Source organism: Tenrec ecaudatus, chromosome 9, assembly GCF_050624435.1.
Source record: "Tenrec ecaudatus isolate mTenEca1 chromosome 9, mTenEca1.hap1, whole genome shotgun sequence".
Lineage (NCBI taxonomy): Eukaryota > Metazoa > Chordata > Mammalia > Afrosoricida > Tenrecidae > Tenrec > Tenrec ecaudatus.
The window spans coordinates 160,164,591-160,231,603 of NC_134538.1; the positions used below are offsets into that span (position 1 = coordinate 160,164,591).

Sequence of the window (67,013 nt, forward strand, 5' to 3'; positions counted from 1 at the left end):
CTGTTGAATCATTAAATTGTACACCCAGACACTGATGAAACATCACCTTGTACACTGAGACTGTTGAATCATTAATTGTACACCAAGAGACTGCTGAATCATCAACTTGTACACACAGACACTGCGGAATCATTAACTTGTACACTGGGACTGCTGAATCATTAACTTGTACACACATACACTGATGAATCATCACCTCGTACACTGAGACGGTTGAATCATTAACTTGTATACAGAAAGATTGCTGAATCATTAACGTGTACACCAAGACACTGCTGAATCATCAACTTGTACAGCCAGACACTGCCAAATCATAAATTCTACAATGAGACTGCTGAATTATTAATTTGTATACCTAGACTCTGCTGAATCATCAATTTGTACACTGAGACTATTGAGTCATTATCATGTACACCCAAAGACTGATGAATCATTAAAAGTACAACAAGACAATGCTGAATCATTAACTTGCACACCCAGAGACAGATGAATCATCAGCTTGTATGTACTGAGAGGGTTGAATCAGAATATGGCTGTCTCAACAACAGCCAAATAAGTAAAACGTAGGGCAGAGGCATGTAGATAACAATGATTTGATTCAGTGACTCATTTCATAGGACCCTTCTAGACAGAGTCTTCACAACTTTCACCAAGTTCTCTTCTCTGGAGAAGAGAAGGTGGAGAGAGCTATTGATAGGTTATATGATTCAATTGTGAGTGATTATTAATGGTGACTGAAATAAACTTGGAACTCTAACAAAAGCGTGTTGGTCATTCTGTTGTCCCACTGAGTTGTCAGTGGAGTCATCTCAGCAGCAGCAGAGGAGACTTCATCTTCAAGAGAGAAGAGCCGGAGTGGAGTCCCTCTCTTGGATCCTGGCACATTGAGCTTCTTCAGTGGCAACACGACCACAGAGAAACAGCAGTGGGTGGCTAAGGAAAAGCCATAGGACCTTCAGCAGACAGAGCCAGGGGGTTGTGGGCAGGTGGAAGAGTAAAACTAAGCACCTAAAAGTAGCAGGCTTGCTTACAGAGTAGGGTGTCTCCTGGCGCATAACTGGGCGCAAGATGTACCGACCCACAAAGCTAGAGCTGAACGTCTCTGGGTTGAGGCCTAGGGCAGAGTGGTGTGCCCTTTGGACACTTATCAGCAGCTCTAGCATATCTTAGCAACATTGCCCGAGCAAGGCAGGGGCCAAGATCCGCATAGATGAGAGGCAAAGGACCAGAGAGTAGAGTGTCTGTGGGCACAGTGTCCTGACTGGGAGAGCCGTGTCCTGAGCATTTCTCATCTTGAGCAGCAGCTGTTCAGTGATCTAATCGAGCCCATGGTGATGTGTATCCTGTGAGTTCTGTGTGGCCATTGCAATGATTGCTGACCCAGCAGAGATGTAGAGAACGCTGAGGGAGGGATGGCTGGTGTCAGAATTGGTAAGGAAGGTACAAGTCTAAAGGCTTGTCTGTCTGTCCTCTCCCTCATGGGAATCAGCCTTGGGATGATGCTGAGCCTGATTTTTCTCAGTCCTATTTGTGAAGTCAGGAAATGCTAGATGTTGCCCCCATGATTTTTTCACAAAGGGCCCCCGAAGAAACTCAGTAAAGTTCTCTATCAACACAGAGGTAGATTCATAGTGATATATAGAACTGAACATGTACTATTTATTATTCAGTAGTGACCCAAGTGGGAACTATGTTTTCTATTGAAAGTGGTATCACTAGAGGCCCAAAGCATGTATAATTTCAAGTAGGACTAAACGTAAGCAAAACTCTTTCTGCTTTGGTTGCATTTCTAGATTATTAAAATGACAAAGAATACTAACCTCTTGGGAATAAACAAAAAATTGCACAGTGACCCTTGAAAGGATTTGTCCCTAGCAATAGCCTGCTTACAATTAGCTCAGTGGGAGCAGAGTTTCTACCTTAACATATTCAAAAATAAACGTTCCCTTCTCAACGTTTCTTCGTGTGTTTTTAAGGTCATATGAAATAGCATTACACATAAGATAATGATACAAATTTCACTTATCTATTCATTTGTTTCACTGAGTACCTCTGTTCTGCGAAATGCATGCACATCAGTCAAATGGAAAATCAAATATGTTTCAATTCTTAGGCAAGGACTTTTACCAAATTTTTCCTAACACATTTTTATAAAAGATGTCTCCATTGCACTGTGTGGAGATTTCACAAAATTTAAAAACAAATAAATATCAGATCATAGTTCAAATATAACAAAGCACATATTTTATATCATTTATTCATAATTAATAGAAAATCTCTGTGTCAGAAAGAGTACGGTTATCTCAGCCCAAATTTTCTGAAATTATTCTACCTTTAATTTCTGGCATAACCAGTATCTTAGTCTCAAGGATAAATAAATTTATTTGTTACATGTTTCATTGAGGTTAGTACATATTTTCATAAACAATACAGAGACAGGAATAGGTATGAATGCCCTTTACATTCATAATTGAGCCACAGGTGGTGTAGTTAGAACAATGGTTGGCTTCATCAGACAAGCAGTGGTCTGCATGGAGCCAACACTAGCGAGAACCATTGTGAGGAGGGCAGTGGGCAGGGCAGGGCTTCACTACGTTGTGCATAGGGTCTCCATGAGTCGGAGCCAAGTCCACAGTCCCTGAGAGCAACATATGGCAAGCACTTTACACAAAGTATCTGTATTATTTATACCACACTGCAAGGTCTCCACTATTTCATTATTGTACCCAAAGTAAAATCTAAAGTGTTAAACGTTTAAATAATGTACCAGCCAACATAGCTCACAGGAGGGAATACAACTTGGTCTTGAGCCTTCTTGATGTAGTTGGAGGAACAGAGACAAAATCAAAAGGGGCCAGGTGAAGTCCAAAGAGCCCTGAGTACCTGAGAAATAATCCTTGAAGAAGAGTCTCTCCTAAGAATCACTGACGCATAAATTCTTGAGTTTGACCGACAAAAGGAAAACCATTCATCATCTTCTTGTTGTTAGGCGCTGTCAAGTTGGTTCCAACTCACAGTGACCCGATGTCCAACAGTAGGGAACACTGCCCAGTCTTGCCCCAGCCCCACAATTGTTGTGCTTGAGCCCATCAGTTCAGCCATGTGTCCACCCACCTTGTGGAGAGTATGCCTCTTTGTCACGGCCTCTCTACTTTGCCAAGCACGATGCCCTTCTCCAAGGTCTGTTCTCCCTGACAACATGTCCAAAGCATGTAAGATGAATTCTCACCATTCTTGCCCATAAGGGACATCCTGTCTGTACTTCTGAGATAGATTTGTTTGTACTTTTGGCAATCCATCATTCTTCCAATATTCTTTGGTGGCGCCACAATTCAAATGCATAGATTCTTCTTAATCACACACAAGAATAGACCCTCACAGTCTTGTCCAGTGTCAATGTGGGAGTCCTGTCCACACTCGTCTGGTCTCCTTTCAGGTTTTGAGGATTGATAAGAAGAAGTTCTTAGAGTGTTTGTCCTTGGCCTCTAAGTTTCTCCACAGCTTTCCTCAGTGCAGCCATGACATCCTTGTTCCTCAAGCTGTAGATCAAGGGGTTCAGCATCGGGGCCACCACAGCATAGAAAAGGGCCACCATCTTCTCCTGTTCTATGGAGGAGGCAGACCGCGGCCCCAGGTAAGTGAAAATGGTAGCCCCAAAGCACAGGGAGACCACGGTGAGGTGAGATGCACAGGTTCCAAAGGCTTTGCTTCGTCCCTGAGCTGAGCGTATGCGCAAGATGGCAGCCACTATCCGAGTGTAGGAGAACAGAACCAGGAAGCAGGGAAGCATGATGACCAGGAAGCCCGAGATGGTCACCATGACCTTGTTGAAGGAGATGTCCACACAGGATAGGCGCAGCACGGCTAGTGTCTCACAGGCAAAGTGATGAATGGTATTGTGACACAGTGGGAGCTGGAAGGTGATGATAGTTTCCATCAGTGAGTTCATGAAGCCAGCTGTCAGGCAGCTGGTGGCCAGTCTCACACACAGCCCTCCATGCATGATGACTGTGTAGTGCAGAGGGGAGCACACGGCCACATACCGGTCATAGGCCATGGCTCCCAACAGGAAGAACTCAGACCCGCCCAAAGCCAAGGACACATAGAGCTGGACCACACAACAGTGGAAAGAGATGGACTTTCGGGCTGAGAGAAAGTGGACCAGCATCTGTGGCACAATGCTGCTTGCATAACAAAGATCCACAAAGGACAAGACACTGAGAAAGAAGTACATGGGAGTCTGGAGCCGCCTGTCCAGTCTGATGAGGAGGATAATGAGGGCATTCCCCACAATTGTCACCACATACATGGCCAGAAACAGGACAAAGAGGGACACCTGAGTTCCCCAGTCACTGGACAGCCCCAACAAGAAGAACTCACTCACCCATGTACTGTTTTTATTTTCCCTGTCCATGAGCTTCTGAGGACCAAACAAACGAAAGATAAAGGAATGAAAAATCAGGGGAATCCAACATCGGGTCAGGGCATTTAAGCCTCCTACCTCTCAGATACTTTTAAAGTTCTGCTAGAACTTCTCCATGCAATGAAGACCCAAATCTGCGCGAACACGTCCATGGACCAGGAATGTGTTAGCCACAGCACTGCAGCTAGAAATCAACAAGAAAAGAAAGAATTCCATCCTTGGAATTCCGTTTTCTGGAATCTAATATCTTCTCCTTAACATCTGGTCTTAAATGCAGAAGAACATTCTATGCAGCGTTGAAGCTTCAACTCTGACTTGAGTTAGTTGTTCTTATAGTAGGTAACGAAATCCTGTTGATGGAGTGGGTGAAGTGTTGGGCTGCTAACTGATAGGTTGTTGGTTCAAATCTATCAACTACTTCCTGGGAGAAAGATGAGGCAGACTTTCTAGAAAAATGTACAACCTAAAAAAAATTACAGATGCATAAATTCAAAGAAGCAATTCTCCTCTGTCCTATGAGGTTTCTATGAGTTGGAATCCTTTACAAAATAGAGGTTTTGTTTTATAGAATGTAATTCCTCCCTTTCTGAGAAGAAGGTTGTTGATGTTTTCTTAAATAAAATAAAAAATGCCTAGAACATATTATCCAGATTTTGGATAAGTTGCAGTACTGATAGGTTCTATTTGGTGATTGGCTCTCCCCCCCGTTAGACAGCTCAAGCATTTTCTGCTTCACCTCACCCCAGCAGAACAAAGTCACTGAAAATATGAGGGGCTGAAGCACTTGTCCTGTCCACCCTTGAACTGAGTGGCCTGCAGCTTACTTGCTCTACTGTGTTGTTTACTTTGAGGGCCCCAATAAGAAGTTCCTTCTCACAGCACTGGCCCAGTCGGGTGACATCCTCCCAAGATGGACAGGTGCCAAGATCAGGTCCACTGAGGGAAGGTGCACATTCCTATTGAAACTCAACACTCAGGCCTGCCCTCAGTAGCGTTCAGCAAAGTGTTTAATGGCGGCTGGTTGTTACTTGGCAGTTGGAATTTCCTCAGGGAAGAGCAGCTCGTCCTTTGCCAACATGAGGGGACTTCCAAAAGTTCTTGGGAAAATAGAATGAAACAATGATAGTATTTTTCCACTGAGGTTTGAAAGTTCATCAGCTGGACCCGATCTTACCAGTGAGAATGGAAGGGCATGGGACACATCCTTTATTACGAAATAAACAACTACACTTCCTATTCATAGGAAGCGGTAGAACTTCCCCTATGGGTTTCTGAGACTATAACCCTTTACAGGAGTAGATAACCTCACCTTTCAGGTGGCATCAATCATCACAGGACATAATTCCTTCTTGTTTGCTCACCCAGAGAGGAAAGGCTTCTACCTATAGCCAATGGATGCAGGTGAGCATCTGAGTACGTGGGGAGAAGGTTTGACAATGCACCCCTGACAATTCACTACGCACAATCATGTGTGCACAACTGTACTACCTTCCATATCAGATTGATACAAGCTAAGATCTAGGAGGATTAGGGGCTGAGAACTTATCCTGTGCTAAGTAATATAATAAATACTTGACATACCCTGTGATACAGCATGATACCATATGGGACAGTTACAACACTCTAAAGTTTAGCTTAATCTCCCTCTCTCTCTTTTTTCCTTCTATCTGTTAATATAATTTTATTTTCCTTGGCTGTACCTGTATCAATTGCACAACATAAATATGCCAGAGAACATGGAAACAAACATAACAGCCATAGCAAAACCAAATAGCTAGTTATTGGTCCTTATGAACCATAATTCCTAATGGAAATATTTTTTTAATTTAAATCACTTCATCGGGGTCTCTTGCAGAAATTATTACAATACAATTTTTTTTTAAGACAGAAGAAGAGGTGAGATGATCGTAGATGCAGGAGTCCGCAGGTAGACAAGGCTTTCCTAACACCTGCGATGCTCTTTTATTAGGCCACGTATATGCACCAGCTGTGCTCACGCAGAAACTGTGCGTAGACCAAGAGGGAGCTGTGTGATCAGAAGAAAGGAATACTGCGTGGTTCGTGATCAAGACACGAGTGGGTCAGAGTTGCTCGCCTATTCTTTTTTTCACTTCTCCATTTTTATGCTGAGCAGCTAGTCAGAGTAGTTGAATTAAATGGGGAGCAACGCAGCATCAAGATCTGAGGAAGGCTGATTAACAACCTGCGGTATGCAGTTGACATGAACTTGCTTGCTGAAAATGAGGAGCACCTGAAGCACTTGCTGATGAAGATGAAGGTCTGCAGATTTCAGCATGGGTTACAACTCCGCGTAAGGAAAGCCTATCCCCTCACAATTGGACCAATAGCTAACAACATGGTAATGGCAGAAAAGACTCAAATTGTCAAAGATTTTTATCTTGCTTGGATACATAATCAATGCTCATGGAAACAACAGTGAAGAAATCCAAGGGTGTATTGCATTGGGAAACTGAACTCTACAAGATCCTTTCAAAGTTTTGAAAAGCAAAGGAGTTACTTTGAGGATTAAGATACACCTGACCCTAGCCATAGTGTTTTGGATTGTCTCATATACATGTGAAAGTTGGACACTGACTAAGGAAAACCATAGAAAGTTCGCTTCATTTGGATCGTGGTGCGGCAAATATTATGGAAAGAAGCATGGACGGCCCAAAGAACAAACAAACTTCTCATGAGAGATATACTCCAGCATACCCCTTGAAAGCAACAGTGGCAGCACTTCACCTCATGTAGCAGCAACTAAGCATGCAGGAGGAAGCGAGAGGATAATAAATGCATCTGGTCTGGGTGCTGAAGAAGAGTGTTGAACATACTGCAGAGCGCCAGAGGGAGAAAGAAACCAGTCATGAAACGCACCCAGGCTATTCCTTCAAAGACAAGAACCGGGGACCTGGAGTCACTTACTTTGGAGACATCACCAACTACTAGACAAGAAAGACCACTTACTTGGAGAAAAAATCTATCACTTTTCGCACAAGAGAAGGTCAATAAAAATGAGAGAAACCCTCCGTGAGATGGATGTATATACTATGCACAGCATTGAACTCAAACATAATTGTGTAAATGGCACGGGACTGGGAAAGTTGCATTCTGTTGCACACAAGATCTCCACGAGTCAGACCTACTCCCTAGCAACCAACAACAAGAACATATAGAGCGTGACCCCAGGCACAACACAAGAGCAGTCACTGTTAAAAACTGGAGAATTGATATATCATACACATCAAAGACATATGAGCCAGGCCGAGAGATGTTCCTTCCTTTTGCTTGAGAAACTGAAAATTGCAAAAGCCAGAATGGCCTGCAGTTGGTTTCTCCAACTTATTTCTGCAACTGATACCTGGCCTTTGAACTCAAGGACAGCCAGCAGAGGAGGAGGAGGAGGAGGGAAAACACGGGTCAACCCTCATCCAGGAGCATGCATCTTGCAGCATGCAGATACCTAGCCTCTAACACAACTCCAAGGGGCGGCCATGTTACACACGCAACACTGACAGCAACATCTCATAGACGACCTGTGGAGAAGGACCTCCTCTCTCTCCAAGTACAAAGGAAGGGCTGTGGTGATCGGCTGTTATGGAAACAAGCAGGAAACAATATTTGAAATGGGGAATCCAGAGGGCCTGTTTTTATAAAACACCGTCCAAGAACAGCCTGGATGGTCTAGACAAAAGGATGTTGGCAGGAAGGAAAAGGTATCAAGACAATGGATGCTGGACTGAGAGCGGGCTGTCGTGTTATAAATGGTGCCAACGCGCACTGAAGCTTGTGTCGAGAAATACTGTCACATGAAAGAGGAGCAAACAGCTCCAGTAGAGAGCGAATGTTTTGAGAATGGCAGCAAATATACAACTGTGCTTGACACAATGGATGTATTAAGAATTGTAAGAGCCTCCAATAAACTGATTTAAAAATAAATAAGCGGGAAAACAGAGGAGCAAACAGATAAGGCATAAAGGCAAGCTACAAGAAGGAGCTGTTGAAAAGGGAGCCATGCCATCGTGGTCATCACGCCAGAAGCAGAGGCAAAGTGCTGAAGGGACGTGCAGAAGCACCAGGGTGGAAGACCAGCAGAAGTTCTTCACTCCGCGTCACCTTGGATGCCCTCAGAGCACACAGCTGTCCACAACATCTTCTTATGCCTATTAGCTGAGCTGTAGGGAGCCCTGGTGGAGTAGTGGGTTACACGGTGCCCTGCTAATATTAGTAGTTCAAAACCACTAGCAGCTCTCTCCTCCCATAGAGATTTAAAGCCCGAAAACCCAGGAAGGCAGTTGTTCTCCCCCTTATAGAGTCACCAAGAATTGGAATCGACTCAATGGGGTGAGTTTTGAGTTTAGGTGAACCTTCAAATACAAATGTTCTAAATGCCCTTCTCAAAATTAGAACATAAAAAATTATCAGCACTAGCCAAAATTGACCTTAGCTCTCTTAAATTTACCTACCTAAATAGATAGGAAGCTAGAAAGGCAGAAATGATAGAGAGATAGATAAATGATAGATAATTCTGAAAGAGGAAGTTATGCAAAAAGGGAAATGGGGAGGGGAAGGAATATACTGAGATGCAAATAAAAATAAAAAGGTAAATGCATTGATATTCATGGGGGAAACATAAAGTTAAAGAAAGACAATTATGTATTAAAAGATAATGGGAAAACAGAAAAAAATAAAATAGGCATGCAATGAAGAATTTAAAGAAATATAATTGAAATCAAATTAAGGAGAAATGGAAACTTTGGAAAATGGGAGCAGTGACAGTTTAAGCAAACACATGCCATTGACATTGGGTCCATCTTCCTTGGCTAACACGATGTTAACTGTGCTGCCATTCAGTCCAATGCATTCTCTTTCACACGGCTTTGCAGTGAACGTGATCCTAGACTTTGGTTCTCTCATGTTGGAAAGCCTTCTCAAAACAGTGTTGCCTGGGAGTCTGACAGATTCTCAGGAACTTTGAACAGTGAGATCTTTCAGTATATCTCCACCAACACAAAGCAAAGTCTCTAAGATACACTTATTTTTGTTTGAATTATTTAAAGCCCAAAAGCTCCCTCAAAGGTTGAAATGCATTTTGCTCAGGTGCAGACCCTTGGCATTACTGAGTTATTTCTGCATGAGCATCATTCCTGTCCTATGGCTACCTTTTCCACAATCTGCCTGCGATGACAGAGACAGACCTCTGTGAAGAATCGTGTCTGTATCACTGCAGCAGGGACAAGATAATCACATACCCTCGGCTCTTACATGAGCTCCCAGAAAGGTGTGGAGCACAGCTGGAGGATGAGGGCAGGGACAAACTCTGATTGAGCACGAGGTGGACCCACCTGTGATGAGAAGCCTGACCCAATGTTGGCTGCAACTACAAATCCTTGTATTTAATGTTGCCTGTACCAGCTCCGTGCCTTGGGGTTATTTTCATGCAGCTCAAGTGTTTCATATTCATTTTAAGAGATCCTTTCCTTTAAGTTGCCTGCTTTCTAGAAAACGATCTCCCAAATTCCAGAATACCAGTTTTCCATCTGTAAAAAAAACCCAAACAAACTATGGTGTAAAACATCCCTCTCAAAATGCAAGGACTTCCTTATCAAGACATAATGAAAATAACAAAGGCGATCATTCCATGAATATGCAGGTGGAAGGAAACTTGGGAGTTTTAGAATATTGCAGGAGTAATATGTACAGGAGAAGCAACCCTTCAGCCTGCAGGAGCAGAGCCTGGAACTAGGCAGACGATTGGTGGGCAGTCGTGGAAAGCAGTTCAGTCAAAGGATGCTGGTCCACGCACTCATCCTCCAGAGCAATGTTGAAGGAGATAAAAAGAGCTGCTCTCAGTGGGGGATCCCCCTTTCCATAGGCATCCTGGAGAAGAGATCCATCAGTAGGGAACCAGCCCCAGTGCTGACAGGGAGGAGCAGGGATCATGCCTAACCCATGAAGTGACATTAAGGATGCACAGTGCTCCAGAGGTCCCCAAAACAGATGTTGCCAAGGTGACTCCGACCCATGGTGACCCCCATGCGGGTCAGAGTAGGACCTCCCCATCCATCGGGTCCTCACTGGTGGGTGTTTCACAATTAGATCATCAGAGGTGCTTTCTTTTCCCAAGGCACCTCTAGGGGGATTGAACCTCCAACTACACATTAACTGCCTGCACCATCCAAAGACTCCCACCAGAGGCAGAGGTCCTTCCAATCACCTGGAAAGTGCAGGCTCCCTAATGTGAGCACGGAGTTCCGTGAATGCGTGTCACAGCATGTCTGGAGAACAAGAGGGAGGCTGGGACAGCAGAATCCCAGTGTCATTATCCTTGTTGCTCCATGAGAACTGAAGATCCAGTGGAGAAGTAAGACTCACCTCTGAGTCCACAGAGTAGCCTCCCTGTGCCTTGGAAGGATGGCAGTGGTGGGAGACTGGTGGAATTTGAAGCAAGTGTACTTGGTGTAAGCAACTTTCTCCAACTTTAAGGGTGAACTCTCCAGGGGCCAATTATGCTTTGTTTACAAGAGTTCTTTCTTTTTCCTCCCCTTCCCTCTGGTCACTTCTACACCCAGCACCTAAACTACTTGCCAACTTCGTTCAGGTAAGTTTTGTTTCCTTCTCCCTGGAGTACAGGAAGGAGCTCACCACACCTTAATTTCTCAAGAGAGCAAATCTGAAGTCTTCGATGATAACCCTTTGATTTGTGAGAACTTTTATCCCTCCTATGGGCTTGTAGATGTGATTAATTTACCTGACACACAGCTCAACTGCATTTCACCACCCGTTTCCCATCCCTCTGTGCAGCGTGCACCTGTGTGGGGCCCAGGGAGCCATGTGGTGCATCACTGACCATCTGGCTGCTTCCTGTGTGGGGACGTCTCCCTGGCCCCATCCTGTAGCAATCCTAGAGCTTTTGCTTCGATTACTAGAGGAAGATGGCCTAGCCTGTGTTTTAGTTAGATATCTTCATGCTCACGCTCAACTGTTGAATAATCATGTAGGAAACCCATGTAAAAATAACACCCATGAAGGTGAGCCACGTTGTTCACTGAGGGTCACTGAGGCCCAATGCATTGCCCTCCTAACTGGGAGTGGAAAGATTCGTTGGTGTATATTTCATTGTGGGAGCAAGGCACTGCCTAAGGAAAAGGAGCTTGGTAGGCAGTCTTCTCACCGCTGGTTCTGGGAAGTGTATCGTTGCCTCTTCCCCTGGCCAGTAGACTGAGGAAACCTTCTTAGGCACAGTAACAATGAGCCAGGGACGGGACTTGCTATAGCTGGAGTTGGCTGGAGACATGGCATACAGCCAAGTCAACCCTGGAGCCCAAGGAAGGATCATCCTAGAGAATCATAGGAAGGAGGAAGAAATGTCAGGGCAGAAGGGAGGAGAGGTGAGCAGGACAGGTCCCTCCTCTTTACCTACTTGGAAGGTATTTTTCTGTATAACATCTAGGTGGAAAACACATTTCTGTTACTTATAGGAAATACCCTTTTAAAAAGTTTATTGAAATATAGTTGACATATCATACACTTGTGTGTTTCAGTTATATTAACAACAATTGGATATTTATCACTACAATCAGTCCTAGGATATTTTCTTCCTCCTTGTATCCATTATGAGCTCCCTCTTTCCCTCCGATCTCCCCTCCTGCATCCGCAAAGCCATCATTCCAGTTCCTGTCTCTATAGACTTACCTCTCCTGGATTTCATATTCTGGAAAGCATACAAAAAAATCCACCAAAACAAAACATTTTAAAGACCTACAACAAAATCAAAATAAACCAGAGCAGAAACATCACAATAATAAAAAAAAAAAAACCTCAGGGAACATGAAAACTAGAACAAATTTAAAACGGGCCAAAAATGAGATAAAGGATCGAGTATAGCATGTGAGCCTAATTACACCTGCCACAATTGACTGGCCAATACTCTGTCTCACAGCAAGGCTGCTTACACCCTCGACTGTGGTCAGAGGGTTTCATCGAAGGCTGCATCCACAGAGGGACCTTGCAAATGGATGTTGGATTCCACTGTCATCCATGGACTTCTGAGAATTGACGGTCACAATCAAAGCTCTGATAACATTTCCTCCTGGATATTTGGCTTTTTTAAAAGATAATTTTATTGCGGGCTCCAACAACAATTATTACAATCCATACATCCATCCTTTGTGTCAAGTACACTTCACCCACTTTTTGTTGTCCATCCCCCAGGGAGGAGATTACATGTAGATTCTTGTAATCGGTTCTTCCTTCCTACTCTACCTTCCCTCCACCCTCCCAGTATTGTCACTCTCCTCACCAATATTTCTGAAGGGATCATCTGTCCTGGATTCCCTGTGTTTCCAGTTCCTGTCTGTACCAGTGTACATGCTCTTGTCTAGCTGGATTTGCAATCATGATAGTATTGGGGGGGGGGGAAGCATTTAAGAAGTAAAGTTGCGTGTTTCATCATTGCTACACTGCACCCTGACTCCCCGCAACCCTTCTGTAAGGTGATGTCAAGTTCCCAACAGATGGGCTTAGGGTCCCCAATCTGCAATCCCCTCATTCACAATGATATGATATTTTTTCATTGATGCTTGATACCTGATCCTTTCACTGTGCTTCTTCCACATGGGTTTGTTGCTTCTGGGCTAGATGGCTGCTTAATTACCTTCAAAGCTTTAAGTCCCCTGATGATATATCTTTTGATAGCCAGACACCATCAGTTTTCTTCACTACATTTATTTATTCACCCATTTGTCTTCAGTGATCTTGTTGGGAAGATGAGCACACAATGATATGACTTTTTGTTCTTTGATGCCTGATACCTTATCCTATTGACATCTGGTGATCACACAAGATGGTATGCTTCTTCTATGTGGGCTCTGTTGCTTCTCACCTAGATGGCTGCTTGTTTACCTGTGAGCCTTTAAGACCCCAGACATTATATCGTTTGATAGCTGGAACCATCAGCTTTCTTTACCACATTTGCGTATGCACTCACTTTGTCTTCAGTGATTGTGTCGGGAAGGTGAGCATTATGGAATGCCAGTCTAATTGAACAAAGTGTTCTTCCCTTGAGGAAGCATTTGTGTGGAGGTCCAATGTCCATCTGCTACCTTAATACTAAACCTAGAAATATATGCACATAGATCTACTCCCCATCATCATATATAAATATTTTTACTTATATACATGCCCATATTTAGACCTCTATAAATGTCCTTTGCCTCCTAGTTCTTTCCTCTATTTCCTTTTACTTTTCTATCTTTCTAAGAGAGTGGTGTATTGCAGTCACCTGCTATAATTGTTGAGACTGTGATTATTTTTTAGAGTGTTTGGTTGACGTATTTAGCGAGTCTATCATTTGGGGAATATATGTTTACAATGCTTAGTGGTTCTTTGACTACCTTGAGCATTATATAATGTCTCTCCCTATCTCTTTTTATGGTTTTCACTTTGAGGTCAATTTTATCTGAGATTAGGATTGCAACCCCTGATATTTTTGAATTGCTATTTGCTTTGATTGACACTCTCCAGCCTTTGATTCTCAGCCTATTTTTGTCTGTAGCCTTGAGATGTGTCTCCTGTAGGCAGCAGATTGATGGGTTGTGTTTTCTAAGCCAGTATGGTAGCCTCAGTCTTTTAATGCCTGAGTTCAGTCCACTGATATTCAGGGTTATTATCTCCATCTGTGGATTCTGTCATGTCATCCTACAATTTTTGTGTTGGGTATTTTTCTACCTCCCTTTATTATCAGTGTGTTGTGCATGTGTATGTGGTTCATTCTTGACTCCTTTCCACCCTTAAGCCAATGCGTTCTTGGATGGGCTTGTTCTATGTGGTGGTCTCTTATTTATGCTTGATGAGTGCTGTTCTTCTGCCCATACTGGGTTGACAAGGATATTTTTTTAGGGCTGGGTTTCTTCTAACATATTCTTTTAGGTTTTCCTTGTCTGGGAAGACTTTTACTTGTCCAACTATCTTGATAGATAATTTTCTTGGGTTTGCATTATTTTCCTTTAATTTTTGGAATACATTTTTTGTTCACATTAGTTGAAGTCTGCTTGGCTGTCCTCTGTGTCACTGGTGCAGTTCTCTGCCTCCTCTAGTCACTTGGCGAAGTCCATGAGTCTGCTACTTTTTTGTCATCTCGGCCCTAAGCCCTTGTATTTCCCTTTGGTGTATGGACTTTAGCTCCTCTATCATTTCATCGTTTTTGTGTATTGTTTCCCTCATATCCTGTATGCCTCCTAGCAGCATTCTGAAAATTTCTTCCTGCGGCAAATCAAAATCTGTTTCTTCTATGCACGTTGTTAGTTTCAGGACATCTCTGCCATTGCTTTTTGTTTCTCCTGTATTTTCATTGAGGTCTTTGGAGCTGATTGCTATTTGCTTTGCATTGTTTTAGAGGAGCCAGGTGCCATTTTCCATGGAGTTGAAGAGCACTGGCTCTTTCTGGGAAACTCATAAGAATGCTTCTTTGAATGGCCTGCAGCTAATTTCCCCATGTAATTGGCTTCCCACTTCTCCCTCCTGTGGTTTTATTCTTTCCACAGTCAACCAGTATTCTGTTATTTGGAGGACAAGTTGGATGGTTCTCTCAGGGGATGCTGGTTGGGTTGTGTGGACCCACGAGGATGGTGCTATAGTGGGTGATCTCAGTAGAAGCTATGATGGTATGGCCCATGGCAGCTTGGGCACTGAGATGGGGTACACGTGTGCCCACTGCAATGGGAGTACCACAGAAGGCTAGTGGACTGCCTGCTTTGGTGTAGAGCACCTTGAATGATGGGTGTAGTTGCCCTGGTCAGGTAGATCCCTGCAGAAATTGGGCAGAGGTTTCTGCAGCAATGTGGAACATTGACAAGTGTTGTCCGAGCTGCCTTAGGTCATGTAAGGCACTATGGTAGGTAGAAGGAAGTTTCCTCAGTCACATGGAACCACAGAAGATGGGTAGGAGTTCCCATAGCCACACAGGCATGATGTCATCCAAAAAGGTGGGCAGATTTCTCAGCCAATGTCAAACACTGCAGAATGAAGGCAGGCAGAAATTCTCTGAAAGAAATTGGGCCAGATATCCCCTGGCAGAGCATGGATGGGCTTGACAGTGAGAAGTGATGGTGATGTACACAAGAGGGGAAAAAGTCGAGGTGAGAAATGATTGGACTTCGTGTCAGTGTGACTGCAAAGACAACAGGGATTTCTTGGAGACTGAATCCAGGTATGAGCAAAAGTGACTCCAAAAATGTTGCAAATAGTTCAGCATGAGCCACGACATTTGGGTTCAAGTCCACACAGTGTGCTTTGGAACAAAAGGCCTACTTTCCCTAAACACCAGCTATTGTCAACCCTATAGTGTACAGTTCTATTCTTGTTACATGGGAGACAGCCAAGAGACAAAGCCAAGTCAAGAGCATCTGGTTTATGCAAAACGGAGAGTGGTGACTGGCCTAATGGCCTACAGGTACCACTGGCCTGTGATCTGTGCAGGCAAAGGCTGGACAAGAGCAGTCTGCAGTGGGAATCTGGAGGTCAGCATAGGAAGAGTGGCTCATGCTGATTACTTAGCAGAGTAATGCAGAATGAAATAGCCCTATGGCTTTCGACAGGAAAATCAGGCTGTTGCCAAGTTTTGTCAAGGTTGTGGTCTACGGGGACCCTCATGCACAGAAATAGGATGGATTAGGGGAGATTGTGGAGACATTCAGAGAGCATCACCTACAGCGGTGTGTCTCTGGAAAATCATGCCCAGGGCAGTTAGCTTTTAATTGCTGAATGATCTCTCATACCTAGTGATAGTGATTGTGCAGCGAGCATCCCCTCAGGCTGTGCCTGGGGCATGTGCCTAACCTGTTGTACTCAATCCACACCTATCAATTTGGCTCCTAAAAAATATGCCCTAAAGATATTCCTAACATTGGCCTTGAAGCAAATGTGTGTTATGATACTAACCACTCCATGCTGCGGTGTGATGGGAATCAAAAGCCCCCGTAGAGAGTGACAACTAAAATGGGGTGAACAACAGGGACTATTAATATTCGAATGGACTAGCAGCATATATGGATCTTAAAATATATGTAAGGTTGAATGAAAACATAGGAATTATTAAATGAAGTTATTAGTATAATGCTTCATTTAAGAGAAAATACACAATGCACTCTTTAACAAAATTGTAGACAGTATGCTCATGAGAATAGTTGCTCATGGGGCAAGAGAGACATAGGAGAGAACATGGGATAAAAGTAGATCCATTAATCCCTTTTCCAGAAATTAACACTCCAGGACTTGTGCAGATGCTAATGTTTCATGAGCTGAAGACTAGGACTCATCTCTGCATCTGAGATTGGAGCACAATAAAGCCTTCTTTGCCAATATCTTAAGTTACAGTACATTAGGGACTTCAAAATGTTCATTGGAAATTTCTATTATACTTTAATCCAGTTTTCCACCATCCTTTCGAAGACCCATGACCATGGTCTTTAAATATCCCAGGAATGACAACTTCGAGAACAGTAAGGCAAGTTTCCGCCCATCCTGTATTCCAACAGCGGTTATTCATTAGCACTGAGAGCACACGTACGATAAAGTGCATCCCATTACCCCTTCCTCAAGAAGCTCCATCGAATGAGTGACGAACACACTAACACTCCGACCAACACAGGATGGAAGCCTGGGTCTCCCTTTCCTCAGAAATGGGAAACGAAGACAGCTTTGATTTTGAGAGTTAATTTAGTATTAAACCATTTTTCATAAATTTTTTTAGCATTTTCTAAAACAAACTCTCTGCCATGGAGTCAATGCTGACTCAAAGTGACCCCCTGTGGGCTCTGGAGACTGTAACTGTTTATATGAGTAGAAAGGCCCATCTTGCTCCCTAGGAGCTGCTGATGGTGTCCAGTAGCCAACCATCCCGATGACACCCCAACGTGTAGCCACTATGGCACTAGGGACCCTAACTCTTTAGCACAGTTATGGTATTGATATTGCTAATCTATAGAATTCAAGTTTTTCCAGTGTAAGAAAATATTTATTAAGAATGTAGACAAATCTCAGCAGTGACCTACACAAAAAACACATGCAGGAGATGTGGGGAGGGAGTGGAAGGAAATGGGGAGCTGATACCAAGGACTCGGGTAGAGGGCAAAAATTTTGAGAATGATGATGGCACTAAATGTATAAATGTGCTTGATACAATGGATGGATGTAGGACTTGTGATAAGCATTGTAGGAGCCCCCAATAAAATGATTTGAAAAAAACAACAACACATGTAGGCCTTTCCCTCCATTGATGTGCCTACCTGTAGGGAAAGTACGTTTTGCTTTATACAGAGGTCTGGATGTTTCCTCCCTCCCATTGTGAGAAAACCAAAGGGTTGAGATGTAGATGGAAGTGCCTGCACGAGTTTCTTCGAAGTAGGGTAAAAATGCAACTTGACTTATTTCCTAAAGCAAAACAGTCTCGGCAGGTCAAATGGCCTATTTTAATTTATTTAAACAATAAATTATAAGGACTGAAAAGGATAGAAGAAATGTATAGATTTAAAGAAACCTAAAAGGCATATGAAGTTGGGAGTTAAAAGAGAACACAATGAAAGTATAGTCCTGGGATGCACTCGGATGATGGCCATAAAGAAAGGCCAGGGCGGTGGCTGAGTTTTGACGCAGGGAGGTTAGGACAAGCCCCATGAGAAACACTTCTGGAGTTCTGGCAAGAGTGTATTTTTAACTACATAGAGTCAACAGGGGCTGTCTTAGAATAATTTCCTATGCAACACATTTATTTCCTTTGTGTTTCTGGCTGTGCATTTTCTTTTCAAAGATAGAGCAGAGAAAAACAATGAGTGTTTAAGTTGAAGTTATTTTGTGAACAGCACAGAGTGGAAGAGAGGATATCCATTTGGGACCGTGCTCTTGCAGCAGTGCATGACTTACCTAGAAGAGGAGAGAAAGTGGTTACTTTCACTCGGGTTTATGCAGTGGAGATGGATGTCAAAGACAACGATTAGGTCAAACCTGTATTTTGTCAATAAAGCAATTGGAGCCTATTGATGGGTTGGGAGTGAAAAAATGAGTCGAGAATGATTGAGTGTATGACATTTTATTCAAAGGAGGAAGGATGTTGGGGGGTGGGAGGGGGAGAAGCAGGATCAATTGGAACCAAGGAAATATGCCTAATAACTCTCTTAGTATCTTTAAGAAGGAATTTCCATTATGTAGGCAAAAATGTTGAGCATAAAATTGGAGGTATATGTTTGGAACCATGAAAAGCTGCCTGGATTGGAAAAGACGGAGATGGAGGAGAAAGAGTGAGATGAAGAAGAAAAAAGAAGGAAGAGCAGGAGGGAGGGATGGAGATAGAGGAAAGGAGGAAGGAGAGGAAGAGGAGGAGGAGGAGAAGGAGAAGAAGAAGAGCCTAAAGGGGAAGGGGAAAGATGAAGATGAGAAGAGAAGGCGGAGGAAGAAGAGGGGGGTGAGGGAGAAGATGTAGCAGGGAAACCACCTCAGCATATGTGGCTTTTAAATCCATGGACCCAGGCAAGATTAACCAAGGAGATAAAGAACAGAGGTCCACTATAGCCAAGTAATGAGTTAATTGTGTATAATGATATGGGATTGATGTGTTCTTTGCTCTATAATTGTCCTAAATATTTTGAGAAGAATAATTCTCAATAGAATTCTATTCTTCTAAGTAGAAACAAAATAGTTCTATAGTTACTGTATGCCATCCCTTCTGCTTAACTTTTCCCATAGAGTTTTCTAGAGTCCTCAAAAGAAACACACAGATTCAGAAAAGTGCTTTCTAGTCTAGTTGAAATGACTAGTGGTCAGAGACATTAAGTAGAATTTTGGAAACCACATTGCAAGTGAGGTGTGGAGTCAAGGCTCAGGGAAGCATGGTGATCCTCCCTCTAAAGCCTTTCATGCTGCCTGTACAGCGACTCCTGAAGCAAAGGGGAAAAACCAAGTCTAGGAGGACAGTCTGTGAGGCAGACCTGCGTTCAACCACTTGAAGGACTTGTTTTATCCACACATATCTTAGGGTACCAGTACCCATCTGTCAGTCTGTTGTAAGGATCAGTGATACAGGAAACGATGCCACTGATACTTAAAATCCAAGAAGGGTCCACCATGGTGGACAGGTTTCAGTAATCTTCAGACTAAGAGAGAGGAGGAATAAAAGCTGGATAGCATGGTTCTGAACATAAACCAATGACATTATGGATTATAATAGAATATTGCCTGCTGCAATACAGGAAGATAAGGCCCCACGGTTGGAAGGTATTCAAGAAGCACAGGGTGCAACAAAGGTCTTGGGCAAACCGATGATACTGAAAAATCAAGAGCAGAGTAGCACCCCATTCTGTGGTTCAAGGGTATTGATACACGAACGGACTTGTAATATGGAAATCCAGTGTACAGAATATGTTCCATGGTTCTACCTGAAAAGAATGAGCACAGAGGTCATTGCCTCATCCGGGTTTCTATATTTTTTGTACACCTGGAGAAAGGGAGGGATTCTTGGATGGTTCATCTTTCTTCTCTAATTTTTCCCAACACCCTTCTTAGGGCACCCATCACCTCCTTGTTCCTCAAGCTATAGATCAAGGGGTTCAGCATGGGGGTCACCACAGCATAGAAGAGGGCTACCATTTTTTCCTGTTCAGTTGAAGAGCCAGCATCAGGTCTCATGTAGGTGAAGAAGGCTGTCCCAAAGCACATGGAGACCACAGTGAGGTGGGAGGCACAAGTCCCGAATGCTTTTCGGCGTCCCTGTGCTGAGCGGATTCGCAGGATGGCAGCCACTATGCGACCATAGGAGAATAATACCAGGCAGCAAGGAAGCATGATGACCAGGAAGCCAGAGATGGCCACCATGACCTTGTTGAAGGAGATGTCCACACAGGTGAGTCTTAGCACAGCCAACATCTCACAGGCAAAATGATTGATGACGTTTCGGCACAAGGGCAACTTGAAGATGATGATGGTCTGCATCAGTGAGTTTGCAAAACCAGCTGCCAAGCAGCCAACAGCCAGCCCCAGACATAAGCCTCCATGCATGATGACCATGTAGTGCAGAGGGTAGCACACGGCCACATAGCGGTCATAGGCCATGGCTGCCAGCAGGAAGAACTCCGTGCTACCCATGGACAGGGAGACATAAAACTGGAGCACACAGCTATAGAATGGGATGGACTTCAAGGCTGACAGGAAGTGCACCAGCATCTGAGGGACAGTGCTATTGGTGTAGCAGATGTCCACAAAGGACAGGACACTGAGGAAGAAGTACATCGGAGTGTGCAGCTTGCTGTCAAGCCTGATGAGGAGGACAATGAGGGAGTTCCCGATCACAGTTATCAAGTACATGGCCAGGAAAAGGGCAAATAGGGACACCTGTGTCCCCCAGTCACTGGAGAGTCCCAGCAAGATGAACTCGCTGATCCATGTCTGGTTCTTCCCACCCATGAACCAAAGCAAAGTTACAAAAATCCCAGAAGCTCGGGGAGGCAGAGGACCTCACAAAGTCATTTAAACCCAAGAAAATTTTAATATTTTACAGCAAATTTAAGATTAAATCCAAGTCGAGACACTAGTGCCTTGAGGTCTCTAGATTATAGGTTCTTTCCTCCACGATTCTGGAACACAACACCCCATATTGATGAGACCCATACGGGTGGAAATCTTTCTTCTTCAAGTGAGCGGAGATCAATAGAGATGCCAGAAAATAGATTTAAAGAGGTTGGTGGTAAAAATTGATTTTCTTCATTGAACCGAATGTCAAACCCTGGAGTCAGTTTACTTCCTTATTGAATTCCCTCCGGACTCTCTTGGAATCCCTACTAAAAACCTAACAGAGAAGAACAACTGTTTTGCATGCTCCTTTTAAAATCTAGTTTCTCTGACTATGAAACATCATACGCCGTTCCCAGGTGTTTGCAATGAGAAATTTGGGGTTTCGTCTGAGAAGGAGCAAGTATCACATGCCTCCGAAGTGGAAAACGCTGTCAAAATTGCGTTTCAGATGCAGCAACTGAAAGAAGGAAGCCCATGCTCAGGCTTGAGAAGTCCTGCCGTGCTGGGTCTTACGCAGGTGATCGGCTGAGAGGAAGGACTGCAGCTCCACGTGATTCTTCGACCCCTAGAATCAGGACAGAGACCGGGAACAGCAGACATCAGAGTCAAGGTGCAAATCAAGGTCAACATTTCACCAAGCAGCTTCCTTACAAGTGACAAGAGCTCAAGCCCCTGCTGCCAACTTAGACTTAAACGAAGAGAGAATGGCACCTGGCTGCACAGTCCCACCCATTCTCTGAGTTTGCCTCCCAGGTGGGAGCCAGGGTCTGGAGACTGGTGTGATGGAAGCCTAACGACCTGACCGCCCTGGGGTGAATTGGGAGAACTCTCACCCCCACCTGAAATACCGGCCAGTGCCCCCTTCGGAAACCCCATCTCCCCTTGTGCTGTGCCCCCTCCTCCCAGACCCAATTGCCAGAAGGCAACAGTCTGCACTGCTGGCTCCCGGCCCCAAGCTTGCACATCCTGTAGGTGCCAGGGCTCTTGTTGTTAGGTGCCCTTGAGTCGGTTCCGACCCATAGCAGCCCTGTGCACCGCCGAAGGAAACCCTCCCTGCTGCTTCTCCTTCCTCAAAATCCTACCTATGACTGAGCCCTTGGTTGCAGCCGCCATGTCAGTCCATCTTGCTGAGGGCCTTCCTCCTGCTGCCTGCCAGGCTCTAGAGCTCTGAAACGGATCTTTGGAACTCCTAGTGTCCTTGTGTCTGCACCTGATTCAAATCACAAACACTGTGATCTGCAGAAAGCCCACTCTCAATGCCTTATGTTTGGTCTCCCTCTGATTGCTCTGTCCTCTGGGCACAGGAAATGAAACCCATGCTCACCTGTCCCAACCAGTGTGGAGACAGCCCCTTTGAATGTGGGAATGGAACCATTCTTGACTTAGGGTGTCCATGACAATGAGGACAGCTTACTGCATATGCACATGGTCTAGACACTCAGATTCACCAGCAGGCAATCAGTCTATAGCTGCTTTTGAATGATAATGTTCCCTCCTCAATGAAGAAATTCAGCTTGTAAAACCACTCATACTCCCAACAATAATTGATGTAACCTACACAAAGGAAGAGGCAATAAGCAACCAAAGTCGAAATGCTCTTCAGTTCTTTGGAACTAAAAGGCTAGATCATCAGAAGCTTAGCAAGTTCCTTTGTGATGTTTTAGAGAAAGAGAAAGCTCCCTTTAATGTTTACTTGAAAAAGAAAACGTGAAATCTGAAAGCATTGCTGCCACACCATCCAGTATAAAAAAGAACTTAAGTGCCCATGAAGGGGAGAGTGAGTGTCTGGGACCTCCCCTGGATGCTGACCACAGACAGTCCAACAATCCATGCTGGGACGGTGGCTGGGTTGTCTCCAGTCTTGCTCTTACTTAGGAATCAGCTCAAGGAATCAGCAGAACCACTTCACCAGCAGGGACAGAAAACCGAGCAGTGCCGGGATGCCTGGTGATGTCTGACTACATTCTTAATACCTAATAAAGAGACTTGTCATTGACAAGTCTGTCTGGAGAATGCGCTACTCTTACAGTTCTGATTCTTTCTTGTGAAAAAGAAAAACAATAAGCTAAGGCTTCGACCAAAACAAACTTTCATAACCTTGATGTCTGGTCAGTAAGACCCCTTAGGAGCCCTCTCCCTCACTGCTATTGAGTAAGTGCAGACTCACAGTGACCCCCTGTGCGTTTCTGAGATGGGAGTGGTTTATGGGAGTAGAAAGTCCAGTCTTTCTCCTGTGGAGCTGCTGGTGGCTTCAAACTGTCCACCATGTAGATCGCAGCCCAGAACGAAACACTTTTGGCTAGCCTTCCATGCTGCTGTATTGTCTTGTTCATCTTTTTAAGGTACCCTTCTCTGGGAGGGCACGATGGCAATACCAATTTGTTTGCATTTCCCAGTTCTCCTTCCATTAAAGGTGTCCAGGGGATCATGGGTTTATGCATCGCCAACTTCTTACGGGGAAGGAACAGGAGAATGGAACAGGGATACAAGATTAATAGAAAAACAATGGTACCAAGTAAAAAGTGGGAGTAAACAAGAAAATACCAAAAAAGTATATTTTTTCAATAAGTGATATGTAAATATAAATTAAATCTAAAGACTTTCGTTAGCTCAACATTAAAGAAGTTCACCCTGATAACAGAGGTCTTAAGAAAAATCATATGTTATTTCTACATATGTACTTAGGTGTAGTGCAAACACGTCCTTGTACATAGGAGAACATACAGGGGGAGAGCTGTGAAACCTTCCTAGCCATAAGCAAACACCAAGCGGGAGTGAAAGATGGGCTTTAGGATTTAGGACTACAGACTCGGGGGATGTCTAGATCAAGGGTCATAACATTCCCCATGAATGCTCTACCTTCTACTTTGCCAAGTAGTGACTTAGGCTGACAAGCTTGCAAAGGACCATCTGAGATGCAGCCATTGGTCCTCCCTCATCCAGAGCAAAGAGCAATAAAGAAAATCAGAGACTCAAGGAAAGCATCGGTCTAATGGACCAAGGGAACCACAGTCTCCACTACCTGAGGACAGAAGAACTACATGGTATTTGGCTCCAACTGCTGGCATTGTGGTGAGGAGCGCAGTGGGTATGTAGCCGCCACACCACGGCACCAGTTACCCTAAAGCATGGATGGAAAGGGTGGGGCAGCAAGACTAAACTAACGGGAGTCGAACCATTAGAATGAAAACAATAGCATGCTGACACAGACAAGAAGTGTAACCATTGTCGAATGTGAACCTCTCTGTTCCTGTACGTCCTTCCATTAATATACATATAAGATATGCATATATATACACCTATATATGCACATATATATGCCTTTAGACACACATATAGACCTGTATACATACATATATACATTTATACAAACAGAGAGATGTCTAATGTAAGGAGGGGGTATGAACACAGAACAGTCACAGATACAGGATATTCTTTATCTAATGCTTCTGAGGCACATCCGACCATGCCCAGCTTTTCTTCCAGAAATTGATTCAAGTCTCCCCCAGTCACGCTTAACAAGTATTCTTCACAAAATGCAAACAAGACAAAAAGGACATCTGAGTGTCCCAACCAAATAGTAATTTACTATACTCTCTAACTCCATCACCTCTCTCTCTCTCTCTCTCTCTCTCTCTCTCTCTCTCTCTCTCTCTCTCTCTCTCTCTCTCTCTCTCACACACACACACACACACACACACACACACACATGCACACATGCACAAGCACATGTTTGGAACCACAGGAAACAAGTTTACACAGATGAATTTGTCTCCTGACCATCATCATTTATGAACAAGTCTGTCAGCAGAAACCTGTCTTCTTCTCTGGATTTTAAGGCAATAATGGGGGTTATGGAAGAATTAGGGTGCTGTGTGGAGCAGTGGAGGTTGTAGAGAGTGATAGGGTGCTTTTCAGAGAGGTGGGTGTTGTGGAGAGAGTTGTGGTACAGGGAACATGGCTTATAGAGACTGAGCCTGGAACAGGCTGAGCCAACAAGTCAGGAAGTATAGCTCCTCCCTGGTATCAGAAAAAAAATGTCCTCCTTGGCTTGGCTATCCAACCTGTATTTTCCAGTAACCAAAAGGATATTCATCTCTCCAGTAACCAAAATCAGTCCCCCAATCACCTGAGATTTAGGTAGAGGCTGGGGCTATAGAAATCCTAGTACCTTAGCACACATCTCTAAGTAAGCTCCCAGACTACTTCTGATGAGGAAGACTTACCTGCGGGAGCCAGGCCAGCATGGGCCCAGGAAGGGAGAAAGGCTGAGGAGGATGTGGAGTTCGGAAGAAGAAACATCCTGTGTCTGAGAGGTGAACTCTCTATGGGCCAATTAGGGGATGCTTGTTAGGGTTGTCACCTTCTCTCTGCGGCCGCTCTCTCACTTTACACTCTCATCTGCACTCTTCAGAATTTACAAATGAGAATTTAATTCTATCTAATCCAGACGCCTGAAAAGAGGATCACTGCTCCCCACCTCATCCCACAGGAGATGGTCTCTTGTGTCTTGGTTCAGATTTCACTTTGGGGAAGTTAAAACTTTTCCACAACTTTCTGTCTGTGCATTGAAATGAGAAGTAGTTGACCCAAGGTCCAGTCCCAATGAGTTGATTCTGATTCACAGTGACCCAGTTAGTGTTTTAGAGGGTGTACATCTTTGGGGGAACAGATAGCCTCGTCTCTCTCCGTACCAGGGCGTGGTGGATTTGAACCTCCGCACTTGATGTTTACAGGCAAGCACTTCCCTAACAGTGCCACCAGAGTTGTTCTCTTTGACCCAAAGTATGCAATAAATCATGGACCAACTGTGGGACATTGGGAAGCATTTCAGATAATATGGTGGCCATGGGATAGGAGAGGTATTATCAAACATTAGATTAATGTTCCAATTTTGTAGGACATGTCTCCATGGTGTCTTGTTATTCGACATACCCTCTAAATGGGTGTGTCAAATCATTTAGCTATTTTTTGTATCTTGATATCTGCCCTCACTCTCTGCAAAGATCAAAGAAATAGCTTATTCTCTTGAAGGCAATCAAGGACTCCTTTGATTAGAGACCCTCAAACCAAATCATGAAAGCCCATTTCTTCTTTTCCTCAAAATCTTTTTATTGGGAGCTAATATCACTCCATAGTTCATATCATATCACTCCATAGTTCAATCACAGCAAGCAATCTTGTACAATTGCTACCACAATCAATTTCAAAGCATTCTCTTCCATCTTGAACACCTCGATGCCAGCTCCTCTTTACTCCGGTCCCAATGCACCCTGCACCCCCCTGAAACCTCGATTCTACTTGCTGTCCTGTTAGGTTCATCTCCTGGCTTTCATGTACTGAAACACAGAAAAGCATATAACACAATTTCAACAGCATGACCTCCAGCGACACAACACTTTTGAGATATACTCTCACAGGAACAAACAAACAACATAAAGCAAACCAAACCAAAAATACAGAAAATCTTGAAAACCAAATCAGGCTCAGGACACTAATTGTTCTTAAATTGGAGGTAGGATTAGTGCGAGCCCCAAACCCATTCTTGCAACTGTTTGTTTTTTATCTGCCTTTGGCTTCCTTTATAGACCTCTTTGTTAATTTATGGTGGAATGCCTTGTTGATCATTTCCAAGCAGGATAAAGATCGTCCATTAATATTGTCATACATTAGTCACTGGTACTGATTTTTTAAAACACCACACCGTTGAGAATGAGATATTGGGCCAATGTAGGAAAGCCTATTTTTAGTAATAACAGCTAGCTTTGTTCTGCTTCCCAATCTGATATGAATGGGATCATGTGATACTGTCCTTGTGTCTGGCTCATGAGCTTCCTAATGGTCCATTGTGTGAATGTGACACACACATCACTGATAGACTCTGTTAATGGACATTTGCGCTGTTATGAGCTTGGGGTTTTAAAAACAGCAGTGCTGTGAAAACACACACACACACACACACACACACACACACACACACACACACACACCCCTTTGGAGCACATATGTATCCATTCACACTGTCCATGAGTGGAATTGCTGCATCACAGGTGGCAGGCATGCTCAGCTTTAGCTGACCTCGTCAAACAGTTTGCCAAAGAAGCTGTCCCTGTGTCTGAGGATCCCTGTTGCTCCTCCCCCCCTCCGATTTTCTTTCGGCAGTGCTGCCAGTCTGTTAGCTGAGCCCTCTGATGGTGGTACTGGAGCCTCACCGTGAGTCTAGGTTCTGTTTCCCTGGTGACTGATGAAGCTTTGCCTCTTTACTCATCGCCATTGGCCATTGGGACATTCCATTTTCCATCGAATGGTCATCTGAGCAAAGTTTGGTCCATTTTTTCTAGTGGGGCAGCTGTTCTTTATTTTAATTCTTTGTGTATTTTCAGTGAATCATTTTTCATCTGTACAGTTCTCAGATATATTCGCCCACTCTGTAGCTTTCATTTTACTCATTTATTGTCAGAAAACATTTTCCATTTCAACACTCCTCACAGGTACATTTTGGGGCATTAATTATGTTCAGTTATGTTGTTCAACCTTCACCACGATCGATTTCCAAAATGTCCCAGCACCTTTAACAGAAGCCAAATGTCCCTTGAGACTGACTCCCTCTTTCCCCTTCCTGGCACCCACCCCTCATAACCACTAGTGACTGCTGACCTCTATATGGCTGTCTTCCAGATAGCTTTTATCAGTGGGGTTATACATTATTCCCCAAACACTGTGCTGACCTATCTTTCTCTCAGCATCATGTTGTCATGGTTTGTCTATGTGGTCGCCTGCGTCAGAGCTTCACATCTCTTTGCGGCTGAGTAACAAACCATTGTACAGATGTCTTAATACGAATGGTGCTCCACGTATCAGTCGTGTGTTTGTAGTTACTGTTATCTGTGTCCCGAGTGAGAGAGCTCAAATCCTGGAAACAATTTTAAACCAGGTTAATAGCTGATCAAATGATAAGGTGCAGTGGTTATGAGTTGGGGTGCCATCTGCAAGGTTGGTAGTTCAAAACCAACAACAGTTCCCTGGGAGAAAGACTGGACATTCTATTCCTGCCAAGACTTACAGTCTACAAAACCCACAGGGGCCCCTGTGCATCAGCATTGACTCAGTGGCAGTGAGCTTAGTTTTATTTGGGATGTTTGATACCATGTATGCCATAGTGCTCTCGCTCTGATAGTGAAGCTATGCCCTCCCTAGAGCATGGTCAGAGGGGATCCACTGGAAGCATAATCCAACTAGGGACCATAAAAATGGGTTTGGGGCTTCCGATGTCATCCATAGCCTTCTGCAAGCCAGGCATTCAGAATGAAAGCCGATTCACTTCCCATCTCCCAGTTTGCATTTTATGAGTTAGAATCCTTGAATCACACAGGTTGATGTGCTTCTTCCATGTGGATTGAGTTGATGCCTCACTTAGTTGGCTGCTTGTTTTAAGACAAATCTTTATTTATTTATTTTTTTAAATCTTTAATATGCAATTTTTTTCTGATAGCTGGGCCCCATCTGATTTCTTCACCATGCTTTGCTATAGGACATAGCTCTCCTGGTTTTTTTTTTTACTTGTTTATTTTTTTAATCATTTTATTGAGGGCTCATACAACTCTCATCACAATCCATACGTGCATCCATTGTCTCAAGCACATTTGTTCATTTGTTGCTAACATTGTTCTCATACCATTTGCTTTGTACTTGAGCCCTTGATATCATCTCTTCATTTTTCCCCTCCCTTCCCACCACGCTGTCCATCATGAACCTATGATAATTTATAAATTATTATTATATTATCATGTTTTACACTGTCTAAGATCTCCCTTCACCCACTTTACAGTTGTCTGTCCCCCAGAGGAGGAGTTTATATGTAGATGCTTGTAATCAGTTCCCCCTCTCTACCCCACCTTCCCTCCACCCTCCTGGTATGGCCACTCTTACCATTGGTCCTGAAGGGATCATCTTATCTGGGATTCCCTGTATTTCCAGTTCCTGTCTGTACCAGTGTTTATCCACTGGTCTAGCCTGAGTTTTAAGGTAGAACAGGGATCATGATAGTGGCAGGGAGGAAGCTTTAAAGAACGAGAGGAAAGTTGTATGTTTCATTGTTGCTACACTGCACCCTGCCTGGCTTTTCAGGACACACATTTTCAATGATCACTTCAGGAGGGGGGTATTGAGTAATGCTAAGTCTTTGAAACTAAATGTTGTTAGATTAGGGCTACAATTGACTGTAAGCCTGAAATCCACTCATATACCTATAGTTTATATCTCTACTTCAATGTGGCAACATCATTATAATTTTATAAATCATCACTATGACATTACCAATTTTAGAGAAAGCCATAGACCAGCATGGATCCAGTTACAGTGTACATGTTTGTTTTCAGCACATTCCTGCTTCTTTTTTCTGAGCTTATTCCATAATCTTTGCATTGCATTCAGTTAGGCTTGCTACTCATGTAAAGAGTTTCAGTTTCAGAAACCCACAGGAGCAGATCTACTCTGTCATAATGGGTTGGAGAGGTCTAAATGGCAGTGAGTGTGAGCTCATTCTGGAAGTTTGCTCACAATAGAAGGATTCTTCAGTGTCTCGGTCTCCAGAAATACATCAGATTTCAGAATCATGATCTCTTATACTGTTATCAATGTCACCAAATCAAAGAGCACATAGGCAGACAAACAGTGGGTCCGCCAAAGCATTCTAATCCCTAGCATAAGGAAGGGGACTGGTTTTGCCGTCATGACAAGACACTTGGTTATGCAGCCATCTCAGTGGGCCATTTTTGGCAAGAAACAGCATGCCTCTCTTGCCCCACCTGACCTCACTCCATGCAACTTCTTGTTTCTGTGAATGAAGAGGGACATGGAAGGACAGCAATTTGATGATGTAGAAGAGGTGAAGACAAAAAACGAGGGACCGTGCTGTCAGCCATCCAAACTGATGAGTTTAAAAATGTTTCCAAGAATGGATGTGCTTTATACAATTGATGTATGTATATGTATGGATTGTGATAAGAGTTGTATGAGTCCCTAATAAAATGTAAAAAAGAGAAAAGAGGAGAAAAAATGATTAGGGCAAAGACTGTACAGATGTGCTTTATACAATTGATGTATGTATATGTATGAACTGTGATAAGAGTTGTATGAGCCCCAATAAATTGTTAAAAAAAAGAATGGAATCACAGATTTGACAATGTATGAAGTGTAATGGAGAGTTCATTGAAGATGATAAGGTTGTTTGTGAAAGAAAGTAAATACATAGCTTTGAAAAAAATTCCATTTTGGGGGCAAGTGTTATCCCCTCTTACCACTGAAAAATCAGCCACTGACAACCAGAGGACAGACAGTTCTACTCTGACTTCCAATGGAGCAGACTCAGCAGCACCTGTTTTTATTTTGGGTTCAGGAACTAAGGACTCCAAACCCATGGGCGAGTGGCGGAGGTGGATTGTGTGTTCAGCTTTATCTTGGCTGGCTGCTGTGTACAAACTACGTGACTGGTGATATTTTTCAAGTCCTAGAGAATTTGTCTACAGTGACACTCAGGTCCTTTCAGTTCCATGTCCACTCTGACGCTTTCACTCTGTAGTCCTTGTCCAGTTGCTCCCAACTGAGCCCCTAGCAACTCAGAGCTGTGAAACATAACACTGCCTCTGTAGGGCATTTTGCCATTTTTCAAGGTGATTGATTCTCTTTCCAGAACTACCATTGGGTCAGGCTGCTCTCAGTGAATACTGATCTTCAATATCATGGCTTTGTTTTTGTTTTGCCTGCCATCTCAGGACATGTCTGCCATTACCTGTGTGCACGTAATTCCTGGGCTTTGGGGAATCTTCTATGCTGTCTTTATTGGGGTTTTGTAGAATAATAATACAATATGTTAATCCCGGGCTAGTTGTGACACGTAGGTCAGAGATTTTTAAATAACCCATGAAGAATGGGGCTAGCTACTTATAAGAAGACTAAGAGGACTGAATGGAACATCGTATGGAAACACTTTGTACAATAGCTGGCACACATAAAACATGACATAGCTGTTATCTATTGTTTTCCGTATTTTTTCAATTGAGTGTCTTCACCATTTCCCCCCAAACCCACCGCTACCCTATGCCATCTGCTCTATGCTTCAGGCCTCCTCGCTGGTCTCTCCTGGGGACCTGCAAGAAGCACTGGTGGCAGAAAAATAGCCCCAAGCCAGCGCCCTGATATTTCCATAACAAGGGCGGATTTTATCTCAAGCATCCTCAACAGGGAGATGTGCCTTTGTTCAGGATGGGGCCACCTCAAATGATGTCTTGGTGTCCTAACCCTGGACAGCTCTGAATGTGACCTTACTAGGAAATTATCTTAGCAGATATGATTAGTTCAGTTAGCACAAGGCCACATGCAGCAGGATAGGTTTTAGTCCAACATGACTGGTGTCCTTCTAAAACGAGAACAAATGGTACAGAGACACAAAGACAAAGGTCATGCAATGATGGAGGCAGGGGTTGAATCACGCTGTGACAAGCCATAGGATTCTAGACACTAATAGAGGCAAGGAAGGATCTCTACCCTAGAGCACTTAAGGAGAGTGTGAATCTGCCAGCACCTTAATTTTGGACTAATCCCCTCCAAAACAGAACAGGCTGAAGATCATTCTATAACAGTTGCAGCAATACATTGACCAGTTGCTACCATAGGCTCAGGCCAGATTCAAAAGAGGACATAGAACAATGTATATCATTGCTGATGTCAGCATGATCTTGTCTCAAAGCAGAGAATACCAAAAAGACGTTCACTTGTGTTTGATTGACTAGGTCAAGGCACTCAGCTGTGTGGATCATAACAAACTCTGCCTACCTTGAGAAGAATGGGGTTTCCAGAACACTTTATTGTGCTCCTGCTGAACTTGTACATGGGTCAAGAGGCAGTTGTGTACAGAGAACAAGGGAATTCTGCATGGTTTAAAACAGCATAGGTGTGTGTTAGGGTTGTATCCTCTCACCATACTTATTCAATCTTTGTGCTAAGAAAATCATCAGAGAAGCTGGATTACATGAAGAAGAATGTGGCATTAGGATAGGAGGAAAACTTATTAACAACCTATGATATTCAGATGGCACAACCTTCCTTACTGACAGTGAGGAACCTTTGGGGCACTTACTGATGAAGATCAAAGATTAGAGCTTTCAGTATGGAAAACAACTCAATGTAAAGAAAACTAATATCCTCACAACCTGACCAATAGGTAACATCATGATAAAAGGAGAAAAGGTTAGAGTTGTCAACAATTTCATTTTGCTTGGATATGATTGATCACAATATTACCAAATATGACTCTTTACTTTTATATGGTCAGGGATTATATTCTCTCTTTCAATCTTGATTTTAGCAATCACAAATATTTTGGGCGTGGACTAAACCAAGATTTTTCCAATTTGCTTTTAGGTAGTCAAAGAACTAGTTGTCAGACATCAACAGCTCAGCACAACATTAACAGATTACTATGAAGGTTTACTTTGTTGCTGTGATTCAGGAAATGATGTCACTGATATTTGAAATGCCAGTAGAGTCACCCAGAGTTATCAGGATTCAGAAGAGCTTTCAGACTAAGAACAGACTATGAAGGAGCAGGATGTCCACTTCTGAGGAATTTGCCACTGAAAGTCTTACGGACAGAAATGAAACATTGTCAGATACCGACTCAAAATGTGGTCAGCGATGGTGCCAGAAGATGAGTCTCTGAGGACAAAAGTCTCTCAAATTTACCCCTGAAGAAGAGCTGCTTCCTCAAAGGAGCGTCCCCTGTAATGATGCGGATTGAAGAAAGCACGTGGAAGAAAGCCTTCAGGATGATGTTCCTTTGCTCACGGAGCATGGCTCAAAGGAGAACAACGAAAATGTCAATTACTCATTGGATCTTGGAATGTTCATCTAGGACTATTGGAAGTGTCAGAGAAATGAAATGCAAGCCATGACAATAGACATTGCAGGCCCTACTGAGGAGGGCTGGCTGTGTCGTGCTTACATAGTGGGCTTCTAAAGGCAAAGTCAGCTGTTCACCACCACCAGTCTCCCTGAAGGAGAAAGACAGCTTTCTACTCTCAAAAAGTTGCAGTGGTGAAAACTCACAGGGGCAGTTAAACGCTGTCTGACAGGTCATTATGAGTTGGCATTGACTTGATGACAGTGAGGCTTTACTGAACTGGGCTGGTATTGGACATGTTGAATCAGAAAATCATATGGTCTCTTATGCTGAGAATGAAACAATCGAGAGGAATGGCTGTGTATTCACTGTTTAAGGAGTATTTCACACTCTATCTTGAAGTGCAATGCTTTCTGTGATAGGATTATATTTATCCACCTACAAAGTAATTCAGCCAAAACGACGATTATTCAGATTTATGCACCAGCCACCAACGTTAGTGGTGAAGAAGTTGAAGAATTCTACCAAAGGCTTAAGTCTGAAATTAATCAAACATGCAATCAAGATGCACGGAAAATTATGGGCAAATGGGATGTGAAAGTTGGGAACAAAGCAGATGGAACAGTCTCTGGAGAATCTGGCCTTGGTGATAAAAATAAAGCTGGACATCTCATGATAGCACTTTTAAAGGGCAGCAACTGGTTCATAATAAATAAACTTTTTTTCCAATAACACAAAAGATTGTAAATATGCACTTCTCCAGAGAGAGTGCACAGAAATCAATCTGACTTTATCTATGGGAAGAGATGATGAAAAACTTAATATCAACAGCTAATACCAGGCAGGGGCAGACTGTACAAGAGCCCCATCAGTTGCTCTTATAAATGTTCAGTTTCATTTTAATTCTCTTAAAATGGAAGAGAAATATAGCAAGTTCACAAGAGCCAAAACAGAACCTTGAGTTTATTCCACCTGCATTTCAACAATATCTCAAACACAGATCTGAAGCATTGACAGAAGACCAGATAGGCTGTAAGGGGACATAAAGCACATCATAGGTGAAGAAGGCAAAAGATTATTGAACGATAGGAAAGAAAGAGCAGGTCGGTGTGGTTGCTAGAAAAAAACTCTAGAACTCACTTTTCATAGCAGAGCATCTAGGCACATGGAAGGCATGTTGAAATCAAAGAGCTGAGCAGAAAACACCAGAGGGGAGCCTGAGAAGATCAAGTAAAATATTATAATGAAACATGCAGACCTAGAGTTAGGCAACAAGCAGCGGAAGGAGAACATCCTCAGCATATTTTAGACTAAAAGCACACCAGAGAAGCTTCAAGCTTTTGGTTGCCATAGTCAAGATTCTGTGGGCAAATCATAGAAAGCTGTGGGAAGCATCAGAGAGAGAAGCAAAGAATACACAGCATCCCCGTGTCAAAAAGAACGAGCCAACTCTCAGCCAGTTAAAGGTGTAGCGCGTGAGAAAGAAACGTTGGTGCAGAAAGAAGAAGTTCAAGCCTCACTGAAAGTAGTAGGCAAAATCAAGGATCCAGGGACGATGATGAACTAACTGAAGTGTTTCAATAAGCGGGTTGAACACTGGAAGCAATCGCTCATCAATGCTAGAAAAATTAGACGAGAGCTACTTGGGCAATCAACTGGAAGAGACATTTGTACCCATTCCACCGAAATGTCACCCAGAACAACATCATTACTATCACCTTCAAGGAACGTTTTGAGGAAGATCGTACTACAATGGCTGAGATTGACAGGGATCCGCCAGTGGTCCAGGCCGGATTCAGAAGAGGATGTGCAATAAGCCATATATCTCACAATAATACAATTCAGTAGTTCAAGCACATCAAGTGGAGTTGTGTAGTCCCCACGACAATCGTTTTTTTGTTATTATCCATCCTCCAGGGTTACTTTCTGATTTTGTCAATTATGAATTCAGCTGATCAAAACATTCACATCTTTCTGTGACCCTGTCTTTTCATTTTGCCTGGGTAAATATTCCGGAAGGATATTTGCACACTGTAAAAATATGCGTCATTTGATAAAAAAACAAACACACAAGCAAAAGTACCAAAATATTTTTAAAAAAGTGGTTGGGACATGTCAATGACTTCACATACTCATCAGCACTGGGTGTTGGCAGGTCCCTTCATTTCTGTCCCTCTAATGGATGTGTAGGGCCCGTTCTTTATGGTTTTCCTGGTGTTGAGCATCTTTCATGTGTGTTTTCCATGTGTATATTTCTTCTGCAGAACTATCTTTTGAAATATTCCTCACATTTTTATTGAGTTCTATTTTTTATTAATTTTTTATCATTGTCTCTCTCTTTATATGTATCCAAAAATGACACATTATATGCCAGTACTTTGAAGTATCAAACCTGGGAATTAGTCTAATGACAGATGTTCAATAATGCAACAGGAAAAAAAGCAACCCAATACTGAACAGAAAAAGCTAAACAGACATTCAAAAAAGACAGATACATGGAAGTATATGTTTTTCTACTTTATTGGAAGACTCAATAGTGTAGAACTCTAACTTTTCCCAAACTAATTTTCAGAGTCAATGAAATCCCAGCAGATTTCCTCTGTAAAATTTCAAGTTAATATAAAGTCAGATTACAAATTTAAGTGGCCATGAACAGCCAAAATGCTTATAAAGCAGTAGAGTCAATGTGGAGGCTTCAACCTATGAGGAAACGCTGCTTATTATGATGCTACTGTAATGATGACAATGGAATATCGATGCAACGAGGGGTGAAAGGACCCCTGGGAATCGGGAAACAAGCCACACTTACAAAGCGACCTTGAGTGTCATGGTCAAGGCAGCACACGAGGCCTGTGAGGGAAGAAGAATGGCTTCTCCACGAAACATGCTCTGCCAACTGAAGGTCCACACAGAAAAAAGAATCTAGACCCCTAACAGTGACATCAGACACGGAACTAAATTCCAGGCAGATCAGATGCAGCAATACATTTCCTGGAAGATGACACTGAAGCCTGTCTCCAGGATTTGAGCTCTCTCACTCAGGACACAGAAAACAGTAACTACAAACGCACGACGGATACGTGGAACACCGTTCATATTAAGGACATCTGTACAATGGTATGTTACTCAGCCACAAAGAGATGTGAAGCTCTGACACAGGCGACCACATAGACAAACCATGACAACATGATGCTGAGAGAAAGATCGGTCAGCACAGTGTTTGGGGAATAACGTATAACCCCACTGATAAGAGCTCTCTGGAACAGCCAGGTATATAGAGGTCAGCGGGCACTAGTGGTTATGAGGGGTGGGTGTCAGGAAGGGAAGAAGGAGTCATTCTCAAGGGACATTTGGAATCTGGTAAAGGTACTGGGACATTTTGGAAATCGATCGTGGTGATGGTTAAACAACATAACTGAAGATAATGCCCCGAAATACACCTTTAAGGAGTGTTGAAATGGAAAATGTTTTCTGACGTCATATATCTACCACAGTAAAAAAAAGTTTCTTTTCTTCTCAGAGACCAGGCAAAGAGTACAACGAAAGCTGCAGAGTAGGTTAATATATGTGTGAAACGTACAGATGAAAAATGATTCATTGAAAATACACAAAAAAGTTAAAATAGGCAAGAAAACGAGCAGCTGCCCCAATAGAAAAATGGACCTAACTTTGCTCACGGGACCATTCGATGGAAAATGGAACGTCCCAATGGCCAATGGCGATGAGTAAAGAGGCACAGTCTTAACAGTCACCAGGGAAACAGAACCTAGACTCACGGTGAGGCTCCAGTACCACCATCAGAGGGCTCAGCTAACAGACAGGCAGCACTGAGGAAAGAAAATCAGAGAGAGGGAGGAGCAACAGGGATCCTCAGACACAGGGACAGCTTCTTTGGCAAACTGTTTGACGAGGTCAGCTAAAGCTGAGCATGCCTGCCACCTGTGATGCAGCAATTCCACTCATGGACAGTCCAAGTGGATACATATGTGCTCCAAAGGGGTGTGTGTGTGTGTGTGTGTGTGTGTGTGTGTGTGTGTGTGTTTTCACATCACTGGTGGTTTTAAAACCCCAAACTCATAACAGTGCAAAATGTCCATTAACAGAGTCTATCAGTGATGTATATGTCGCGGTCACACAATGGACCATTAGGAAGCTCATGAGCCAGACACAAGGACAGTATCACATGATCCCATTCATATCAGATTGGGAAGCAGAACAAAGCTAGCTTTATTACTACAACTAGACTTTCCTAAATTGGCCCAATATCCCTCTCTCAACGGTATGGTGTTTTAAAAAATCAGTATCAGGGACTAATCTATGACACTATTTATGGAAGATCTTTATCCTGCAGGGAGATGATTGATAAGACACTCTACCATAATTAACAAGAAGGCCTCTAAAGGAAGCCAAAGGCAGATAAAAAAACAAACAAACATAGATCCAGGAATGGGTTTTAGGCTCACACTAAATATTAGCTCCGATTTGAGAACAATTAGTGTCCTGAGCCTGATTTGGGTTTTAACATTTTCTGTATCTTTGGTAAGTTTTGTTTTATGTGGTTTGTTTGTTCCTGGGAGAGTATATCTCAGAATTGTTATGTCATTGGAGGTAATTCCTTTGAAGTTGTGTTATATGTTTTCCTGTTTCTGTACATGAAACTCAGGAAATGAACCTATTGGGGAAGCAAGTGGAATCAGGGTTCTTTTGGGGGGTGCAGGGTGCATTGAGGCAGGAGTAAAGAGGAACTGGCATTGAGGTGTTCTAGATGGAAGAGAATGCTTTGAAATTGATTATGGTAGCAATTGTACAAGATTGCTTGCTGTGCTTGAACTATGGAGTGATATGATATATGCATTAATTCCCAATAAAATGATTTTGGGGAAAAGAAGAAATGGGCATTCATGATTTGGTTTGAGGGTCTCTAATCAAAGGGGTCCTTGATTGGCTTCAAGAGAATAAGCTATTTCTGTGATCTTTGCAGAGAGTGAGGGCAGATATCAAGATACAAAAAAATAGCTAAATGATTTGACACACCCATTTAGAGGGTATGTCAAATAACAAGACACCATGCGGACATGTCCTACAAAATTGGAACATTAATTGAATGTTTGAAAATACCTCTCCTATCACATGGCCACCATATTATCTGATATGCTTCTCAAATGTACCACAGTTGGTCCATGGTTTATTGCACACTTTGGGTCAAAGAGAGAAACTCTGGTGGCACTGTTAGGAAAGTGCTGGCCTGTAAACATCAAGTCCGGAGGTTCAAATCCACCACGCCCTGGTACGGAGAGAGACGAGGTTATCTTTTCCCCCAAAGATGTACACCCTCTAAAACACTAACTGGGCCACTGTAAATCAGAATCAACTCAGTGGCTCTGGGTCTTGGGTCATCTACTTCCCATTTCAACTCACAGATCGAAAGTTGTGGAAAAGTTTTAAGTTCCCCAAAGTGAAATCACAAGAGACACAAGAGACCATGTCTTGCGGGTGTGATGGAGAGCTGCGATTCTCTTCTCAGGCTTCTGGATTAGGTAGAATCAAATTCTCATTTGTAAATTCTGAAGAGTGCAGATGAGAGTGTAAAGTGAGAGAGTGGCCGCAGAGAGAAGGTGACAACCCTAACAAGCACCCCCTAATTGGCCCATGGAGAGTTCACCTCTCAGACACAGGATGTTTCTTCTTCCGAACTCGACATCCTCCTCAACCTTTCTCCCTTCCTGGGCCCATGCTGGCCTGGCTCCTGCAGGTAAGTCTTCCTCATCAGAAGTAGTCTGGGAGCTTACTTAGAGATGTGTGCTAAGGTACTAGGATTTCTATAGCCCCAGCCTCTACCTAAATCTCAGGTGGTTGGGGGACTGATTTTGGTTACTGGAGAGATGAATGTCTTTTTGGTTACTGGAAAATACAGGTTGGATAGCCAAGCCAAGGAGGACATTGTTTCAGATGCCAGGAAGGAGCTATACTTCCTGACTTGTTGTTGGGCTCAGCCTGCTGCCAGGCTCAGCCGCTCTAAGCCATGCTTCCAGCATCATACCTCTCTGCACAGCACCCACCTCTCTGCAAAGCACCCTATCGCTCTCCACAACCTCCACTGCTCCACACAACACCCTAATTCTTCCATAGCCATTATCTCCTTAAAATCCAGAGAAGGAGACAGGTTTCTCCTGACAGATTTGTTCATAAATGATGATGGTCAGGAGACAAGTTCATCTGAGTAAACTTGCTTTCTGCGGTTCTAAGCCTTTGCTTGTGTGTGTGTGTGTGTGTGTGTGTGAGAGAGAGAGAGAGAGAGAGAGAGAGACAGAGAGAGAGAGACAGAGAGAGAGACAGAGAGACAGACAGAGAGAGAGTGAGAGAGAGAGACAGAGAGAGAGAGAGAGAGAGAGAGAGAGAGAGAGAGAGAGAGAGAGAGACAGAGAGAGAGAGAGAGAGAGAGAGAGAGAGAGAGAGAGAGAGAGAGAGAGAGAGAGAGAGAGTTGATGGAGTTAGAGAGTATAGTAAATTGCTATTTGGTTGGGACACTTAGATGTCCTTTCTGTCTTGGTTGCATTTTGTGAAGAATACTTGTTAAGCGTGACTGGGGGAGACTTGAATCAATTTCTGGAAGAAAAGCTGGGCATGGTCGAATGTGCCTCAGAAGCATTAGATAAAGAATATCCTGTATCTGTGACTGTTCTGTGTTCATACCCCCTCCTTACATTAGACATCTCTCTGTGTGTAAATGTATGTATATATACATATACATATCTCATATGTATGTATATATATATTAATGGAAGGACGTACAGGAACAGAGAGGTTCACATTCGACAATGGTTACACTTCTTGTCTGTGTCAGCATGCTATTGTTTTCATTCTAATGATTCGGCTCCCGTTAGTTTAGCCTTGCTGCCCCACCCTTTCCATCCATGCTTTAGGGTAACTGGCGCCGTGGTGTGGCGGCTACATACCTACTGCGCTCCTCACCACAATGCCAGCAGTTGGAGCCCCCCAGTAGCTCTGTGGTTTCCTGATCCCACAAAGATCCAAGTCTCAGGACCCTGAGGAGCAGTCCTGCTCTGTTCTGTAGGGTTGCTATGAGTTGGAAATTGATTCAGTGGCAATGAGATTGTTGATTTTGGTTTTAATTTTCAGAACCATTGTTATCTCTCTGGTCTCCTGTGGCTAATGTTTACTTATTAATTTTAAACTTTTTGCGTGTATAGTTAGGGTGACAGTTTACAGAGTGGATTACTTTTCCAGTGAACAATGCACATCCTTTGTGCTTTCTGACCCTGGTCGTCATCTATTCAACGTAGCTGCAGTCTACGACTTCTGGAGGCATTTCCCATCTCCACCCATCCTTCTCCCACCCCTTGCCCCCACCCCCTTCTGAGTGTTGTCTTAGGGCAAAGCCTGCCTCTTTGGTCTCATCTGGGTGATTGCACTGAGGAGGGCACTTTTCCTGGGGGTGATTGTTCATTGGATAGGCGTCCCTGTTGTTTGCCTAAAAGATGATCTCTGGGGGTGGTTCAGTTCCAGGCTTGAAGGATACAGGCACACAGGGTAATGTCAGTGTCCATCAGACCAGTAAGTCTAATCTTTTTCACAATTTTGGATTTTGTTTTACATGTTTCTCCTCCTCTGTCCAGAAGCTTCTATTGGGATCCAGATCAGAGCGGTAGGTAGTGGTAACCAAGTACCATGTAGTTCTTCTGTCCTCAGGTAGTGGAGACTGTGGTTCCCTTGGTCCATTAGACCGATGCTTTCCTTGAGTCTCTGATTTTCTTTATTGCTCTTTGCTCTGGATGAGGGAGGACCAATGGCTGCATCTCAGATGGTCCTTTGCAACTTGTCAGACTAAGTCACTACTTGGCAAAGTAGAAGGTAGAGCATTCATGGGGAATGTTATGACCCTTGACCTAGACATCCCCCGAGTCTGTAGTCCTAAATCCTCAAGCCCATTTCTCATTCTCTCTTGGTGTTTGCTTATGGCTAGGAAGTTTTTATAACTTTACCTCTGCATGCTCTCTTATGCACAAGGACGTGTTTGCACCACACGTAAGTACATAAGTAGAAATAACATGATTTTCCTTAAGTCTTATGTTATCAGGGATGAACTTATTTAATTTTGAGTTAACCAAAATCTTCAGATTTAATTTATATTTATATATCACTTACTGAATAAAAATAGGTCTTTTGGGGTATTTTCTTGTTTACTCCCCCTTTTTTACTTGGTCCCATCATTTTTCTATTACTCTTGTATCCCTGTTCCATTCTCCTGTTACCTTCCCTGTAGGAAGTGGGCTATACATAAACCCATGATACCATGGCCACCTTTATTGGGAGAACTGGGAAGTACAAACTTATTGGTATTGCCATCGTTCCCTCCCAGAGAAGGGTACCTTAAAAAGATGAACAAGACAATACAGCAGCATGGAAGGCTAGCCAAAGGTGTTTCTTTCTGGGCTGCGATCTACATGGTGGGCAGTTTGAGGTCACAAGCAGCTCCACGGGAGAAAGACTGGACTTTCTACTCCCATAAACTGTTCCAGTCTCAGAAACATACAGGGGGTCACTGTGAGTCTGCACTTACTCAATGGCAGTGAGTGAGAGGGCTCGTAAGGGGTCTTACTGACCAGACATCAAGGCCATGAAATTTTGTTTTGGTCTAAGTCTTAGCTTGTTGTTTGTAATTTTTTCACAAATGAGAGATTCAGAACCGCAGAGTGGAGCATTCTCCGGACAGACTTGTCAATGGCAAGTCTCTTTATTTGGTATTAAGAATGTAGTCAGTCATCACCAGGCATCTCCGCACTGCTCGTTTTCTCAGTCCCTGCTGGTGAAGTGCTTCTGCCTGAGCTAATTCCTAAGTAAGAGCAAGACTGGAGACCACCCAGCCACCGTCCCAGCATGGACTGTTGGACTGTCTGTGGTCAGCATCCAGGGGCGGTCCCAGACACCGACTCTCCCCTTCACGGGCACTTTTTTACACTGTGGAAGGTGGCAGCGATGCTTTCAGATTTCACGTTTTCTTTTTCAAGTAATGATTAAAAGGAGGCTTCTTTTTCTCTAAAACATCACAAAGGAACTTGCTAAGCTTCTGAAGATCTTGCCTTTTAGTTCCAAAGAACTGAAGAGCATTTCATACATTGCTTGCTTATTGCCTCTTCCTTTGTGTAAGTTACCCCAATTATTGTTGGGAGTATGAGTGGTTTTACAAGCTGAATTTCTTCATTGAGGAGTGAACATTATCATTCAAAAGCAGCCATAGACTCATTGCCTGTTGGTGACTCTGAGGGTCCACACCATGTGCATATGTAGTAAGCTGTCCTCATTTTCATGGACACCCTAAGGTCAAGAATGGTTCCATTCCCACGTTCAAGGGGCTGTCTCCTCACAGGCTCCAAGCAGATCACACCTGGTTGGGACAGGTGAGCATGGGTTTCATTTCCTGTGCCCAGAGGACAGAGCAATCAGAGGGAGACCAAACATAAGGCATTGAGAGTAGGCTTTCTGCAGATCACAGTGTTTGTGATTTGAATCAGGTGCAGACACAAGGCCACTAGGAGTTCCAAAGATCCGTTTCAGAGCTCTAGAGCCTGGCAGGCAGCAGGAGGAAGGCCCTCAGCAAGATGGACTGACATGGCGGCTGCAACCAAGGGCTCAGACATAGGAAGGATTGTGAGGAAGGAGAAGCAGCAGGGAGGGTTTCCTTCGGCGGTGCACAGGGCTGCTATGGGTCGGAACCGACTCAAGGGCACCTAACAACAACAGCCCTGGCACCTACAGGATGTGCAAGCTCGGGGCTGGGAGCCCGCAGTGCAGACTGTTGCCTTCTGGCAATTGGGTCTGGGAGGAGGGGGCACAGCACAAGGGGAGGTGGGGTTTCTGAAGGGGGCACTGGCCGGTATTTCAGGTGGGGGTGAGAGTTCTCCCAATTCACCCCAGGGCGGTCAGGTCGTTAGGCTTCCATCACACCAGTCTCCAGACCCTGGCTCCCACCTGGGAGGCAAACTCAGAGAATGGGTGGGACTGTGCAGCCAGGTGCCATTCTCTCTTCGTTTAAGTCTAAGTTGGCAGCAGGGGCTTGAGCTCTTGTCACTTGTGAGGAAGCTGCTTGGTGAAATGTTGACCTTGATTTGCACCTTGACACTGATGTCTGCTGTTCCCGGTCTCTGTCCTGATTCTAGGGGTCGAAGAATCACGTGGAGCTGCAGTCCTTCCTCTCAGCCGATCACCTGCGTGAGACCCAGCACGGCAGGACTTCTCAAGCCTGAGCATGGTCTTCCTTCTTTCATTTGCTGCATCTGAAATGCAATTTTGACAGCGTTTTCCACTTCAGAGGCATGTGATACTTGCTCCTTCTCAGACGAAACCCCAAATATCTCATTGCAAACAACTGGGAACGGAGTATGATATTTCATAGTCAGAAACAAGACTTTCAAAGGAACATGTAAAATAATTGTTCTTCTCTGTTAGGTTTAGTAGGGATTCTGATAATCAGGAGGGAATTCAATAGGGAAGTGAACTGACTCCAGGGTTAGACATTTGGTCCAAAGAAGAAAATTGATTTTTACCACCAACCTCTTTAAATCTATTGTCTGACATCACTACAGAACCCTGCTCACTTGAAGAAGAAAGATGTCCACCCATATGGGTCTCATCAATATGGGGTGTTGTGTTCCAGAATCATGGAGGAAAGGACCTATAATCTAGAGACCTCAAGGCGCTAGTGTCTCGACTTGGATGTAATCTTAAATTTGCTGTAAAATATTAAAATTTTCTTGGGTTTAAATGACTTTGTGAGGTCCTCTGCCTCACCGAGCTTCTGGGATTTTTGTAACTTTGCTTTGGTTCATGGGTGGGAAGAACCAGACATGGTTCAGTGAGTTCTTCTTACTGGGACTGTCCAGTGACTGGGGGACACAGGTGTCCCTATTTGCCCTTTTCCTGGCCATGTACTTGATAACTGTGATCGGGAACTCTGTCATCGTCTTCCTCATCAAGCTTGACAGCAAGCTGCACACTCCGATGTACTTCTTCCTCAGTGTCCTCTCCTTCGTGGACATCTGCTACACCAATAGCACTGTCCCTCAGATGCTGGTGCACTTCCTGTCAGCCTTGAAGTCCATCCCTTTCCATAGGTGCGTGCTCCAGTTGTATGTCTCCCTGTCCATGGGTGGCACGGAGTTCTTCCTGCTGGGAGCCATGGCCTATGACCGCTATGTGGCCGTGTGCTACCCTCTGCACTACATGGTCATCATGCATGGAGGCTTATGCCTGGGGCTGGCTGTTGGCTGCCTGGCAGCTGGTTTTGCAAACTCACTGATGCAGACCATCATCATGTTCAAGTTGCCCTTGTGCCGAAATGTCATCAATCATTTTTCCTGTGAGTTGTTAGCAGTGCTAAGACTGACTTGTGCGGACATCTCCTTCAACAAGGTCATGGTGGCCATCTCTGGCTTCCTGGTCATCATGCTTCCTTGCTTCCTGGTGTTATTCTCCTATGGTCGTATAGTGGCTGCCATCCTGCGAATCAGCTCAGTACAGGGTCGCCGAAAAGCATTCGGGACTTGTGCCTCCCACCTCACTGTGGTCTCCATGTGCTTCGGGACAGCCATCTTCACCTACATGAGGCCCGCGGCTAGCTCTTCAGCGGAACAAGAAAAAATGGTAGCCCTCTTCTATGCTGTGGTGACCCCCATGCTGAACCCCTTGATCTATAGCTTGAGGAACAAGGAGGTGATGGGTGCCCTAAGAAGGGTGTTGGGAAAAATTAGAGAAGAAAGATGAACCATCCAAGAATCCCTCCTGTTCTCCTTATGAACAAAAAATAAAGCAGCCAAGATGAGGCGATTATTGCTGTGCTCTTTCTCTTAGATTGCTCGCAAGGTAGAGCCGTGGAACACATTTCTGCACACTGGTTTTCATATTACAAGTTTGTTCATGCATCTCTGCACATAAGCCACAGGATGGGGTGCTACCCAGCTCTGGATTTTTCAGTATCATTGGTTTGCTCAAGAGCATTTTTGCACCCACTGTGCTTCTTTAATATCTTCCAACTGTGGGGGCTCTTCTTCCAGCCCTGCAGCAGGCAATACTCTTGTAATCCATAATGTCATTGGTTAATATTCAGAACCGTGTCATCAATCCTTTAGTCCTCCTCTGTCTTAGTCTGAGAGCATTATTGAAACCTGTCCACTCTGGGTGACCTTTCTTGGATTTGAAGTACCAGTGGCCTTGCTTCCTCTCTCATTGAAACAGACAACAAACTGACAGGTGGTGGTACCCTACTTACCTTCAAGTGATTGATGCAGGTCTGCCTTGCAGATTGTCCTCCTAGACTTGGTTCTCCCATTTGTTTCAGGTGAGGCAATACGGGCAGCATGCAGTGCTTTAGAGGGAGGATCACCAGACCTGACATGAGCATTGATCCCACAACTCACTAGCAATGTGGTTTCCAAAATTCTACTTAATGTCTTTGACCACCAATCATTTCAACTAGACTAGAAGGCACCGTTTTGAGTCTGTGTGTTTCTTTTGAGGACTGTAGAAATCTCTATGGGAAAAGAGAAGCAGAAGGGATGGCACACAGTAGATTTAGAACTATTTAGATTCTACTTAGAAGAATCAAATTCTATTCAGAATTATTCTGCTCAGAAGAATTAGGACAATTATAGAGCAAAGCAACTAATCAATCCCTTATATTATACACAATTCACTCTTACTACCTGACTAGAGTAGACCTCTAGTCTTCATCTCCTTGGTCAATCATGCTTGGTTCCATGGCTTTAAAATCCATACATGCTGAGGTGGTTTCCCTGCTACATCCTCTCCCTCACCCCTCTCCCCTTCCTCCTCCTCCTCTACTTTCCCCTTCCCCTTTACCTTCTTCTTCTTCTTCTTCTTCTTCTTCTTCTTCTTCTTCTTCTTCTTCTTCTTCTTCTTCTTCTTCTTCTTCTTCTTCTTCTTCTTCTTCTCCTCCTCCTCCTCCTCCTCCTCCTCCTCCTCCTCCTCCTCCTCCTCCTCCTCCTCCTCCCCCTCCTCCTCCTCCTTCTTCTTCTCTGTCTTTTCCAATCCAGGCAAAGTTTTTCATAGCACCAAACATATTCCTTCAAATTCATGCTCCACATTTTTGCCTACAAAATGGAAATTCCTTCTTAATGATGCTAAAACAGAGTTATTAGACATATTTCCTTGGTTCAAAGCTATGCTGCTTCTCCCACCCCACCCCTACCTCCTTCCTTTGAATAAAATGTCATACACTCAATCATTCTCGACTCATTTTTTCACTCCCGACCCATCAATAGGCTCCAATTGCTTTATTGACAAAATACAGGTTTGACCTAATCGCTTTCTTTGACATCCATCTCCACTGCATAAACCCGAGTGAAAGTAACCACTTTCTCTCCTCTTCTAGGTAAGTCATGCACTGCTGCAAGAGCATGGTCCCAAATGGATATCCTCTCTTCCACTCTGTGCTGTTCACAAAATAACTTCAACTTAAACACTCATTGTTTTTCTCTGCTCTATCTTTTAAAAGAAATCGCACAGCCAGAAACACAAAGGAAATAAATGCATTGCATAGGAAATTATTCTAAGACAGGCCCCTGTTGACTCTATTTAGTTAAAAATATGCTCCTGTCAGCAACTCCAGAAGTGTTTCTCATGAGACTTGTCCTAGCCTCCCTGCTTCAAAACTCAGCCACCGCCCTGGCCTTTCTTTATGGCCCATCATCCGAGTGCATCCCAGGACTATACTTTCATTGTGTTCTCTTTTAACTCCCAAATTCATATGCCTTTTAAATTTCTTTAAATCTATAAATCTCTCCTATAATTTTTAGTCCCTATAATTTATTGTTTAAATAAATTATATGGGCTACGTGACCTGCAGAGACAGTTTTCCTTTAGGAAATAAGCCAAGTTGCATTTCTACCCCGCTTTGAAGAAACTGGTGCCAGCACTTCCATCTACATCCCAGCCCTCCAGTTCTCTCACAATGGAAGGGAGGAAACATCCAGACCTTTGTATAAAGCAAAATGTACTTTCCTACAGGTGCACACATTGATGGAGGGAAAAGCCTACATGTGTTTTTGTGTAGGTAAATGCTGATATTTATCTAAGTTCTTAATAAATATTTTCTTTCACTGGAAAACTTGAATTCTGTAGAATAGCAATATAAATATTGTAACTGTGCTAAAAAGCTAGAAGTCTTGGTGGCACAGTGGTTACACGTTGGGGTGTAATCCAGATGGTTGGTGGTTTGATACCATCAGCAGCTCCTAGGGAGCAAGACTTTGGGCTTTCTACTCCTAAAAACCATTGCAGTCTCAGGAACCCACAGGGGTCACTTTGAATCAGCATTGACTCCATGACAGAGTTTGTTTTGGAGAATGCTAAAAAGTCTATGTAAAATGGTTTAATACTAAATTACCTCTCAAAATCAAAGCTGTCTTCCTTTCCCACTTTTTAGGAGAGAGAGACCCAGGCTTCCATCCTGGGTTGGTCAGAGTGTTAGTGTGTTCATCACTCATTAGATGGAGCTTCTTGAGGAAGGGGTCATGGGATGCACTCTATCGTACGTGTGCTCTCAGTGCTAATGAATAACCGCTGCTGGAATACAGGATGGGCGGAAACTTGCCTTACTGTTCTCGAAGTTGTCATTCATGGGATATTTAAAGACCATGGTCATGGGTCTTTGAAAGATGGTGGAAAACTGGATTAAAGTATAATAGAAATTTCCAATGAACATTTTGAAGTCCCTAATGTACTGTAACTTAAGATATTGGCAAAGAAGGCTTTATTTTGCTCCAATCTCAGATGCAGAGATGAGTCGACTGGTTAGTCATAGTCTTCAGTTAATGAAACATTATCATCTGCACGAGTCCTGGGGTGTTAATTTCCAAAAATGGGATTAATGGATCTTCTTTTATCCAATGTTCTCTCTTATGTCTTTCTCGCCCCATGAACAACTATTCTCATGACAAAACTGTCTATAATTATATTAAAGAGTGCATTTGTGTATTTTCTTTTAAATGAAGCATTATGTTAATAACTTCATTTAATACCTTCTATGTTTTCATTCAAACTTATATATATTTTGAGATCCATATATGCTGCTAGTCCATTCTAATGTTCATAATAATCCCTGTTGTTTGCCCCATTTTAGCTGTTACTCTATGATGGTATGTGCAGCCACTATGAAAATTGATTTGTTAATATATAAAACAGATGGACATTGAGCTAACATAAGACTTAACAATCCCCCTACAGGCCATGTACCCAGAGGAGACCAGAAGCAAATCACAGCCCAACATGTGGTCCAGTGTTCATCGTGGCACAGTTCACAACTCCAAGGAGTTTCAAACCATCTAAATTTCCATGAAAAGCTGAATGGATTAAAAAGCTGTGGTACATGCATACAATGGAGTACTATTCTTTGCTAAAAAGCAGTGATGCACGCATGAAGCATTTTTTCACATGCGATGAACTGGAGGAAATTATCCTAAGTGAAGTAAGACAATTACAAAAGGCCAAGTACAACATGAGCCCTCTAGGTAAGGTTTAAAAAATGCAAAAGGGGCATAGGGAAAAAGCTAGTGTATACAAAGCATCCCTGGGGTGAGGTCCAGGTAGTATGGCAGGGGCCAGACTTAATCCAGGGGTACATATGCCCAGGGCTACTAAAAAGGAGGGTGTGGGGGGAGAAAAAAAGAGAAATGGGTAGCCGGGGAACAGGGCAGTAACTCGCCCAAGGGTAGGGTATTGTTTATATCTCCACAGGGAAAGAGGAACCAGATTTGAACCCGGTGATCCAAGATGTGAATGCAATGTACCACAGGAAACCAATAGAGAGGTCTGAGGGGCTGGCCCCAATCCCAACTACCTGGACAGCTGCCCCTACCCCCAGAAGAATTCACTTCAGAGGACAGCACAGAAGCTACAGCTCAGGGAGAGGGACATGTCTGATCAGAGCATAAGGCAGTAAATGAAGGGGAGGAAGAGAGAATGGAGCACATCCTGGCCCACCAAGCCTTGAGGATGATAACTTCACTCAGAGCAGCCAGAGGACCATATAGCCTGCCCCACTATGAGACGCAACATCCCTCACTGACTCATATCCCTACAGGTGACAACTCTGGAGACAAAATGTGAGAATTGCTCCTGATCTGACCCCACCACACCAAGGCAAAACACTAAGGGCATGCGAACAATAGCAAGGGGAGCAGAACAATGAAGTTAGAAGGGAGTACCAAAAATAGACTTTGGGGCCAGGGGCGTGGCACCCCATCAGACTCGACCTGGAAACACACCTAAAGGTCAACAAACAGACCTTGAACTATTTACAGGCTTTTCTTTTTTGTCCTTGTTTAGTTGTTGTTGTTGTTTTGTTTTCTTTTCTCACATTACTTTGCTCTGTCTTGTTTTTTTGTGCATATTATTATCTCTGCAGGTCTATCTATTTAAGATATGCTGGATAAACAATTTGGTAGAGAAAACAATGGGACTGATGGTTCCGGGGGGGACATGGGAGAGAGGGAGGTGGGGGAAAGGAAGTGGTGCTAAGCAACCCAGGGACAAGGGTAAAACAAGTGATCCTAAATCAGTGGCAAGGAGTGTGTAAGAGGCTTGGTAGGCACTGATCAAGGGCAACGTAACCAAGAGGCATTACTGAAACCCAAATGAAGGCTGAGAATGATAGTGGGACACAAGGAAAGTAAAAGGAAATAGAGGAAAGACCAAGAAGGCAAAGGACATTTATTGAGGTCTAAATAGAGGCATGTACATATGCAATATATTTATATGTGATGGTGGGGAAATAGATCTATGTGCATATATTAATAGGGTTAATAGTATTAAGGTAGCAGATGGACATTGGGCCTCCCCTCAAGTATTCCCACAATGCAAGAATATTTTGTTCTATTAAACTGACATTCCATGATGCTCACCTTCCTGACTGGATCGCTGAAGACAAAGTGGGTGCATAAACAAATGCGGTGAAAAAAAGCTGATGGTGCCTGGCTATTTAAAGATAAAGTGCCTGAGGTCTTAAAGGCTTGAAGATAAGTAATTGGCCATCTAGCTCAAAAGCAACAAAGCCCACTTGGAAGAAGCACACCTACCTGTGTGATTACCAGATGTTGATAAGATCAGGTATCAGTCATTAAAGAACAAAATATCATATCATTATGAATTAGGGGGAGTGCAGACCCAAAAGAGGAACAGATTATAAGGATCTACATATAACTTCCTCCCTGGGGACCAGGCAACAGAAAAGTGGATGAAGGGAGATATCGGACAGGGTAAGACATGACAAAATAATAAAAATTTATATATTATCAAGGGTTCATGAGGGAAGGGGAGAGGGAAGGGGGAGGGTAAAATGAGGAGCTGATACCAAGGGCTCAAGTAGAAAGCAAATGTTTTGAGAATGGTGATGGCAACAAATGTACAAATGTACTTGACACAAAGGATGGATGTATGGATTGTGATAAGAGTTGTAGGAGCCCCCAATAAAATGATCATTTAAAAGAAGCCAAATATCCAGGAGGAAATGTTATCAGAGTTTGGACTGTGACCGTCAATTCTCAGAAGTCCATGGATGACAGGAGAATCCAACATCCAATTGCAAGGTCCCTGTGTGGATGCAGCCTTCGATGAAACCCTCTGGCCACAGTCGAGGGTGTGAGCAGCCTTGCTGTGAGACAGAGTATTGGCCAGCCAATTGTGGCAGGTGTAATTAGGCTCACATGCTATACTCGATCCTTTATCTCATTTTTGGCCCGTTTTAAATTTGTTCTAGTTTTAATGTTCCCTGAGGTTTTTTTTTTTTTGATTGTGATGTTTCTGCTCTGGTTTATTTTGATTTTGTTGTAGGTCTTTAAAATGTTTTGTTTTGGTGGATTTTTTTGTATGCTTTCCAGAATATGAAATCCAGGAGAGGTAAGTCTATAGAGACAGGAACTGGAATGATGGATTTGCGGATGCAGGAGGGGAGATTGGAGGGAAAGAGGGAGCTCATAATGGATACAAGGAGGAAGAAAATGTCCTAGGACTGATTGTAGTGATAAATATCCAATTGTTGTTAATATAACTGAAACACACAAGTGGATGATATGTCAACTATATTTCAATAACCTTTTTAAAAGGGCATTTCCTATAAGTGACAGAAATGTGTTTTCCAGCTAGATGTTATACAGAAAAATACCTTCCAAGTAGGTAAAGAGGAGGGACCTGTCCTGCTCACCTCTCCTCCCTTCTGCCCTGACATTTCTTCCTCCTTCCTATGATTCTCTAGGATGATCCTTCCTTGGGCTCCAGGGTTGACTTGGCTGTATGCCATGTCTCCAGCCAACTCCAGCTATAGCAAGTCCCGTCCCTGGCTCATTGTTACTGTGCCTAAGAAGGTTTCCTCAGTCTACTGGCCAGGGGAAGAGGCAACGATACACTTCCCAGAACCAGCGGTGAGAAGACTGCCTACCAAGCTCCTTTTCCTTAGGCAGTGCCTTGCTCCCATAATGAAATATACACCAACGAATCTTTCCACTCCCAGTTAGGAGGGCAATGCATTGGGCCTCTGTGACCCTCAGTGAACAACGTGGCTCACCTTCATGGGTGTTATTTTTACATGGGTTTCCTACATGATTATTCAACAGTTGAGCGTGAGCATGAAGATATCTAACTAAAACACAGGATAGGCCATCTTCCTCTAGTAATCAAAGCAAAAGCTCTAGGATTGCTACAGGATGGGGCCAGGGAGACGTCCCCACACAGGAAGCAGCCAGATGGTCAGTGATACACCACATGGCTCCCTGGGCCCCACACAGGTGCACGCTGCACAGAGGGATGGGAAACGGGTGGTGAAATGCAGTTGAGCTGTGTGTCAGGTAAATTAATCACATCTACAAGCCCATAGGAGGGATAAAAGTTCTCACAAATCAAAGGGTTATCATCGAAGACTTCAGATTTGCTCTCTTGAGAAATTAAGGTGTGGTGAGCTCCTTCCTGTACTCCAGGGAGAAGGAAACAAAACTTCCCTGAACAAAGTTGGCAAGTAGTTTAGGTGCTGGGTGTAGAAGTGACCAGAGGGAAGGGGAGGAAAAAGAAAGAACTCTTGTAAACAAAGCATAATTGGCCCCTGGAGAGTTCACCCTTAAAGTTGGAGAAAGTTGCTTACACCAAGTACACTTGCTTCAAATTCCACCAGTCTCCCACCGCTGCCATCCTTCCAAGGCACAGGGAGGCTACTCCGCGGCCTCAGAGGAGAGTCTTACTTCTCCACTGGATCTTCAGTTCTCATGGAGCAACAAGGATAATGACACTGGGCTTCTGCTGTCCCGGCCTCCCTTGTGTTCTCCAGGCATGCTGTGACGCGCATTCACGGAACTCCGTGCTCACATTAGGGAGCCTGCACTTTCCAGGTGATTGGAAGGACCTCTGCCTCGGGTGGAAGTCTTTGGATGGTGCAAGCCGTTAATGTGCTTGGGTGCTGACAGTGTAGTTGGAAGTTCAATCCCCCTAGAGGTGCCTTAGGAGAAGAAAGCAGCCCTGATAATCTAATTGCGAAACACCCACCAGTGAGGACCCTATGGATGGGGAAGTCCTACTCTGACCCGCATGGGGGTCACCATGGGTTGGAGTCACCTTGGCAACATCTGATTTGGGGACCTCTGGAGCACTGAGCATCCTTCACGTCACTTCATGGGATAAGTATGATCCCTGCTCCTCCCTGTCAGTACCAGGGGCTGGTTCCCTACTGATGGGTCTCTTCTCCAGGATGCCTCTGGAAAGTGGGATCCCCCACTGAGAGCAGCTCTTTTTATCCCCTTCAACATTGCTCTGGAGGATGAGTGCGTGGACCAGCATCCTTTGACTGAACTGCTTTCCACGACTGCCCACCAATCGTCTGCCTGGTTCCAGGCTCTGCTCCTGCAGGCTGAAGGGTTGCTTCTCCTGTACATATTACTCCTGCAATATTCTAAAACTCCCAAGTTTCCTTCCACCTGCATATTCATGGAATGATCGCCTTTGTTATTTTCATTATGTCTTGATAAGGAAGTCCTTGCATTTTGAGAGGGATGTTTTACACCATAGTTTGTTTTTACAGATGGAAAACTGGTATTCTGGAATTTGGGAGATCGTTTTCTAGAAAGCAGGCAACTTAAAGGAAAGGATCTCTTAAAATGAGTATGAAACACTTGAGCTGCATGAAAATAACCCCAAGGCACGGAGCTGGTACAGGCAACATTAAATACAAGGATTTGTAGTTGCAGCCAACATTGGGTCAGGCTTCTCATCACAGGTGGGTCCCCCTCGTGCTCAATCAGAGTTTGTCCCTTCCCTCCTCCTCCAGCTGTGCTCCACACCTTTCTGGGAGCTCTGTGTAAGGGCTGAGGGTTTGTGATTATCTTGTCCCAGCTGCAGTGATACAGACACGGTTCTTCACAGAGGTCTGTCTCTGTCGTCACAGGCAGATTGTGGAAAAGGTAGCCATAGGACAGGGATGATGCTCATGCGGAAATAACTCAGTAATGCCAAGGGTCTGCACCTGAGCAAAATGCATTTCAACCTTTGAGGGAGCTTTTGGGCTTTAAATAATTCAAACAAAAATAAGTGTATCTTAGAGACTTTGCTTTGTGTTGGTGGAGATGTACTGAAAGGTCTCGCTGTTCAAAGTTCCCGAGAATCTGTCAGACTCCCAGGCAACTCTGTTTTGAGAAGGGTTTCCAACATGAGAGAACCAAAGTCTAGGATCACGTTCACTGCAAAGCCGTGTGAAAGAGAATGCACTTGGCTGAATGGCAACACAGTTAACATCGTGTTAGCCAAGGCAGATGGACCCAATGTCAATGGCATGTGTTTGCTTAAACTGTCACTGCTCCCATTTTCCACAGTTTCCGTTTCTCCTTAATTTGATTTCAGTTATATTTCTTTAAATTATTCACTGCATGCCTATTTTATTTTTTTCTGTTTTCCCATTATCTTTTAATACATAATTGTCTTTCTTTAACTTTATGTTTCCCCCATGAATATCAATGCATTTACCTATTTATTTTTATTTGCATCTCAGTATATTCCTTCCCCTCCCCATTTCCCTTTTTGCATAACTTCCTCTTTCAGAATTATCTATCATTTATCTATCTCTCTATCATTTCTGCCTTTCTAGCTTCCTATCTATTTAGGTAGGTAAATTTAAGAGAGCTAAGGTCAATTTTGGCTAGTGCTGATAATTTTTTATGTTCTAATTTTGAGAAGGGCATTTAGAACATTTGTATTTGAAGGTTCACCTAAACTCAAAACTCACCCCATTGAGTCGATTCCAATTCTTGGTGACTCTATAAGGGGGAGAACAACTGCCTTCCTGGGTTTTCGGGCTTTAAATCTCCATGGGAGGAGAGAGCTGCTAGTGGTTTTGAACTACTAATATTAGCAGAGCACCGTGTAACCCACTACTCCACCAGGGCTCCCTACAGCTCAGCTAATAGGCATAAGAAGATGTTGTGGACAGCTGTGTGCTCTGAGGGCATCCAAGGTGACGCGGAGTGAAGAACTTCTGCTGGTCTTCCACACTGGTGCTTCTGCACGTCCCTTCAGCTCTTTGCCTCTGCGTCTGGCATGATGACCACGATGGCATGGCTCCCTTTTCAACAGCTCCTTCTTGTAGCTTGCCTTTATGCCTTATCTGTTTGCTCCTCTGTTTTCCCGCTTATTTATTTTTAAATCATTTTATTGGAGGCTCTTACAATTCTTAATACATCCATTGTGTCAAGCACATTTGTATATTTGCTGCCATTCTCAAAACATTCGCTCTCTACTGGAGCTGTTTGCTCCTCTTTCGTGTGACAGTATTTCTCGACACAAGCTTCAGTGCGCGTTGGCACCATTTATAACACGACAGCCCGCTCTCAGTCCAGCATCCATTGTCTTGATACCTTTTCCTTCCTGCCAACATCCTTTTGTCTAGACCATCCAGGCTGTTCTTGGACGGTGTTTTATAAAAACAGGCCCTCTGGATTCCCCATTTCAAATATTGTTTCCTGCTTGTTTCCATAACAGCCGATCACCACAGCCCTTCCTTTGTACTTGGAGAGAGAGGAGGTCCTTCTCCACAGGTCGTCTATGAGAGGTTGCTGTCAGTGTTGCGTGTGTAACATGGCCACCCCTTGGAGTTGTGTTAGAGGCTAGGTATCTGCATGCTGCAAAATGCATGCTCTTGGATGAGGGTTGACCCGTGTTTTTCCTCCTCCTCCTCCTCTGCTGGCTGACCTTGAGTTCAAAGGCCCGGCATCAGCTGCAGAGGTAAGTTGATGAAATCTACTCCAGGCCATTCTGGCTTTTGCAATTTTCAGTTTCTCAAGCAAAAGGAAGGAACTTCTCTCAGCCTGGGTCATATGTCTTTGATGTGTATGTTATATCAATTCTCCAGTTTTTAACAGTGACTGCTCTTGTGCTGTGCCTGGGGTCACGCTCTATATGTTCTTGTTGTTGGTTGCTAGGGAGTAGGTCTGACTCGTGGAGATCTTGTGTGCAACAGAATGCAACTTTCCCAGTCCCGTGCCATCTACACAATTATGTTTGAATTCAATGCTGTGCATAGTATATAAATCAGTCTCATGGAGGGATTCTCTCATATTTTATGACCTGCTGTACCAAACACAATAGATTTCCCCCCCTAGTAATTGATCTTTCTTTTCTCGTAGTTGATGACGTGCCCATCGTAAGTGAGTCCAGGTCCCTCAGCTCTTGGCTGTGACGGACTATCCTGGTTGCATTTCAAGACTGGTTTGTTTCTCCTTCTGGCACTCTGTGGCATATTCAACATTCTTCTTCAGCTCCCCAGACCAGATGCATTACTTATCCTTCTCTCTTCCTCCTGCATGGTCAGTTGCTGATACATGTGATGAAATCTTGCCATCGCTGCTTTTAAGGGCTATGCTGGAATATGTCTTTCATGAGAGGTTTGTTTGTTATTTGGGCAGTCCATAGTTCTTTCACTATTTTTTACCCCACCACAATTCAAATGCAGCGATCTTTCTATGGTTTTCCTTAATCAGTGTCCAACTTTCACATGTATATGAGACAATCCAAAACACTATGGCTAGGGGCAGGTGTACCTTAATCCTCAAAGTAACTCCTTTGCTTTTCAAAACTTTGAAATGGTCTTGTAGGGTTCATTTGCCCAATGCAATACACCCTTGGATTTCTTCACTGTTGTTTCCATGAGCATTGATTATGTATCCACGCAAGATAAAACTCTGACAATTTGAGTCTTTTCTACCATTACCATGTTGTTAGCTATTGGTCCAGTTGGGAGGGGATAGGATTTTTTTCCATGCTGAAATCTACAGACCTTCATCTTCATCAGCAAGTGCTTCAGTTCCCTCACTTTCAGCAAGCAAGTTCATGTCAACTGCACACTGCAGGTTGTTAATCAGCCTTCCTCAGATCTTGATGCTGCGTTGCTCCCCATTTAATTCAGCTACTCTGATTAGTTGCTCAGCATAAAAATGGAAAAGTGAAAAAAAATAGGTGAGCAACTCTGACCCACACATGTCTTGATCACACACCATGCATATTCCTTTCTTCTGATCACACAACTCTGTATTGATCTACGCAGAGTTTCTGTGTGAACACAAGGTAGCACATAAAAGTGGCCTAATAAAAGAGCATCGCAGGTGTTAGGAAAGCCTTGTCTACCTGTGGACTCCTGCATCTATGATCATCTCACCTATTCTTCCATCTTAAAAATAAGAATTGTATTGTTATAATATCTGCAAGAGCCCCAAATGAAATGATTTAAATTAAAAAATACCTCCATTAGGAATTATGATTTACCGTGGGCCGACAACTAGCTGTTTGGTTTTGCTGTGGCTGTTAGGTTTGTTTCCATGTCCGCTGGCATATATCTGTTGTGCAATTGTCAGAGCTACAGCCAAGGAAAATAAAATCATATTAACAAATAGACGGACAAAAGAGAGAGAGGGAGATTAAGCTAAACTTTAGAGTGTTGTAAATGTCTCATACGGTATCGTGCTGTATCACTGGGTATATCAGATATTTATTATATTACTTAGCACAGAGTAAGTACTCAGCCCCTAATCCTCCAAAATCTTAGCTTGTATCACTCTGATATGGAAGGTAGTACAGTTGTGCACACATGATTGTGCGAAGTGAATTGTCAGGGGTGCATTGTCAAACCTTCTCCCCACGTACTCAGACGCTCACCTGCCTCCATTGGCTATAGTTAGAAGCCTTTCCTCTCTGGGTGAGCAAACAAAAAAGGAATTATGTCCTGTGATGATTGATGCCACCTGAAAGGTGAGGTTATCTACTCCTGTAAAGGGTTATAGTCTCAGAAACCCATAGGGGAAGTTCTACCGCTTCCTATGAATAGGAAGTGTGTAGTTGTTTATTTCATAATAAAGGATGTGTCCCATGCCCTTCCATGCTCACTGGTAAGGTCGGGTCCAGCTGATGAACTTTCAAATCTCAGTGGAAAAATACTCTCATTGTTTCATTCTATTTTCCCAAGAACTTTTGGAAGTCCCCTCATGTTGGCAAAGGATGAGCTGCTCTTCCCTGAGGAAATTCCAATGGCCAAGTAACAACCAGCCACCATTAAACCCTTTACTGAACGCTTCTGAGGGCAGGCCTGAGTGGTGAGTTTCAATAGGAATGTGCACCTTCCCTCAGTGGTCCTGGTCTTGGCACCTGTCCATCTTGGGAGGATGTCACCTGACTGGGCCAGTGCTGTGAGAAGGAACTTCTTATTGGGGCCCTCAAAGTAAACAACACAGTAGAGCAAGTCAGCTGCAGGCCACTCAGTTCAAGGGTGGACAGGACAAGTGCTTCAGCCCCTCATGTTTTCCGTGACTTTGTTCTGCTGAGGTGAGGTGAAGCAGAAAATGCTTGAGCTGTCTAAAGGGGGGAAGAGCCAATCACCAAATAGAACCTATCAGTACTGCAACTTATCCAAAATCTGGATAATATGGTCTAGGCATTTTTTATTTTATTTAAGAAAATATCAACAACCTTCTTCTCAGAAAGGGAGGAATTACCTTCTATAAAACAAACCAAAACTCTATTTCATAAAGGATTCCAACTCATAGAAACCTGATAGGACAGAGGAGAATTGCTTCTTTGAATTTATGTGTCTGTAATTTTTTTAGGTTGTACATCTTTCTAGAAACAGTCTCCCTCATCTTTCTCCCAGGGACTATTTGATAAATTTGAACCAACAACCTATCAGTTAGCAGCCCAACACTTCACCCACTCCATCAACAGGACTTCGTTACCTACTATAAGAACAACTAACTCAAGTAAGAGTTGAAACCTCAACGCTGCATAGAATGTTCTCCAATTAAGATCAGATGTTCAGGAGAAGAAATTAGGTTCCAGAAAACGGAATTCCAAGAATGGAATTCTTTCTTTTCTTGTTGATTTCTAGCTGCAGTGCTGTGGCTAACACATTCCTGGTCCATGGACGTGTTCGCGCAGAATTTGGGTCTTCATTGGATGGAGAAGTTCTAGCAGAACTTTAAAAGTATCTGAGAGGTAGGAGGCTTAAATCCCCTGACCCAATTTTGGATTCCCCTGATTTTTTATTCCTTTATCTTTCGTTTGTTTGGTCCTCAGAAGCTCATGGACAGGGAAAATAAAAACAGTACATGGGTGAGTGAGTTCTTCTTGTTGGGGCTGTCCAGTGACTGGGGAACTCAGGTGTCCCTCTTTGTCCTGTTTCTGGCCATGTATGTGGTGACAATTGTGGGGAATGTCCTCATTATCCTCCTCATCAGACTGGACAGACGGCTCCAGACTCCCATGTACTTCTTTCTCAGTGTCTTGTCCTTTGTGGATCTTTGTTATGCAAGCAGCATTGTGCCACAGATGCTGGTCCACTTTCTCTCAGCCCGAAAGTCCATCTCTTTCCACCGTTGTGTGCTCCAACTATGTGTGTCCTTGGCTTTGGGCGGGTCTGAGTTCTTCCTGCTGGGAGCCATGGCCTATGACCGGTATGTGGCTGTGTGCTACCCTCTACACTACACGGTCATCATGCATGGAGGGCTGTGTGTGAGACTGGCCACCAGCTGCCTGACAGCTGGCTTCATGAACTCACTGATGGAAACTATCATCACCTTCCGGCTCCCAATGTGTCACAATACCATTCATCACTTTGTCTGTGAGACACTCGCTGTGCTGCGCCTATCCTGTGTGGACATCTCCTTCAACAAGATCACGGTGGCCATCTCTGGCTTCCTGGTCATCATGCTTCCCTGCTTCCTGGTTCTGTTCTCCTACACTCGGATAGTGGCTGCCATCTTGCGCATACGCTCAGCCCAGGGACGAAGGAAAGCCTTCGGAACCTGTGCGTCTCACCTCACCGTGGTCTCCCTGTGCTTTGGGGCTACCATTTTCACTTACCTGGGGCCACAGTCTGCCTCCTCCATAGAACAGGAGAAGATGGTGGCCCTCTTCTATGCTGTGGTGGCCCCGATGCTGAACCCCTTGATCTACAGCTTGAGGAACAAGGATGTCATGGCTGCACTGAGGAAAGCTGTGGAGAAACTTAGAGGTCAAGGACAAACACTCTAAGAACTTCTTCTTATCAATCCTCAAATCCTGAAAGGAGACCAGACGAGTGTGGACAGGACTCCCACATTGACACTGGACAAGACTGTGAGGGTCTATTCTTGTGTGTGATTAAGAAGAATCTATGCATTTGAATTATGGCGCCACGAAAGAATATTGGAAGAATGATGGATTGCCAAAAGTACAAACAAATCTATCTCAGAAGTACAGACAGGATGTCCCTTACGGGCAAGAATGGTGAGAATTCATCTTACATGTTTTGGACATGTTGTCAGGGAGAACAGACCTTGGAGAAGGGCAACGTGCTTGGCAAAGTAGAGAGGCCGTGACAAAGAGGCAGACTCTCCACAAGGTGGGTGGACACATGACTGAACTGATGGGCTCAAGCACAACAATTGTGGGGCTGGGGCAAGACTGGGCAGCATTCCCTACTGTTGGACATCGGGTCACTGTGAGTTGGAACTAACAACAAGAAGATGATGAATGGTTTTCCTTTTGTCGGTCAAACTCAACAATTTGTGTGTCAGTGATTCTTAGGAGAGATTCTTCTTCAAGGATTATTTATCAGGTACCCAGGGCTCTTTGGACTTCACTTGGCCCCTTTTGATTCATCAAGAAGGCTCAAGACCAAGTCGTGTTCCCTCCTGTGAGCTATGCTGGCTGGTCCATTATTTAAACATTTAACACTTTAGATTTTACTTTGGGTACAATAATGAAATAGTGGAGACCTTGCAGTGTGGTATAAATAATACAGATACTTTGTGTAAAGTGCTTGCCATATGTTGCTCTCAGGGACTGTGGACTTGGCTCCGACTCATGGAGACCCTGTGCACAACGAAGTGAAGCCCTGCCCTGCCCACTGACCTCCTCACAATGGTTCTCGCTAGTGTTGGCTCCATGCAGACCACCGCTTGTCTGATGAAGCCAACCATTGTTCTAACTATACCACCTGTGACTCTACTATGAATGTAAAAGGCATTGCACCTCTTCCTCTCTCTGTCTTGTTCATGGAAATATGTACTAACCTCAATGAAACATGTAGCAAATAAATTTGTTTATCCTTGAGATTAAGATACTGGTTATGCTAGAAACTGAAAATAGAATAATTTCAGAAAATTTGGGCTGAAATAACTGTACTCTTTCTGACACAGAGATTTTATATTAATTATGAATAAATGATATAAAATATGTGCTTTGTTATATTTGAACTATGATCTGATATTTATTTATTTTTAAATTTTGTGAAATCTCCATACAGTGCAATGGAGACATCTGTTATAAAAATGTGTTAGGAAAAATTTGGTAAAAGTCCTTGCCTAAGAATTGAAACATATTTGATTTTCCATTCGACTGATGTGCATGCATTTCGCAGAACAGAGGTACTCATTGAAACAAATGAATAGATAAGTGAAATTTGTATCATTATTTTATGTATAATGCTATTTCATATGACCTTAAAACACACAGAAGAAACGTTGAGAAGAGAACGTTTATTTTTGAATATGTTAGGGTAGAAACTCTGTTCCCACTGAGCTAATTGTAAGCAGGCTATTGCTAGGGACAAATCCTTTCAGGGGTCACTGTGCAATTTTTTGTTTATTCCTCAGAGGTTAGTATTCTTCGTCATTTTAATAATCTAGAAATGCAACCAAAGCAGAAAGAGTTTTGCTTACGTTTAGTCCTACTTGAAATTATACATGCTTTGGGCCCTCTAGTGATACCACTTTCAATAGAAAAACATAGTTCCCACTTGGGTCACTACTGAATAATAAATAGTACATGTTCAGTTCTATATATCACTATGAATCTACCTCTGTGTTGATAGAGAACTTTACTGAGCTTCTTCGGGGGCTCTTTTGTGAAAAAATTATGGGGGCAACATGTGGCATTTCCTGACTTCACAAATAGGACTGAGGAAAATCAGGCTCAGCATCATCCCAAGGCTGATTCCCATGAGGGAGAGGACAAACAGACAAGCCTTCAGACTTGTACCTTCCTTACCAATTCTGACACCAGCCATCCCTCCCTCAGCATTCTCTACATCTCTGCTGGGTCAGTAATCATTGCAATGGCCACACAGAACTCACAGGATACACATCACCATGGGCTCGATTAGATCACTGAACAGCTGCTGCTCAAGATGAGAAATGCTCAGGACACGGCTCTCCCAGTCAGGACACTGTGCCCACAGACACTCTACTCTCTGGTCCTTTGCCTCTCATCTATGCGGACCTTGGCCCCTGCCTTGCTCGGGCAATGTTGCTAAGCTATGCTAGAGCTGCTGATAAGTGTCCAAAGGGCACACCACTCTGCCCTAGGCCTCAACCCAGAGACGTTCAGCTCTAGCTTTGTGGGTCGGTACATCTTGCGCCCAGTTATGCGCCAGGAGGCACCCTACTCTGTAAGCAAGCCTGCTACTTTTAGGTGCTTAGTTTTACTCTTCCACCTGCCCAGAACTCCCTGGCTCTGTCTGCTGAAGGTCCTGTGGCTTTTCCTTAGCCACCCACTGCTGTTTCTCTGTGGTCGTGTTGCCACTGAAGAAGCTCAATGTGCCAGGATCCAAGGGAGGGACTCCACTCCAGCTCTTCTCTCTTGACGATGAAGTCTCCTCTGCTGCTGCTGAGATGACTCCACTGACAACTCAGTGGGACAACAGAATGACCAACACGCTTTTGTTAGAGTTCCAAGTTTATTTCAGTCACCATTAATAATCACTCACAATTGAATCATATAACCTATCAATAGCTCTCTCCACCTTCTCTTCTCCAGAGGAGAACAAATTGGTTGGTGAAAGTTGTGAAGACTCTGTCTAGAAGGGTCATATGAAATGAATCACTGAATCAAGTCATTGTAATCTACATGCCTCTGCCCTACGTTTTACTTATTTGGCTGTTGTTGAGACAGCCATATTCTGATTCAACCCTCTCAGTACATACAAGTTGATGATTCAGCTGTCTCTGGGTGTGCAAGTTAATGATTCAGCAGTGTCTTGTTGTACTTTTAATGATTCATCAGTCTTTGGGTGTACAAGTTAATGACTCAATAGTCTCAGTGTACAAATTGATATTTAAGCAGAGTCTAGGTATACAAATTAATAATTCAGCAGTCTCATTGTAGAATTTATGTTTCGGCAGTGTCTGGCTGTACAAGTTGTTGATTCAGCAGTGTCTTGGTGTACACGTTAATGATTCAGCAATCTTTGTGTGTACAAGTTAATGATTCAACATTCTCAGTGTACAAGGTGATGATTCATCAGTGTATGTGTGTACAAGTTAATGATTCAATAGTCCCAGTGTACACGTTAATGATTCAGCAGTCTCTGTGTGTACAATTTGATGATTCAGCAGTCTCTGGGTGTTCAAGTTGACGATTCAGCAGTCTCTGGGTGTACAAGTTAAGGATTCGGCAGTCCCTGAATGTACAAGTTGATGATTCAGCAGTTTCTGGGTGTACAAGTTAATGATTCAGCAGTGTCTGTGTGTAGAAGCTGATGATTCAGCAGTCTCTGGGTGTACAAGTTAAGGATTCAGCTGTCTTTGAGTGTACAAGTTAAGGATTCAGCAGTCTCTGTGTGTAGAAGTTGATGATTCAGCAGTCTCTGGGTGTACAAGTTAAGGATTCAGCTGTCTTTGAGTGTACAAGTTAAGGATTCAGCAGTCTCTCGGAGTACAAGTTCCTGGCCATGATGCCATTCTTTGGGCGGTACCACCATTCCCACCCTCCTTTCTGACTTGTTCCTCTCTCATTAGCCCAAACTTGCTGCCCCTGGAGGTTCTAACTACCCTTTGAGATGCTCTTGTCCGTTCAATCCCATGGAGCTAGTGCCCGAGGAGCACAGTGCACAGGGTTCATCTTTCTCATGAGTTAAGCCAAACTGTTGCTTGAGATTTTCCTATATTTTCATTAAAATAGTTTTATTGACCTGTAATTCACATATCATACACTTCCATAGTTCAGTCGTATTGAAAAGAATTGTATAATCATCACTACAATCAGTTCTTGAATATCTTCCTTCTTGAATTCATTGTGAGCTCCCCATTTCCCTCCACATCTCTTCCCCTACCTCCAGTACACCACTCATCTAGTTGCTGTCTGAATAGATTTGCCTATCTTGGATTTCTTATGTCGAGAAACATACAGAAATAGCAATAAATAAATAAGTGAAATTTAAAATGCTAACAACAATAGCAAAGTAAACCAGAGAAATAATCCCAATTGAAAAAAAGCAGGAAATGTGAAAAACTAGAACAAATTTAAAATCAGTCAAAAGGGACATCAAATGATCAGATACTACATTTTTGCCTAATTTTTAGATTAAAGTTTAAAAATCATGTCAGGACATTCACTTCAAGGATGTATCTACCTTGTATGGCTCCTGACTGTCTGGAGCTCACAAGAATTAGAAATTCTGTGCTCCACGCTGATGGAGTAGGATGCCCCCCGCCCACCTCCCTGCTCACTGCCACCTCCCCAGTGCCCAGGGCTTACTTAGGTTAGGACCACTGTTGGTGGTGGAAATTGGGTCTTTACTGTGCCACATCTTGCTAGGTTGTAAAAGCCACATTGGGGGTCAAAGGACGCTTTCACAGGGGTCGACTAAGACTATCGGAAAACACATAAATATTTCCCAATGTATAATTACATATTGTTCTGTGATTAATCACTATGCTTTAATTATGTTCAATTTGTAACAATTAAAATACATCCTGCATAGTAGATGCTACATTATGATCCACAACAGTGGCAAACTTACAGTTAGGAATTAACAATGAAAATAATTTCATGGTTGGGGGTGGTCACCCCAGCATGAGGAACTGTATTAAAGGGTCGCGACATAGGAATGTTGAGAACCAGTGATCTCAGAAAAGCATATATCAAAAGCAGGAAGTGATTACATTACATTAGATATTATCATGGAGCTGACAACATCTTAACTGTCAAACAAGGTAGGGTCCTGCTCAGCCATGTGGACACACAACCTGAACCATCACCAAGAAGGGAAGTGACCCCATATGATAGAGAGTCAAACGACTGAGTTTGCTGGGTTGCAATTTTATAGGAACAGACTCCCTCTGAGTCGCTACCAGGATTTGAACCGCTGACCTTTTGGATGGCATTCAGGCAGTTCGCGTGCCCTCTGGGGGCTCCTTCCAGTCACATGTGGCTGTCATCGTGAGGTGCAGTGGAGCTGATTCCAGTTCACAGGGACTCCCTGTGACAGAGAAGAACTTTGATTTCTCTCGACTTCAGTCTTTATAGCAGCAGATCCCCAGGTACTTTCCTAAGGGGCTACTGGGCGGGTGCAGACTGCCAACTGTTTACTTCACAGGGTGGGGGGCTTCTCATGTCCCACAAGGAGCTGTTTAATTGCCCTAAAAGAACACTGATTGTCCTGAGGATTAGCCATTGGGCTGCTAACAGCAAGGGCAGGAGTTCAAACCCACCGCAACTCGCTAGGAGAAGGTGTCGCTGTGTGCTCTCGCCAAGGCTTATGGTCCCAGAAACACTGTCTAGGGTTGCCATGAATCAAAACGGACTGGAAGAGAGTGGGTTTGGCCTGGAATCGCAAAAGACTGTGTGGCGGTGCAGAGGCAAAGACCTGTAACAGGCAGTAGCTCCGCCAGTGGCGGAAGCACAGCAAATCAGGAAGCTTCTCCTTGTGGAAGAGCTGCCCAAAGAGGTGGACGGGCCACTAGGAAGTGGTGTTTCCTGGACGAGGGCTTTGTCCCGGAGCACGGACTAGGTGGCCAGAGGAATGCAAGGGCCCTGGAAAGGTGACTATCTTCCCAGGTTGGCAAATGTTACTAAACATCAGATTCCTGGGTGTAGTCCAAGCACTATTAGCTAGAACAAAATTATGGCAAAAACATTTAAAACAAAGTCTTTCGTACAACTCTTTAAAAAATCAAAGATTGTCTCAGTGCTAAAAACCAACCAGAGGGAATAGTCTCATCTTTTAAAAGCTTCATCGGTCTACTTTGGGCATCTATTTCTGCCCTGAAGCAGGATGATTGAAAACAATTCACTAGATATGAACAAAGATTGAAAAGTTAGAATAGTAGATTATGGAAAAAATTTTCTCTGCATGTTTAATGGAAATAACTGAATAATTATTCAATTGAATTATTGACATGTGAAAATAATTGAAAATGTGTATGTGTGTGTTTTAAAATGTTTTTCCATGTTCCACTTTCCCCCGCTGGAACTCATATCAAATAAAAAGGAAAGATCGCTGTAATAGACAATAGGCGTTTCTCGTGGTTTCCACCAGAGACCGGCACTGCCAGCCTTCGAGGGTGCTCTCTCCTGGGACGTGGCGGTGACGTAGGGAAAGGCCTGCTACCATAAAATCCCGTAGCGTCTGGAGATGCTCAGAGCCGCTGCTCCTCAGACCGCGGGCGGCTTCCTTTTAGGAATGGGCGCTCTGGTCCCAGGGCCCCCGGGAGCCAAGCCAGGCCCCAGCACAGACGTGGTCCTGGTGCCCCAGGCTGCTCCCTCCTCCAGTGCTGGCCGCTCCCTCAGCTTTGTGGTCATCCGGACCCATCCACTCCTGCCGGGGCTGCTGGAGAGTGGGCTCCTCACCTCTGTTCACTGTCTGAGCCTCTGTCTCCCGCTTCTTATTCTGCAGCCAGCGAGTAGCCCCTTCTCACGTTGCTCCCCTCCGGGGGTGGCCGAGCGGAGGTAAGGGACCAGAGCTTTCACAGTGTGGGCAGTGCTGGCTCAGGCTCCAGCCTCCAGGATCTGATGGTCAGTTCTGTTTGGGGGCTTGTCCTTCTTCCCTCCCGCAGTTCCCAGGCACCAGGCTCCTTTCCTTGAGCTAAGTGACCTGGCACTCCTGTGATCAGAGAGGAGCACCCTCCTCACCCCCAGCACTGTGGGGGCACACCTGGCAGCTCGTCTTGATGGTGCCACTGCAGCTGCAGCTGGGCAAGCCCAATGGCCTTGGAGGGAGGGATGCCGTCCTCCAACTCAAGCGACTTGGGACCCAGACAAAACCAGATGTGCCCACGCATGTCATTTAGCTGGGGGGTGGGGTGGGCAGGGACGTTTATCCTGGCAGAGCCTCCTCTAAGTGTGTTACGAGTGTGATGTACTAGTGTGTGCAAAGTTGACAGTGTCACTTGTGAGCAGGTGTGTCTCCTGCACTCTGGCGAAGGTCTGAGGCAGGCGTGGGTTTTTCCTCGGCTTTCAGGGTGTGCATCTGAAATGCCCCCCACGAGGTCGACACGCCATCACCTGACCTCTCAGCCTCTGTGTCGGCCACAATGTCCACTCAAGCCCACCCACCCTAGTTAGTGTGAGTGTAGAGTACCTGGAGGCCAGTGCCCAGTAGGAAGATGGGGGCTGGGGTGGGCACTCAGGGCTTGCAGGGTGAGGCGATGGCTCCCTCTATCCCTGCTGCACCCATCCCTCCCTCTGGAGGACCTCGGAGAGTAAATCTGTGTGGGAGCAGACACTGTCATCTCGTGCCCAAAGTGGGTGATGGGTTTGAACTGCCCATACCTTGTGGTTCACAGCCCACACGTAGTCTACTTCAACACCAGGGCTCTTTAG

The 67,013-nt window shown here is 43.9% G+C and overlaps 4 protein-coding genes across 4 annotated transcripts; 2 read left to right on the forward strand and 2 right to left on the reverse strand.

Annotated features, from left to right (window-relative positions):
- Nucleotides 1-3,463: 3,463 nt before the first annotated feature.
- LOC142456254 (olfactory receptor-like protein OLF3) lies at nt 3,464-4,414 on the reverse strand. The gene has a single exon (XM_075557439.1). The coding sequence runs from the start codon at nt 4,412-4,414 to the stop codon at nt 3,464-3,466; it is 951 nt and encodes a 316-aa protein (XP_075413554.1).
- A 15,525-nt stretch (nt 4,415-19,939) lies between these two features.
- Nucleotides 19,940-20,875, reverse strand: LOC142456626 (olfactory receptor-like protein OLF3). Its single transcript, XM_075557778.1, has one exon. The coding sequence runs from the start codon at nt 20,873-20,875 to the stop codon at nt 19,940-19,942; it is 936 nt and encodes a 311-aa protein (XP_075413893.1).
- A 22,852-nt stretch (nt 20,876-43,727) lies between these two features.
- On the forward strand, nt 43,728-44,663 carry LOC142456627 (olfactory receptor-like protein OLF3). The gene has a single exon (XM_075557779.1). The coding sequence runs from the start codon at nt 43,728-43,730 to the stop codon at nt 44,661-44,663; it is 936 nt and encodes a 311-aa protein (XP_075413894.1).
- Nucleotides 44,664-58,511: 13,848 nt separating this feature from the next.
- On the forward strand, nt 58,512-59,462 carry LOC142456255 (olfactory receptor-like protein OLF3). Its single transcript, XM_075557440.1, has one exon. The coding sequence runs from the start codon at nt 58,512-58,514 to the stop codon at nt 59,460-59,462; it is 951 nt and encodes a 316-aa protein (XP_075413555.1).
- The last annotated feature ends 7,551 nt before the right edge of the window (nt 59,463-67,013 follow it).

Bases quoted from the DNA above. Each gene is read 5' to 3' on its own strand.
- LOC142456626 (XM_075557778.1), bottom strand. From the start codon at position 20,875: ATGGGTGGGAAGAACCAGACATGGATCAGCGAGTTCATCTTGCTGGGA.
- LOC142456254 (XM_075557439.1), bottom strand. From the start codon at position 4,414: ATGGACAGGGAAAATAAAAACAGTACATGGGTGAGTGAGTTCTTCTTG.
- LOC142456255 (XM_075557440.1), top strand. From the start codon at position 58,512: ATGGACAGGGAAAATAAAAACAGTACATGGGTGAGTGAGTTCTTCTTG.
- LOC142456627 (XM_075557779.1), top strand. From the start codon at position 43,728: ATGGGTGGGAAGAACCAGACATGGTTCAGTGAGTTCTTCTTACTGGGA.